The 70163-nt window shown below is 44.1% G+C and overlaps 4 protein-coding genes across 15 annotated transcripts; 3 read left to right on the top strand and 1 right to left on the bottom strand.

Annotated features, from left to right (window-relative positions):
- Positions 1–14828: 14828 nt before the first annotated feature.
- Positions 14829–20385, top strand: LOC100279785 (putative homeobox/lipid-binding domain family protein). 2 transcript variants are annotated; one of them, XM_020550129.3, is made up of 18 exons: positions 14829–15731; positions 15816–15975; positions 16141–16259; positions 16329–16419; positions 16529–16624; positions 16700–16813; positions 16918–17001; positions 17246–17401; positions 17521–17595; positions 17710–17816; positions 17921–18116; positions 18286–18474; positions 18562–18642; positions 18730–18864; positions 18960–19288; positions 19484–19592; positions 19713–19862; positions 19957–20385. In XM_020550129.3, exons 1-18 carry the CDS (start codon positions 15688–15690, stop codon positions 20101–20103), a joined length of 2382 nt encoding a protein of 793 aa, XP_020405718.1. In that variant the 5' UTR covers positions 14829–15687; the 3' UTR covers positions 20104–20385. The 2 variants fall into 2 exon arrangements, with proteins under 2 accessions (XP_020405718.1, NP_001146215.1); NM_001152743.1 differs by having other exon boundaries at positions 14893–15258; positions 19957–20362.
- A 500-nt stretch (positions 20386–20885) lies between these two features.
- LOC103640599 (release factor glutamine methyltransferase) lies at positions 20886–25395 on the top strand. 6 transcript variants are annotated; one of them, XR_004855394.1, is made up of 4 exons: positions 20886–21834; positions 22702–22947; positions 23532–23726; positions 24932–25391. XR_004855394.1 is itself a non-coding variant. In XM_020546534.3 (3 exons), the coding sequence occupies exons 1-3, from the start codon at positions 21143–21145 to the stop codon at positions 23224–23226; spliced, it is 972 nt and encodes a 323-aa protein (XP_020402123.1). In that variant the 5' UTR covers positions 21070–21142; the 3' UTR covers positions 23227–23521. The 6 variants fall into 6 exon arrangements, 1 of the variants encoding a protein (XP_020402123.1); XR_004855395.1 differs by lacking the exon at positions 24932–25391 and adding an exon at positions 24254–24644; XR_004855391.1 differs by having other exon boundaries at positions 21070–21847; positions 24932–25395.
- A 3188-nt stretch (positions 25396–28583) lies between these two features.
- LOC103640598 (Chaperone DnaJ-domain superfamily protein) lies at positions 28584–34526 on the top strand. Its single transcript, XM_008663819.3, has 9 exons — positions 28584–29716; positions 30855–30984; positions 31123–31610; positions 31708–31788; positions 32107–32205; positions 32450–32566; positions 32654–32725; positions 33297–33368; positions 33545–34526. Exons 1-9 carry the CDS (start codon positions 29396–29398, stop codon positions 33803–33805), a joined length of 1641 nt encoding a protein of 546 aa, XP_008662041.1. The 5' UTR covers positions 28584–29395; the 3' UTR covers positions 33806–34526.
- A 1981-nt stretch (positions 34527–36507) lies between these two features.
- LOC100281566 (RING finger protein 13) lies at positions 36508–41450 on the bottom strand. Of its 6 annotated transcripts, XM_008676748.4 has the most exons (7): positions 41086–41450; positions 40039–40181; positions 39671–39731; positions 39454–39596; positions 38925–39149; positions 38216–38620; positions 36642–37683 (listed from the first exon to the last, which is right to left on the bottom strand). In XM_008676748.4, the coding sequence occupies exons 4-7, from the start codon at positions 39575–39577 to the stop codon at positions 36932–36934; spliced, it is 1506 nt and encodes a 501-aa protein (XP_008674970.1). In that variant the 5' UTR covers positions 39578–39596; positions 39671–39731; positions 40039–40181; positions 41086–41450; the 3' UTR covers positions 36642–36931. The 6 variants fall into 6 exon arrangements, with proteins under 6 accessions (NP_001398752.1, NP_001147957.1, NP_001398751.1 ...); NM_001411823.1 differs by having other exon boundaries at positions 36508–37683; positions 39454–39731; positions 41086–41449; XM_008676755.4 differs by lacking the exon at positions 40039–40181.
- Between the last annotated feature and the right edge of the window lie 28713 nt (positions 41451–70163).

Below are 70163 nucleotides of genomic sequence, written 5' to 3'. Positions count from 1 at the left end.
GCTTGACAAGCTGCACAAGGTCTATCTTTTTCGAATTGCACGTTAGTCAAACCTATCACGTGTTCTCCCTTTAGAAGCTTGTGAAGGTTCTTCATCCCCACATGTGCTAAGCGGCGATGCCACAGCCAGCCCATGCTAGTCTTAGCTATTAAGCATGCATCTAGACCGGCTTCTTCTTTTGCAAAATCAACTAAATAAAGTTTGTCGTCTAATACACCCTTAAAAGCTAGTAAACCATCACTTCTTCTAAAGACAGACACATCTATATTAGTAAATAGACAGTTATATCCCATATTGCATAATTGACTAACAGATAGTAAATTATATCCCAGAGACTCAACTAAAAACACATTAGAAATTGAGTGCTCATTTGAGATTGCAATTTTACCTAACCCTTTTACCTTGCCTTGATTCCCATCACCGAATATAATTGAATCTTGGGAATCCTTATTCTTGACGTAGGAGGTGAACATCTTCTTCTCCCCCGTCATATGGTTTGTGCATCCGCTGTCGATAATCCAGCTTGAACCCCCGGATGCATAAACCTGCAAGGCAAATTTAGGCTTGGGTTTTAGGTACCCAACTCATGTTGGGTCCTACAAGGTTAGCACAAATATCCTTAGGGACCCAAATGCAAGTTTTGTCTCCCTTGCATTTTGCCCCTAACTTCCTAGCAACTATTTTCCTATCCTTTCTATAAATAGCAAAGGAAGCATTTAAAGCATAATAAATTTTAGAAGGTTCATTCACTACTTTCCTAGGAGCATGAATAACATTCTTTCTAGGCATATGATGAATAGCATTTTTCCTAGACATATTTCTACCATGCATATAAGAAGAACTAGAAGCAAACATGGCATGAGAGTCAAAATCATCATAAGCATTAAAACTCCTATAAGTGTTTCTAGTTTGTCTCCTATCATGATACATAAAAGCATGGTTCTTTTGCACACTACTAGCCATAGGGGCCTTCCCTTTCTCCTTGGCGGGAATGGGAGCCTTATGGCTTGTTAAGTTCTTGGCTTCTCTCTTGAAGCCAAGTCCATCCTTAATTGAGGGGTGTCTACCAATTGTGTAGGCATCCCTTGCAAATTTTAGTTTATCGAAATCATTCTTGCTAATCTTAAGTTGAGCATTAAGACTAGCCAATTCATCATTAAGCTTGGAAATTGAAACTAGGTGTTCACTACAAGCATCAATGTCAAAATCTTTACACCTAGTACAAATTACAACATGTTCTACGCAAGAATTGGATTTATTTGCTACTTCTAATTTAGCATTTAAATCATTGTTGACACCTTTTAAAGTAGAAATGGTTTCATGACAAGTAGATAGTTCAAAAGAAAGCATTTCATTTCTTTTAACTTCTAAAGCATAGGATTTTTGTGCTTCTACAAATTTATCGTGTTCTTCATACAATAAATCCTCTTGTTTCTCTAAGAGCCTATCCTTTTCATTCAAGGCATCAATCAATTCATTGATTTTATCAATCTTATTTCTATCCAATCCCTTGAACAAGCTAGAGTAATCTATTTCCTCATCGCTAGACTCATCATCACTAGAAGAAACATAAGTGGTGTCTCGAGTACTCACCTTCTTCTCCCTTGCCATAAGGCATGTGTGACGCTCGTTGGGGAAGAGGGTTGATTTGTTGAAGGCGGTGGCGGCAAGTCCTTCATTGTCGGAGTCGAAGGAGGAGCAATCCGAATCCCACTCCTTTCCGATATGTGCCTCGCCCTTGGCCTTCTTGTAATGCTTCTTCTTCTCCCTTTTGTTCCCTTGGTCCTGATCACTATCATTGTCGGGACAGTTAGCAATAAAATGACCAAGCTTACCGCATTTGAAGCATGAGCGCTTCCCTTTGGCTTTGGTCTTGCTTGGCTGTCCCTTGCGACCCTTAAGCGCCGTCTTGAATCTTTTAATGATGAGGGCCATCTCTTCATCATTAAGTCCGGCCGCTTCAATCTGTGCCACCTTGCTAGGTAGCCCCTCCTTGCTTCTTGTTGCTTTGAGAGCAAGAGGTTGCGGCTCGTTGATTGGTCCATTCAAGGCGTCGTCCACGTACCTCGCCTCCTTGATCATCATTCGCCCGCTGACGAATTTTCCTAGGACTTCTTCGGGCGACATTTTGGTGTACCTGGGATTCTCACGAATATTATTCACCAAATGAGGATCAAGAACGGTAAAGGACCTTAGCATTAGTCGGACGACGTCGTGGTCCGTCCATCGCGTGCTTCCGTAGCTCCTTATTTTGTTAATAAGGGTCTTGAGCCGGTTGTAGGTTTGAGTTGGCTCCTCGCCCCTTATCATCGCGAACCGTCCAAGCTCGCCCTCCACCAACTCTGTTTTGGTAATCAAGGTAACGTCATTTCCCTCATGAGAAATCTTGAGGGTGTCCCATATCTGCTTGGCATTGTCCAAGCCGCTCACTTTGTTGTACTCGTCCCTGCACAAGGAGGCTAGCAACACAGTAGTAGCTTGTGCATTTTTATGAATCTGTTCATTAATAAACATAGAGCTATCCGAGCTATCAAATTTCATTCCATTTTCTACAATCTCCCATATGCTTGGATGGAGAGAGAATAAATGACTACGCATTTTGTGACTCCAAAATCCGTAGTCCTCTCCATCGAAGTGTGGAGGTTTGCCAAGAGGAATGGAAAGCAAATGCGAATTCGAACTATGTGGAATGCGAGAATAATCAAATGAAAAGTTCGAATTGACCGTCTTCCTGTAGTCGTTGTCGTCGTCCTTTTGGGAAGAAGAGGATTCGTCGCTGTCGTAGTAGACGATCTCCTTGATGCGCCTTGTCTTCTTCTTCTTTCCATCTTTGCGCTTGTGGCTTGAGCCCAAGTCGGTGGACTTGTCATTCTTCGGCTCGTTGAAGATAGACTCCTTCTCGTTGTTGTCGACCACCATCCCCTTTCCCTTAGGATCCATCTCTTCGGGCGATTAGTCCCTTCTTGAAGAGAACGACTCTGATACCAATTGAGAGCACCTAGAGGGGGGGTGAATAGGTGATCCTGTAAAACTTAAACTTATAGCCACAAAAACTTGGTTAATCGTTAGCACAATAATTGCCAAGTGGCTAGAGAGGAGCCAAAACACAATAACCACAAGAATTCAATCACAGAGATGACACGGTGGTTATCCCGTGGTTCGGCCAAGTACAAAACTTGCCTACTCCACGTTGTGGCGTCCCAACGGACGAGAGTTGCACTCAACTCCTCTCAAGTGATCCAATGATCAACTTGAATACCACGGTGTTCTTCTTTACTTTGATCTTTTTCCCGTTTGCGAGGAATCTCCACAACTTGGAGTCTCTCGCCCTTACACTTTGAATTTCACAAAGAAGCACGGAGTAAGGGAGGGAAGCAACACACACAAATCCACAGCAAAATGCGCACACACACGACCAAGAAACGAGCTCAAAAGACTATCTCAAAGTTCTCACTAGAACGGAGCTCGAATCACTAAGAATGACAAATGAATGCGCAAAGACTGAGTGTGGATGATCAAGAATGCTCTAAGGTTGCTTGGGTGTCTCCTCCATGCGCCTAGGGGTCCCTTTTATAGCCCCAAGGCAGCTAGGAGCCGTTGAGAGCAAATCTGGAAGGTCATCCCTGCCTTCTGTCGTCGGGTGCACCGGACAGTCCGGTGCACACCGGACACTGTCCGGTGCCCGATTTCCTTCCTTAAATGGCACTGCCGACCGTTGCAGATCTGGGAGCCGTTGGCGCACCGGACATGTCCGGTGCACACCGGACAGTCCGGTGCCCCCTTCCGACCGTTGGCCAGGCCACGTGTCGCGCGCAGATTTCGCGGCCGACCGTTGGCTCGGCCGACCGTTGGCTCACCGGACAGTCCGGTGCACACCGGACAGTCCGGTGAATTATAGCCGTACGCCGTCGACGAATTCCCGAGAGCGGCCAGTTCGCCCGAGTCAGTCTGGCGCACCGGACACTGTCCGGTGCTCTAGACCGAACAACCTTTTGGCTGTACACAGCCAACTTTTCTCTGATTCGATTTCTCCTGTTTCAAGCACTTAGACACAATACATTAGTCTTCAAAACAATGTACTAAGGCTTAGAAACATACCTTTACTCTTGATTTGTACTTTGTCCATCCATGAGTATAGATTCACATTTAAGCACTTGTGTTGACACTCAATCACCAAAATACTTAGAAATGGCCCAAGGGCACATTTCCCTTTCAACAACCAATCGACGCCTCCAAGCTCGACAATGAGGAAATGGCGCTCGTCATCAAGAGCTTCCGCCAAATCCTCAAGCAAAGGAGAGAGAAAGACTACAAGTCCCGCTCCAAAAAGGTTTGCTACAAATGTGGTAAGCCTGGTCATTTTATTGCTAAATGTCCCATATCTAGTGACAGTGACCGAGGCGACGACAAGAAGGGGAGAAGAAAGGAGAAGAAGAGGTACTACAAGAAGAAGGGCGGCGATGCTCATGTTTGTCGCGAGTGGGACTCCGACGAAAGCTCTAGCGACTCCTCCGACGACGAGGACGCCGCCAACATCGCCGTCACCAAGGGCCTTCTCTTCCCCAACGTCGGCCACAAGTGTCTCATGGCCAAGGACGGCAAATGGAAGAAGGTTAAATCTAACTCCTCCACTAAATATGAGTCTTCTAGTAATGATAATGCTAGTGATGAGGAGGATAATTTACGTATTCTCTTTGCCGACCTAAACATGCAACAAAAAGAAAAATTAAATGAATTGATTAGTGCTATTCATGAAAAGGATGACCTTTTGGATTCTCAAGAGGACTTCCTTATTAAAGAAAATAAGAAGCATGTTAAGGTTAAAAATGCTTATGCTCTAGAAGTAGAAAAATGTCAAAAACTATCTAGTGAGCTAAACACTTGTCGTGAGATGATTGACAACCTTAGGAATGAAAATGCTAGTTTAAATGCTAAGGTTGATTCACATGTTTGTAATGTTTCAATTCCCAACCCTAGAGATAATAATGATGATTTGCTTGCTAGGATTGAAGAATTGAACATTTCTCTTGCTAGCCTTAGAGTAGAAAATGAAAATTTAATGGCTAAGGCTAAAGAACTTGATGTTTGCAATGTTACTATTTTCGACCTTAGAAGTAAAAATGAAATATTGCATGCTAAGGTCGTAGAACTAAAATCTTGCAAACCCTCTACATCTAGTGTTGAGCATGTTTCTATTTGTACTAGATGTAGAGATGTTAACATTGATGCTATTCATGATCACATGACTTTAATTAAACAACAAAATGATCATATAGCAAAATTAGATGCTAAAATTGCCGAGCATAACTTAGAGAATGAAAAATTTAAATTTGCTCGTAGTATGCTCTATAATGGGAGACGCCCTGACATCAAGGATGGCATTGGCTTCCAAAGGGGAGACAATGTCAAACTTAATGCCCCTCCTAAAAGATTGTCCAACTTTGTTAAGGGCAAGGCTCCCATGCCTCAGGATAACGAGGGTTACATTTTATACCCTGTCGGTTATCCCGAAGACAAAATTAGGAAAATTCATTCTAGGAAGTCTCACTCTGGTTCTAACCATGCTTTTATGTATAAGAGTGAGACATCTAGCTCTAGGCAACCAACCCATGCTAAGTTGCCTAAGAAGAAAATTCCTAATGCATCAAATGAACATAGTCTTTCATTTAAAACTTTTGATGCATCTTATGTGTTGACTAACAAATCCGGCAAGGTAGTTGCCAAATATGTTGGGGGCAAGCACAAGGGTTCCAAGACTTGTGTTTGGGTACCCAAAGTTCTTGTGTCTAATGCCAAAGGACCCAAAACCATTTGGGTACCTAAAGTCAAGAACTAAAATTGTTTTGTAGGTTTATGCATCCGGGGGCTCAAGTTGGATACTCGACAGCGGGTGCACAAACCACATGACAGGGGAGAAAAAGATGTTCTCCTCATATGAGAAAAACCAAGATCCCCAACGAGCTATCACATTCGGGGATGGAAATCAAGGTTTGGTCAAAGGATTGGGTAAAATTGCTATATCTCCTGACCATTCTATTTCCAATGTTTTTCTTGTTGATTCTTTAGATTACAATTTGCTTTTCGTATCTCAATTATGTCAAATGGGCTACAACTGTCTTTTCACTGATATAGGTGTCACTGTCTTTAGAAGAAGTGATGATTCAATAGCATTTAAGGGTGTGTTAGAGGGTCAGCTATACTTAGTAGATTTTGATAGAGCTGAACTTGACACATGCTTAATTGCTAAGACTAACATGGGTTGGCTCTGGCACCGCCGACTAGCCCATGTTGGGATGAAGAATCTTCACAAGCTTCTAAAGGGAGAACACATTTTAGGACTAACAAATGTTCATTTTGAGAAAGACAGGATTTGTAGCGCATGTCAGGCAGGAAAGCAAGTTGGAGCCCATCATCCACACAAGAACATCATGACGACCGACAGGCCACTGGAGCTCCTACACATGGACCTATTCGGCCCGATTGCTTACATAAGCATCGGCGGGAGTAAGTACTGTCTAGTTATTGTGGATGATTATTCTCGCTTCACTTGGGTATTCTTTTTGCAGGAAAAATCTCAAACCCAAGAGACCTTAAAGGGATTCTTGAGACGGGCTCAAAATGAGTTCGGCTTAAGGATCAAGAAAATTAGAAGCGATAACGGGACGGAGTTCAAGAACTCTCAAATTGAAGGCTTCCTTGAGGAGGAGGGCATCAAGCATGAGTTCTCTTCTCCCTACACTCCACAACAAAATGGTGTAGTGGAGAGGAAGAATAGAACTCTATTGGACATGGCTAGAACCATGCTTGATGAGTACAAGACTTCGGATCGGTTTTGGGCCGAGGCGGTCAACACCGCTTGCTACGCCATCAACCGGTTATATCTACACCGAATCCTCAAGAAGACATCATACGAACTCCTAACCGGTAAAAAGCCCAATATTTCATATTTTAGAGTCTTTGGTAGCAAATGCTTTATTCTTGTTAAAAGAGGAAGAAAATCTAAATTTGCTCCTAAGACTGTAGAAGGCTTTTTACTAGGATATGATTCAAACACAAGGGCATATAGAGTCTTTAACAAGTCCACTGGACAGGTTGAAGTTTCTTGTGACGTTGTGTTTGATGAGACTAACGGCTCTCAAGTAGAGCAAGTTGATCTTGATGAGATAGGTATTGAAGAGGCTCCGTGCATCGCGCTAAGGAACATGTCCATTAGGGATATGTGTCCTAAGGAATCCGAAGAGCCTCCAAATGCACAAGATCAACCATCCTCCTCCACCCAAGCATCTCCACCAACTCAAAATGAGGATGAGGCTCAAGTTGATAAAGTAGAAGATCAAGCAAATGAGCCACCTCAAGATGATGGCAATGATCAAGGGGGAGATGCAAATGAGGAAGACAAGGAGGATGAAGAGCAAAGGCCGCCACACCCAAGAGTCCACCAAGCAATCCAACGAGATCACCCCGTCGACACCATCCTCGGCGACATTCATAAGGGGGTAACCACTAGATCTCGTGTTGCACATTTTTGTGAACATTACTCGTTTGTTTCCTCTATTGAGCCACACAAGGTAGAGGAAGCACTACAAGATTCGGATTGGGTGGTGGCGATGCAAGAGGAGCTCAACAACTTCACTAGGAATGAGGTATGACATTTAGTTCCACGTCCTAACCAAAATGTTGTAGGAACCAAATGGGTCTTCCGCAACAAGCAAGATGAGCATGGTGTGGTGACAAGGAACAAAGCTCGACTTGTGGCCAAGGGATACTCCCAAGTCGAAGGTTTGGATTTCGGTGAAACCTATGCACCCGTAGCTAGGCTTGAGTCAATTCGCATATTATTAGCCTATGCTACTTACCATGGCTTTAAGCTTTATCAAATGGACGTGAAAAGTGCCTTCCTCAATGGACCAATCAAGGAAGAGGTCTATGTTGAGCAACCTCCCGGCTTTGAAGACAGTGAGTACCCTAACCATGTCTATAAGCTCTCTAAGGCGCTTTATGGGCTCAAGCAAGCCCCAAGAGCATGGTATGAATGCCTTAGGGATTTCCTTATTGCTAATGGCTTCAAAGTCGGAAAGGCCGATCCTACTCTATTCACTAAAACTCTTGAAAATGACTTGTTTGTATGCCAAATTTATGTTGATGATATTATATTTGGGTCTACTAACGAGTCTACATGTGAAGAATTTAGTAGGATCATGACACAAAAGTTCGAGATGTCTATGATGGGGGAGTTGAAGTATTTTCTAGGATTCCAAGTCAAGCAACTCCAAGAGGGCACCTTCATTAGCCAAACAAAGTACACTCAAGACATTCTTGCTAAGTTTGGGATGAAGGATGCCAAACCCATCAAGACACCCATGGGAACTAATGGGCATCTCGACCTCGACACGGGAGGTAAGTCCGTGGATCAAAAGGTATATCGGTCGATGATAGGTTCATTACTCTATTTATGTGCATCTCGACCGGACATTATGCTTTCCGTTTGCATGTGTGCAAGATTCCAATCCGACCCTAAGGAATCCCACCTTACGGCCGTAAAACGAATCTTGAGATATTTGGCTTATACTCCTAAGTTTGGGCTTTGGTACCCTCGGGGATCCACATTTGATTTGATTGGTTATTCGGATGCCGATTGGGCGGGGTGCAAAATCAATAGAAAGAGCACATCGGGGACTTGCCAGTTCTTGGGAAGATCCTTGGTGTCTTGGGCTTCAAAGAAGCAAAATTCGGTCGCTCTTTCCACCGCCGAAGCCGAGTATATTGCCGCAGGTCATTGTTGCGCGCAATTGCTATGGATGAGGCAAACCCTGCGGGACTACGGTTACAAATTAACCAAAGTCCCTTTGCTATGTGATAATGAGAGTGCAATCAAAATGACCGACAATCCTGTCGAGCACAGCCGCACTAAACACATAGCCATCCGGTATCACTTTTTACGGGATCAACAACAAAAGGGAGATATCGAGATTTCTTACATTAACACTAAAGATCAATTAGCCGATATCTTTACCAAGCCTCTTGATGAACAAACTTTTACCAAACTTAGGCATGAGCTCAATATTCTTGATTCCCGCAATTTCTTTTGCTAGATTGCACACATAGCTCATTTATATACCTTTGATCATATCTCTCTTATATGCTATGACTAATGTGTTTTCAAGTCTATTTCAAACCAAGTCATAGGTATATTGAAAGGGAATTGGAGTCTTCGGCGAAGACAAAGGCTTCCACTTCGTAACTCATCCTTCGCCGTCGCTCCAAGCCACTCTCCATCTTTGAGGGAGAGAGCAAAAAGACTTCATCTTTGGTATAATCTTAACTTGTTCATTTATGACCAAAGGGGAAGAAAGTACTTCGAAGGCTCTAATGATTCCGTTTTTGGCGATTCATGCCAAAAAGGGGGAGAGAGTATGAGCCCAAAGCAAAAGGACCGCACCACCACCAATTTCAAAAACTTCGTGTTTTCAAAGAATTTTATCATTTGGTATCCTATTGTGTTCAAAAGGGGGAGAAAGTAGTATTTCAAAAATGATATATCAAAACCCTCTTGAACACTAAGAGGAGGATCCCATTTAGGGGGAGTTTTGTTTAGTCAAAGGAGAAGCATTTGAAACAGGGGGAGAAAATTTCAAATCTTGAAAATGCTTTACAAAATCTTATTCATTTACCTTTGACTATTTGCAAAAGAACTTTTGAAAGGGATTTACAAAAGATTTGCAAAAACAAAACATGTGGTGCATGCGTGGTCCAAAATGTTAAATATGAAAGAAACAATCCATGCATATCTTGTAAGTATTTATATTGGCTCAATTCCAAGCAACCTTTACACGTACATTATGGAAACTAGTTCAATTATACACTTCTATATTTGCTTTGGTTTGTGTTGGCATCAATCACCAAAAAGGGGGAGATTGAAAGGGAATTAGGCTTACACCTAGTCCCTAATTAATTTTGGTGGTCGAATTGCCCAACACAAATAATTGGACTAACTAGTTTGCCCAAGTGTATAGATTATACAGGTGTAAAAGGTTCACACTCAGCCAATATAAAGATCAAGTTTTGGATTCAACAAAGGAGCAAAGTGGCAACCGAAGGCACCTCTGGTCTGGGGGCACCGGACTGTCCGGTGTACACCAGACAGTGTCCGGTGCACCAGAGGACTCCAACTCGAACTCGCCACCTTCGGAATTTCTCAGGCCGGCGCGCTATAATTCACCGGACTGTCCGGTGTACACCGGACAGTGTCCGGTGCTCCAAGGAAGCGCGGCCTCCGGAACTCGCCAGCCTCGGGATTTCACTTCAGCCGCTCCGCTAGAATTCACCGGACTGTCCGGTGTGCACCGGACTGTCCGGTGTACCAGCGGAGCAACGGCTATTTCGGCGCCAACGGCTACCTGCGGTGCATTTAATGCGCGCTCTGCGCGCGCAGATGGCAGGCGCGCCCATACTGGCGCACCGGACAAGGAACAGTGCATGTCCGGTGTGCACCGGACATCCAGGCGGGCCCACAAGTCAGAAGCTCCAACGGTCAGAATCCAACGGCAGTGATGACGTGGCGGGGGCACCGGACTGTCCGGTGCGCCATCGAACAGACAGCCTCCCAAACGGCCACTTTTGGTGGTTGGGGCTATAAATACCCCAACCACCCCACCATTCATTGCATCCAAGTTTTCCACTTCCCAACTACTACAAGAGCTCTAGCATTCAATTCTAGACACACTAAAGAGATCAAATCCTCTCCAAATTCCACACAACGCCCTAGTGACTAGAGAGAGAGATTTGCTTGTGTTCTTTCGAGCTCTTGCGCTTGGATTGCTTTCTTCTTTCTTGATTCTTTCATTGCAATCAAACTCACTTGTAATTGAGGAAAGAGACACCAAACTTGTGGTGGTCCTTGTGGGAACTTTGTGTTCCAAGTGATTGAGAAGAGAAAGCTCGCTCGATCCGAGGGATCGTTTGAGAGAGGGAAGGGTTGAAAGAGACCCGGCCTTTGTGGCCTCCTCAACGGGGAGTAGGTTTGCAAGAACCGAACCTCGGTAAAACAAATCCGCGTGTCACACTCTTCATTTGCTTGCGATTTGTTTTGCTCCCTCTCTCGCGGACTCATTTCTTTATTACTAACGCTAACCCGGCTTGTAGTTGTGTTTATATTTGTAAATTTCAGTTTCGCCCTATTCACCCCCCTCTAGGCGACTATCAGAAACTATGGACCTCCTCCACCACCATATTCAAATTTATCAAACATGTATCCACCAGGACCACAATATGGGTATGGACAAGTTCTCGCTGCACCGGTATGTTCTTTTGCTTTGTGGATAAATATTTATTTGTCGTTCTTGTTTTCTCGCTAATGTATCTCATATCTTTTGTATAGACCTATCACTATCATTATGACAGATTGAAACAATATCACGTTCCTTCCAACATGCCTGAGTACTATCACTATGACTCGAGCTGAACATGTGAGTATTGTAAAATAAGTCGACCTATTTGTCGTTGTCTCATTGGAGAGGTGTAAAAGTACTTGTATTTGAGTATTGCGAAGTTTGCTGGTTGTTTATTGCATGAGAACTAGAGTTTGTAGTTGCATATGTATGTTGTATGTTATTTTGGTGAACGCATGTCGTGTGGATCAATTAATATTTACTGTACAATGTACCTGTTTGTTTCAGCTTTTTAGAGCTTCTAGCCACCAAAAGCTGCTGCGAACTGCCAAACGCTCAGCTTTTCAGTCAGCTTCTATAAAATTCGTTTGGGTAAAAATCATTCAAAATCAACATAAACACATAATCGGTTGATTCGTTGCAATAGTAGGAATCCGTCACTTTCTAGATCATGAGTCCTATGGACACCTTTATCTTCCTCCACACATAATCCTAATGATACTCAGATTCTCTACACAGCCAGATTCTCTCCACAGCCAGATTCTCAGAAAAGCTGGTCAGAAAAAAGCTGAACCAAACAGGCCCAATGTGAATTGAGCAAATTACAAACAAATCCTGCCAAAAGTTTCCATTTTTTCTGCAAAAAAACAGTAAACATCAGTTTGTTTCACGATTAACCTGTGGTTTCTACCGGTTTTGCGTCGGTTTTTTGCCGATAAACCGGCTTGAATTCAGATTGATTTGGTTTGGTCAAACCGACCGGTAAACCGTTACCGGTGGAGGGTGGTTTTTACACGTGAAACAGTTTTGTAAACGATGATAGACATCCACACCCAGCTATCTATACTAGTAGAGTGTAGTGTGTAGACACCTCTCAATTCATTAGGTTTACATGCCCTTCCTTCCCCGCTCGCTAGGGGTGGATAACGAGCCAGCTCGGCTCGGCTCGTCTGAGTTCGAGCTGGCTCGTTAAACTAACGAGTCAGCTGGCTCGACTCGTTAAGGTAACGAGCCATAGAGTCGGCTCGGCTCGTTTACGAGCTCGAGCTGGCTCGTTTAGCTCGTGAGCCAGAGCATAATAATTATTTTAAAGTTAATTTCAAACTAATTTAACAATAGAAAATAGTAGTTATACTATAGTTTCACAAATCACGTCAATATAACACCAAATTAGCACAATTCATCACTCATTAATTCATATACATGTTCATCAGTTTAACCCATAATTATATTTGCATAGACCAAATTAACATATAGACGTAGTTCATTAATCGTTAGTTTAATTTATAGGCCATAGACACCTCACACATATATATATAACATGTTCATCAATTATTCTGTAAATGATATGCATATAGTTTCGTTTTGCTAGAATATGGTAGCTCGTTTAGCTCGCGAGCTGGCTCATTAACGAACCGAACTAGGATGTCAGCTCAGCTCGTGAAAAAAATTCAAACGAGCTGAGCCGAGCTGACAACGAACCAAACTAGCCAGCGAACCACGAACCATGAGCATTCGTCCGGCCCTACCGCGCGCTCCACTCTCTCCTCGTCCATCTCTCTTTTCATCTCGTCGAGATCGAGGCATCGAGCCATGCATGCAGAATATGCGGGTGCAGTCCCAACTCCCACGTCGTTCAGCATGCTGTGTCGTGTTGACCGTGCACACACAGACACACTGTATAGTGTGTATTGCTGTATCCAGTATCCAGTACGGACACCCACACAGTGCCAAAAGCATGCATGCTCTCTCTCACTAGCAAGTCAGCAGTCAAGCCTGCTACTACACTCATGATTCATGACGAGAGCAAGGCAAGGCGAGGCCATGCATGCATGGCAACGGCAAGGAACCGAGCGCGAGCGGCTCATCAGTGGATTTGTTCACTTTTTCATATATGTGCACACATCCAGCGCAGTAAAAAAGGGCTCTGCATTGCATTGCATTGCATTGCATTGCACTGGATGCAGCAGCCACGTGCGTCCAAGATCCAGCAGCTAGCGTCTCCATTCCTCTCCTCCGAGTCGTTTGCTAGTGCTGTCGCTGCCATTGACAGACAGGGGAAGGGCAGGTTGGCGTGAACCGCTGAACAAAGTTCAAGCCAACCTGCGCCTCCCTGCCTGTGCCTGTGGCGGCAAGCCACGCCTCGCATCGCAAGCATCTGCATTGCATGCAGTGCAGATGCAGCCATGCATTGCAGGTGGTGCCGTGGTGGTGCACCGGAGGAGAAAAGAGAGAGACACAGCAAGGGAAAAGGGCCGTGCGTGATCCGCCGACGGGTCCGCGGGCGGCTCCATCCCGGCCGTCCGCGTCGGAGATCCGGCGGATGCCGCCCGGTCAAACAGAGTCCGTTCCGTCCACGCAGATGGACCAGAGAGGAGGGGATCCTCTGCGGCCACCCGAGACCTGTTCGCTTTCTTTTGCTGCGCTGTCACTCTCTGACAGCGTAAAGGACTCATTCAGGAGCACTGTGTTGCGTTGCGACCTGCGTTGCTTTGCACAATTGCACTTGAACGTGAGTCAGCGAGGCATCGTTTTGAAATGGGATGGGAGGGCCCCAAACGGCTTGTGTAAAAAATAAATGGGCGTTCTCTTCTGCCTCAGGCTCTCAGCATCTACAGAGGCACGCTTGTGTTTAATTATTGAGCACCGTTCGGTTTCGGGTATGGCAGCGTGTGAGAGCTGCTGCTAGCTAGCTAGCCTGCTACCGCACCAGCACTGTTGCATCGAGAGCTGATTTGAGCTGACATCGACTGTGCCATCACCATCACCCATCAGCCGCCGCACCGTGTACACTGCTACAGTACTGCTACTACCCACTGGCTATCCTACGTGCCTACATGTACGCTCGCTCGTGTCATGCATTGCAATTGCATATTTGTATTGCATATAGGGCTGGTCATTTGGGTGTAGTTCGGTTCAGTGTATTCGGTTTTTTGAAATTTCGGGTTATTAAAAATGATAAACAAAATTTTTAAAATAATTTTAAAAACCGAATATGAATAGACTCATAATTTCGGTTCTATTTATTCGGTCCATCGAATAAACTCGAATATTAGAGAGACTATTATCTTTTGTTATATATATAATTAATAATTAATTAGAAATACTATTTTTATAATAAATGACTATAAAAAATAGCATACTGATATATATACTATCGTTAAGATGATATCATAATTTTTAGCTAATAAACTCATAAACATATAATAATATTATCATACATTAAAAGTTTTTTATATTTTGAGTTATTCGGGTTTTAAAGGTTATGAACCGAACTCAATCCTATAACCCGAAAATATAGCATATATAGGAATCGAGCCTGAATCCGAAACCCCGAATAATTTCGATTCAGGTTTCGGTTTTAAAATGTCTCAATTGCATGTGACCAAAAATCCCAAAACCCATTCGGTCCTTGGCTCCTTGCTGAGGCAGAGGAGGACTGCAGCCAGCAGTACTGTACGGCTATTAAACAAGCCCAGAGCTTTGCTGGCTGGCTGGCTGGCTTGCCGCTGCTCCTCTCCTCTCCTCTCCTCGCTAGCTCCCCCCAAGCGAGCACGCCGCCCACCACGATGCCAGCGCGCACGGGAGCCGGCTGCTCCGCCTCCGCCTCCTCTCCGCTCCCGCACCACTAGCGCGGGAGCCCGATGGCGAGCAGCAGGGGGAGGCTGAGGCTCTCCCCGCGCGCGGCGGCGCCGCAGCTGGACGCGGGCAAGTACGTGCGGTACACGGCGGAGCAGGTGGATGCGCTGGAGCTTGCCTACGGCGAGTGCCCCAAGCCCAGCTCGCTGCGCCGGCAGCAGCTCATCCGGGACTGCGCCGTCCTCACCAACGTCGAGCCCAGGCAGATCAAGGTCTGGTTCCAGAACCGCAGGTCAGTCGCCTCGCCTCGCCCCGTCCGTCCGTCCGTCCGTCTTTGTCAGTTTTTTTAAGGGAAAAACTACTTGGCTTATCTGCTCTTGCAAATGCCATGCCGTTCGTGGCGACGTTGACTTGCCTCTTCCGCGGCGGATTAAAAGCCGGACAGCAGTTTTGTTCTTGGTGGCGACTGCCGCCTCACTCCCACAGTGGACGAATCAAGAACTAGAATAACGACACCTTTTAAGCGAAAAGCTTTGGTAGATGCAGACACATCTCTTTCAGCTAGCTAGCTAGGCTAATGTAATGGTTCACATACATTTGGTTCGTGCATAGTATCCGTTTTGTCTCTTTTACTCCACCTTTTTCCCATACATCCCTACCCTGTGCTCATGCCATAAGAGGATGTCACTGAGATGCCTTCTTTCTGTTCATTCTTGGTTGTATGCCAGTCAACAACTACAACGGGATCCCGTGCATTGGAAGCCGGTATTTGCTAGTTGTTTCTCTCTCTCTCTTTTTCTTTTAGGTGCGCGCCTGCCAACTAAATTGTGTTTCTCTTGTCTTTGGTAGATGCCGGGAGAAGCAGCGGAGGGAGTCCTCTCGTCTGCAGACCGTCAACCGGAAGCTGGGTGCCATGAACAAGCTGTTGATGGAGGAGAACGACCGGCTGCAGAAGCAGGTGTCCCGTCTCGTCTTCGACAACGGGTATATGAAGAATCGGCTCCACAGTGTGAGCACCTTCTCCCTTTTCGACTGTACCGGCTGCATTAATTTTTTTTCTTGACACAGTCTGTAACAGTATTGTTCACATGTCCTACTATGGTTGTTTCTTCCCTGCTTATGCATTACTATATCTTGTTTTACTTGCTATAACATTTGCTCTGTAAATCTGCAGCCTTCTGTAGCCACCACCGACACAAGCTGCGAGTCTGTGGTGACAAGTGGTCAGCACAAGCAGCAGCAAAACCCAGCAGTTCTGCATCCTCCACAAAGGGATGCGAACAACCCAGCAGGGTAATAAGTCTGGAACACGGTTGCATTTCGTTTTCAAACTCTATGCCTGCTCTAATGCTAGTTTCCCAGTCTACTCGCTATTGCTGAGGAGACATTGGCGGAGTTCATGTCCAAGGCGACCGGAACTGCTGTCAACTGGGTGCAGATGGTTGGGATGAAGGTGATGTACTTGTTTTCTTACATCGTGTAGTACTTGTATACAATGCAATATCGTGGCGAAAACTATGCTGATATCTCTGACCTGATTCCAAACGCGGTGCTGATTACAGCCTGGTCCGGATTCCGTTGGAATCATCGCTGTTTCGCACAACTGCAGCGGCGTAGCAGCACGAGCTTGCGGCCTTGTGAGCCTCGAGCCCACAAAGGTTTGCTGATTCTTCTTGGTCTTGCTGTTTTTTTATCTTCTGCAGCTGTGCGACACCTAATTAATTTCCATTTAGGTTGCCGAGATCCTTAAGGATCGCGCATCGTGGTATCGCGATTGTCGGCGTGTTGATATCCTCCATGTTATCCCTACGGGTAACGGTGGAACGATTGAGCTGATCTATATGCAGGTATGTGTCTGCACATAAGTTCAGTCTTTTTTACGTGCTTGATTATGTACTAGTACTAGTAACTGTGCTTTTGTTGAAATAAAAATTCCTGCTTTAATCTGTAGACTTATGCACTGACAACTCTGGCGGAACCGCGCGACTTTTGGACACTACGATACACTAGTGGTCTTGACGATGGCAGTCTTGTGGTATGCCTTAATTACATGATTGACCTAATGCATATTGTTGTTTCGACTGTCATGTTCCAGCCAAGTTTAGTCTTGTTGTCGAACTTCCCTGCTGTCAATTTTTACCACTACAATGTGAACATTGTTGCCACATTGTGCCTTTTGGACTTAGTAACCCCACTGATGCTGCCATTTCTTTTGCATGATCATTATATTTGCTGCATAAAACAGTATTGGTAACCATGTGGCTCTCTGTCTTCTGTAGATCTGCGAAAGGTCATTGACCCACTCCACTGGAGGTCCTTCTGGACCTAAAACTCCAGATTTTATAAGAGCTGAGGTGCTTCCTAGTGGTTATCTGATTCGACCTTGTGATGGGGGAGGTTCCATGATTTACATTGTGGATCATGTTGATCTGAATGTGAGTAGCAGCAGATCTTTCATACTGAGTGGGCACTTGACTAATTCATTAAGATATGCATGTAGTTTTTTTTTTGACTTTTTTAGCAGATGTGCCTAAATTATCTTGTTTTTATACAGGCTTGTAGTGTCCCTGAGGTTCTTCGACCGCTCTATGAATCTCCTAAGATACTGGCACAAAAGATGACTGCTGCGGTATGTATCACTGCTCAATTTCATTGTTGCTAAGCAGCTGTTGTTGGGCTTTGGTGTACTCCTGGATCTGTAATTTTACCGATGCACCAGTGACACCTACTGGTCTCTGTATAGGCGTTGCGTCACATTAGGCAAATTGCACACGAATCAAGTGGTGAAACGCCCTATGGTGCTGGGCGACAGCCAGCTGTTCTCAGAACTTTCAGTCAAAGGCTCAGCAGGCGTGTAGAAGACTTCTGACCTTATAAGCATCCGCAAGAGTGTCTTCTAATAGCATTCCGTTCTTGGCTACCCGCTGGTCTGAAATCTGAACTCTAATCTGCAGAGGCTTCAATGATGCTGTGAGTGGCTTTCCAGACGATGGCTGGTCTTCTTTGTTGAGCAGTGATGGTGCTGAGGATATTTCAATTACAATCAACTCATCTCCAAACAAACTTATTGGGTCTGATGTCAGCCCTTCCCCATTCTTTTCTGCCATGGGGGGCGGCATCATGTGCGCAAAAGCGTCAATGCTACTGCAGGTTTGTACATGCACTCAATTTTGTTCCAAGCTACTTTACCTTGTAGTCCATTTAGCTGCTTGTGTTGTTACAGTACTAAATGAACAATCTTCATGGTAGTTTTCCTTGCATAAAATCGTTTTTATGGTATAGTTAACCTTGCCCCAATGTACTTCTTCTGATATTGTAGAATGTGCCACCTGCTCTACTTGTGCGATTTTTGAGGGAGCATCGCTCTGAATGGGCTGACCCTGGTGTTGATGCTTATTCCGCTGCCTCTCTGAGGGCCAACCCATATAATGTTCCGGGTTTAAGGGCTGGTGGGTTTATGGGCAACCAGGTTATACTACCCCTTGCACGCACCGTGGAGCATGAAGAGGTAATCTATCGATCACAGTTCCTTTCATCTGTCATCTTGTTAATGTCCAATATAAGCTCCATCTAACTTGCTATTTTCAAATTCCAGTGCTTGGAGGTTATTCGACTTCAAGGACATGGCTTTAGCCATGACGAGGTTCTTATGTCCCCGGATATGTTTCTTCTGCAGGTATGAGGCTTTCCAGTTTGTTTCTTGCTTCTGGGATCATGGTTTTCTCACCACATTGTGACTGTGCGACATTATCTGCTCTTGCAGTTGTGCAGCGGCATCGATGAGGATGCGCCGGGTGCTTGTGCACAGCTTGTCTTCGCTCCTATCGATGAATCTTTTGCTGACGATGCACCGTTGCTACCCTCTGGCTTCCGTGTGATACCGCTTGATGCTAAGACGGTGAGTATATCGGAGATCTAGACAGTCAGTCCTGGTGTCACGTATTATCCTTGACAACTGTTTAAGGTACAACACATTATGCACTCAAACTGCAGGATGTGCCATCTGCCACACGTACCCTTGACCTTGCTTCTGCGCTCGAGGTCGGATCAGGCGGAGGTCTGTGTGCTTTAAGCGATAGCGGGTCAGGCACGCGCAGCACGAGGTCGGTCCTGACCATCGCCTTCCAGTTCTCGTTCGAGAACCACCTCCGCGAGAGCGTGGCAGCGATGGCCAGGCAGTATGTCAGGGCAGTGATGGCGATCGTGCAGAGGGTGGCCATGGCGATTTCTCCCTCTCGCCTTGGCCCGCATGTCGAACTGAAGCATCCGCCAGGCTCTCCCGAGGCACTCGCACTAGCTTCGTGGATTGGCAGGAGCTACAGGTAGAACTGCTGCTCCTCATATACCTGAGCCTTCTTCATTTGGTCTACCGCTGATACTGTTAACGCTCTCTTCATCCAGCATTACCCTGGAATTGTTAATGCTCTCTTCAAATCATGAGTAGCATTACCCTTGGAGGAACTGTGTGCTATAAAGTTGTGTGGAGTTCTTGATCATCTTTTCTTTCAAAATTCCAGGGCGCACACTGGAACGGAGATCCGCTGGTCGGACACTGAAGACGCGGCGGGCTCTCCCCTGACGCTGTTCTGGAAGCACAGCGACGCCATAATCTGCTGCTCTCTAAAGGTGGGCCAGCGCTGTGCATCTCATGCAGTCGACAGTCGTCCTCATGATTCCATCGCCGCACTTCCTAGTAACTGTAGCTTACGCCATAACCTGAGACCGGGCATTGTCTACTGCTCGCAGCCGGCTTTCACACTCAAGTTCGCCAACAGCGCCGGCTTCGACATACTGGAGACGACGGTCGCGAACGTCCAGGACCTGCAGCTGGAGGCGGTCCTTGATGACGGGGGACAGAAGGCCCTGGTCGCACAGCTCCCCAAGATCATGCTGCAGGTACCGCTACTAACTCTGCCTGCTCGTACGTAGCCTTGACGGTGTGGGTGTGGCTAAGTAGGTAAAAGCCTTGCCTTTGACCCTTTGTGAGCAGGGCCTGGCGTACCTCCCCGGCGGCGTGTGCAGGTCGAGCATGGGGCGGCAGGCGTCGTACGAGCAGGCGGTGGCGTGGAAGGTGGTGGGCGACGACGGCGCGCCGCAGTGCCTGGCGCTCATGTTCGTCAACTGGACCTTCATCTGATGCTCCTCCGCTCTTGACGTTCACAGCCTCGTGCCTCGCTCGGCAGCGCTAGATCGGTTGCCGCCTTTATCCTATCCTATCCGACTACGTATTACTAGTTGCTTTCCGTTGCACCTGTGTGCTACAACTGCTCGAGACAATGCCCCTGCTGTCTGTTTATGGCCTAAGTCTACTGTGGTGGATCGGGAGTTGGAGAACAATGCCCCTGCTGTCTGTTTATGTGTGAGACTTAACCCTATTACTACTGCTGTTATCATTGAATCTTTGTGATCTTTTGTGTCATTGTGTGACCTGCAAAGGTTAATCCTAACCACGGAAAATTTAACATTTTAGCATCATTTAGGACTGATTTAGTGACCAGCGGATTTAGATGAGATCCCTAGGGTTTGAATAGGAAGAGGTTTCTCCCCAGAGATCCCACCACCAAATCCTGGTCACAATCATCCGTTAGCGTGAGTGACACCTGGACCTGCAACTCCGATCTGACGAGGTGGACGGATTTCAGGCCTGTCAAGTCAACGCTGGCGAGCTAGTAATAATTACACTGATCAATGGCGCTGGCCGGCGGCCAGCGCCGCAGAGGAACAGCGGCAACTGCAGCGACGGATGGAGATGGACTACTCGGGCTCACCGCGTACTGTGCTGTCGTCGTCTCTCCGCCGCTGCTCCGTGGCGTTTAAACTCCGCCCGTGACCGACTGACCGGTCGATGACGCTCCATTGCTGTTCTGCTCGCCGGGGATTTCCCTGATCCGTCGGGAGTCGGGACCCATTCCTGCCTGCGTCACCACGCTCAGGCTGAAAAAATTGCTATTTTGTCACTCTCAATGTGGGCTATTTGCTATTATGTCGCCTGTGGGCTGTGGGGTTTGCGCCTGCGGCCTGTCGGCCGCTCCCGTCGTGTACGCGACCTACCTGGACCGGCTCAATTGTAACGTTAATGGGCCGAAAAGCTGGCGCTTGGGCCCGACTAGCCCATCTCCGTCCGTCCCCGTCCCTCACCCGCGACTCCGCGAGCCAACCCGACCACCACTTCCGCCATGGCCATGCTCGCTCTCTCCTCCCGCCCCCTCTCCTCCTCCTCCTTCCTCCGCTCGAAGCCGCGCGCGCTCCACCTCCACCGCCACCTCCTCCCCAAACCCCTCGGCTCCGCCTCCCCGCTCACGCCGCCTACTCCCCGCGCCGACCCCGCCCCGGCGCCGGACGCGGACCCCACCCCGCTCTTCCTCCGCCCAGCGTCCCACCGGGTCCCACGCGCCGCCCTCGCCGCGTTCCGCCGCCGCGCGGCCGCGCTCGTCCCGCCCACCGCGCCGCACCTCCACCGCCACCTCCGCTGGCTCCTCGCCGACGCCACCGGGGACCCGTCCGCCGCCACCACCTCGTCCTCCGAAGGCCCAGCGCTCCTCCGCGCGCCGCTCGAGGACCTCGAGGCCCTGTGGCTGCGCCACGTCCGGGAGCGCACGCCGTTCCAGTACGTGGTCGGGAACGAGCACTGGCGGGACCTGGTGGTCGCCGTCAGGGAGGGCGTCCTCATCCCGCGCCCGGAGACGGAGGCCATCATCGACATGGTGCGCGCCGTGGAGGACTTCGCCGACGGGTGGTGGGCCGACCTCGGCACCGGCAGTGGCGCCATCGCCGTGGCGCTCGCCAGGGAGCTCGCCGGGCAAGGGAGGGTGTTCGCCACGGATGTCAGCGAGGTGGCCATCGACGTTGCGAGGCTCAACGTCCAGAGGTACGGTGTGCAGGTGAGCCCAGGTGATCGTGTTTCTTTTGAATCTTTTTTTCCAACCAATTATTGTAGCCTGGTTTTGCCAACGCATCGATCAGATTAAGCGAGTAACTGGGAGTTTATCCAGATACTCTAATTTAATGTTCTCATGCTTATCACTTATAATCATCTCATCATCGGTGAAAGCAAGTGTCCTGAGCTATGTCAACATGTCCAGATAATCCGGAGTGCTCAGTGCTGGTTTGCTGGTTATGGCTCTTAATGTGGATAGTTAGCATAGGTGGACGTTTTGCTGGAAAATGTAGAACGAACTGATTAAAAAAATTTGGATTTTGAGCTGTCACTTGTCAGTTTAGAATAAAAATTAGGGCAATTTCAAGCTGGGACAGTGTAGTATGATACAACTATTGTAGCATCGTTCGGCTTTTGGTGTGCCTTTCATTGAAGAAAGCATGCCCAAAGATGTTCCTTTAGCCTTTAAGTTGGCTGCTCAAAGATGCTCAGCTGATCAAATCGATGCTGAAAGCATGCCCAAAGATGCTCACATCCACCTAGAGGTGGACGTGAGCATTCAGTGTGAATTTTCTGATAGTATTGTGTGCTCATTTGTTGTGTTAAATAGGTATATAGAATCAAAAGTACACACTTGCGTTTCGCCCCTTGCTATATATCTTTCACTTTTTGATAGCTTGTCTTACATCAACCTTAATAGTTTGGGAGATACACACCCTAGTTAGAGTCAATAATAGTTTATGAAGTAAAAACTTGAGTACCAACGAGTTTGGATTTGTAATTTTTCTGCACAGGTCAATTTATTACGCCGTGCTGGAGTAAGTCATGATTAATACAGTTTTTCCATGTTGGAATCAGGATAAAGTTGAAATAAGGCATGGCTCATGGTTTGAACCTCTGGAAGATTTGAAAGGAAAACTTATGGGTGTGATTAGTAACCCTCCGTACATACCAACCGACGACCTACCTGGTCTGCAACCTGAGGTTGGTTGGCATGAACCAAAGTTGGCGCTTGACGGCGGCAAGGATGGCCTTGAACATCTGCTGCATCTCTGTGAAGGGTTATCCTCAGTTCTGAAACCTGGAGGCTTCTTTGTTTTTGAGGTAATTTCGCAAATCCTGTTGCATTACTGCTGACAATATGAGTGGATAAGTCCAGCATGATTTCTTATAGGAAACTCAAATTTTCTTATCAAGATGTTCTTTTGTCTAGTTGAATTTGAACTTCAATCCGTATCACCTTTCAGTTGATCATTTGGTAAAGCAACATTTGAATTTGTTTCGAAGACCTGAAACTTATATGAAAGTATATCGATATATCATCGTATGTAGGTCCTTACTTTCAAAAGGTTCTGCTTGTAGTTCATGAGGAGTGTAAACTGAGGTGCTGGGCTGCTGCTAAGGCTTTACATCATGATGGGCTTTTTTGGTCGTGTTCTCTTTCCAGTGTGTGGCACTGTTAACCTTGTACTAGGTGGCCTAGGGGACTTGGCTCTGCCTGTCCTTTCGGTTCTATTTTTCCTACTTATAAGTGTTGTTTCATACCTTAACGGTTACCCCAGCCCAGGTATCCTACATAGCCTGGGCTCATTTCCTACAGTTTGTTCTTGTCGTTTTGCAAATCTTATACTGAAATTGTCGTTCCAGAGGATGTGACATTCAAATACATCTGTGCATCTATTTGACAGACAAATGGCAACAAACAGTCCGAGCTCCTTGTTGATTTGATAAGCACAAAGTGGAGTTGTTCTTTTCACAATGTCAAAGCAGTTTTAGACTTTGCAGACATCAAGCGTTTTGTAACGGGATATCGAAGATGAACAATAAAGCACAGATGTTTGTGTAATCATTTGGAGACATGTTTTGTTTCCTTCTTACTTAAGGTAAGAACAATGCTGTTCGACTTGGTTGTTTTAACTGCTCGCCTCTGTACTCTTGTAGTCTTGTATCAATTTTCAGAACAGAAATTACTTATACTGCTTCTACTGCCAATTTTTTTGTTGAACCTGCATTAGAACTGAAAATCAGTTTCTTACACTCGCAAGAAATCAGCTTAAACATACGATTTAGCTTTATGCTCTTGGTAGCTTTGTAATGGTATGGCATGCTTTTGGTTGAGATTTTCATGAATAGCAGTTTTTCATCAGTTACATGTTTGTGGCTTGAACTGGACAGTGGACACAGTGCATTTCCTTGGTATGGTCTGGTCACTATACTTTTAAAAACAATGTGTTTGTTTATTTTGGTCTGAGGTCTCTAAAACTCTGCTGACTCAGTCCTGCGTTAACTCCTCAGTCCTCACTGTTGTTGATTTTCACTCTTGTGGTTGTGGCTAACTTCTCCAGTAGAATTTTGCTCATCGAAAAGCAGTTTACTTGATTGTGACCAAATTATAATTTTGATATGGCAGGCTTTCGTACCATTATCATTAGAGATTTTTGTGGGTCAGGAATTGACGAATTGTGGTGACAAAGTTCATAAGAAATCGTGTCTTTACTGTCCCAGCTTGAAATCGTGGCAGGCTTTCTCCGGTCCTTTGAGGATGAGCGTCACCTTTGGTGTTTTGTTGGAGCGGCGGGTCTGCGTGCTCTTGGTCAAGAGAATTCTTAGATAGATTTAGTTTAGTGTTTGTGGTCTGGTCTGGTCTTCTCTTTGTTTTTTTTGGTAGTTTCTTTAGTCTTCCTTTGGGTTTCCTCTTCGGCCTCCTTTGCCTGGGGTTGGAGGCCGCTTGTATCGGGTTCTTCTTTTTAATGCTATTATCATTATACAGTTGCCAAGCTGCGCATTAATGCTATTATCAATACACGGCTCTCCTGCGTATTCAAGAAAAAATGGTTTGCACTGATGGCAAGTTGCCCTGAAACAGTCATGCTATTATCATGGCATTATAGTTGGGCTCAGTTCAAAAAAACACTTCTAGATGCAACAGACATACTATTCATAGGATCTAAATCCTCCCCCCCCCCCCCAAAAAAAAAACACTTCCTTATGCAGAATTTGGTTGATGTCATGCTGGTTCTGCGTGTTTGGTAAACCTTCTTGCGTTTGCACTATTTAATCCTCCTCCTTTTCACCCTTGTTTTGTCAGGACCTCCCCCAATTGAAAAAAACGAGATCAGTCTGGGCTGGCTTGGGCAGAAAGCGAACAACACATGCAGTTGCCCCCTTTGCAGAGCTCATCGCTTGGAGTTAAAGCCTGCTGGTGGCAACAATATGTCTCAGAGTTAATCATAAATTCATATTCGTTAAAAAAATGTATCCTCTAGGCATGCGAGGTAGTAATATGTTTGTTTGGCAGAGCCAAGCTGCGCATCCAACTGCTCAAGAAAGCTCGACGGCAGTAGACGAGAGAGAGTGCTGTGGCAGTTGGGCTTTCAGGAGACTGTAGCTCGTATGTATCTGGCCACTAGTTTTCTGGCCGAGTTGGGTGGTGATTGTGATTTAATTAAAGTGGAAGCTTTTGTGCCTGCCTTCCAAAATTATTCCGCCGTCCACACGCCACCTTGCGTGTTTCATTATTGATGGCGTGGTCCAGTTTTCTGTTTTTATTTCTTTCTGTCTTTCTTTCTTGCTTACTTATGCTGAAGCCATCTCCAGAGCTATTACTGTTTATTTGGGGTGGAAAAATCTGGGAATCATGAGACGTGATGTGTAAGGATTGCAGCACAGGGTCTCGCTGGAAAGGAGTGTCGGGGCCACGAGAAGCCGTCTCGTCTTGTGCATCTGCGTCTTTGCCGAGTGTGTGTGGTTTGTTCTCTTCTCTTCTCTGCTTTTTTTTTTGGTGACAATAAAGGTATACTTTTTTTTTGAACGTAACAATAAAGGTATACTTCAGCCAACTCCTTGACTACCTCTAGAAATTGCAGGAAACTGGTGGCGACACTGAGACTGAGAGGCTGGCTTGTGAAGTGGTTCTCTCCTGGATCTGGCCCCACCCATCCATTCCCAGCCCGGTCGTTTGGTTTGGTTTGTTTGTCCACCAATTTGCGGCGGTGGTTGCTCCTGTCCTGTGCTTCGCAAAAACATGGTGAGTTGATCCGCCAGCGCCCAACTGGGTTTGTTCCTGGATTAGGAGGCTGATGTTCCTGGATTATCATTTTCTCGGTGAAAAGAATGGGAAAAAGTCGAGCATTGTATACGATGTGCACAAGGGTCAGAAAACATGCAGGGAATGTGACTGACCGATGGTGACGTTTGCAGTTGCAGCCTTGCAGGGTGCTGGTTGTGTGAGTAACTGCAACTGCAAGCACCAGGCCAGGTCAAGGGTAAAAAAGATCATGCTGTGAGCAGTTGTAGAAGGATAAGAAGATAAAATATCACTTTAGAATCACAAATAAGCTGAAATAAGCTATCTAATGCTAGTTTATTTTAACTTAACTGTGATCCCAAAGTGATTTTTTATCTTTCTACTATACCACCTAATCCAACTTATATATAATTTAGGAGGGAAACAAATAGAGCATGAGTCTCTCTTTTGTAGCAGATTATGGATGGGATTATAGAATGACAGTTCAAAACAGAGAGCGCTAAGTCAAGATACAAGTCTTTACATCTATACATGCGGTCAATACCATTTTTTTTTGCCCTTATATGTCCCTGCTGTCTCCTGCGCCGAGGGCAAAATTTCGTCGCCCATGAAACAATAAATTTGGTCAATTGTATAGCAGTAGCTATGGAGACCGGACGCAAAGGAAAAAAAAAAAGAACAAAGGAGGGAGAAAGAAAAAGATAAAGAAGGTAAAAACAAAACAAAAACAAATGACATGTTGCTTTTTTTTTGTTCAACGACGCCGAAACAAATCTTGGTTTAGGGTTGGGGTCATGCAGACGCTTCTTCTTTCTTGGCCAGGTAGGAGTAGGAGGATCTCACTCACATGTCGTGCCATCACGGGTCAACTTGGACGCATTGCTATTCTACTATGATATTTTATCTTTTGCCCTTCAAGGAAAAAAATATTATTTCTTTTATGTATACCGCGCAGGCCTATGATTTTGCTAGCAGAGCACCTGCTCCAATAATCATACTTTGCATGTGGATGGCATGTGATGCTGAGGGGCTTTAATCTGGCTACGATTTTACAGTATTTTATCTTTATAGATTATTGTAGCGTGAGTACTCTTGGAATGTTCTCTTGCAGGCTTCGAGCAGAAAAGATCAGTGTCAGGTCATTTGCGGATGTGACGACAAGCCTGTAGACCTTTTTGGACGGTCCATCAGTTCCGGTGGTTCATCTCCTCCATCCATACGCCACTGCCATGTTTGATCCAACAATTCTCAACCGTTTCGTGCCAAACTGCAGCGACCGAAGCCAGTAGAGGAGGAACCACCTGTTTCTATCTGCGTTTCCTTTTTTTTGTGTGTGTGTGTGATTGATGCCATTTTTGTTCTCTTGTGTTTGGTGTCGTCCATGTGTGGACACCTGTGTTTTCTGTTTTTATAGAAAAAATTAAAAGAGAAAAAGATGTTTGGAGGGAGAGAAACTAGCTGCGTAAATGCAATGGACCCACACGCAAAAGAAGAGGGATTAACCAAGATGGAGACAGAAAGAAAGGGGAAAAAACAATGTGACAATGTGATACTACGAAAATGACTCCGACTTCTCTTAGGTCATCCATAGAAGCTCGTCCGACATCCGTTGTGTGTGGTTTTAGACCCATCCTTAATGCGGCATTCAAATTAAAGTGATGCCAAATAGTTACTTAGTTCTTCAAAAAAAGGCTAAGATTCATTTAGATCTAGTTGCTAGGTGCATTAAACTTAGTGCATCTAAACATGAGCCTTTTAACTAGTTATCACTTACCAGTTAAAAGAGTTAAAAGATTAAGGTCCAGTTATTGCTACATGAGTTAAAATCGTTCTTAGTGCATCTAAACAGGAATGCTAATAGGTGACCTAATTGTTTAGCCGAGCCTTTGAGTTGACAAGCTTAGCATGACTAGTGACTAGCCTACCTCATCCAAACATACTGACTTAGGAGCTCTACATTTCTCTATAGCACCAACATTTCTTAACCGCTTTCTTCACAGCTTCCCGTGCATGTTTCCCAATCTAGACATACTAACCTTAGAGCCTGTTTGGACCTGAAGTATTTTTTATAGTTTCTAAAGAATATCATTTAGTAATATCATAGTATTTTATGTTATAAGGTGTCTGAAAACTTTGTTTTCAAAATCATGGTATTCTAGATACTATGGTATTTTTAGAGTATTCGAAACTCCACTACAATTTAAAGTTTTTATGACATTGCTAGAATTTTGCTTAATACCATGGTTTACAATGGTGTATCAAAACAATCTTTCTTAAAACCATGGTATTTTTGGAGCTCACAAAAACTACGATATTATTATGACAATTGTAAAATATAGTAATGAAAAGTCATGGTTTTAAGAAACATTGTACCCAACACAGCCCCTTGCACATTTCAGCTTCTGCCATCTGGGATGGATCATGGATGAGTATATATTAATTCACAAGTGGCTAACCACTCCACTCTTCCGTGATTAATAACTCAAGTTAAAAGGCCAAGCACATAAATGAACTCAGTTGTCTTTCTACCATGTTTTCTCATTATATATTGGCATACCAGTTTTTTTGAAGCAGTATTAATTTCCATTCTCATCATCATTAATTAAAACAAAATAGCGATTTTTTCCCGAACTGTTGGTGCCACTGTTACTCATTCAATTGAACCAAACACTTTCTTTTCCCTCTCTATAACCACCCATCCCATATCCATCAGCACTGAGTTGAGCACCCCTGCTGGCTGCTTGCCCTGCTCCTCTCTTCTGCCCATGTCTTCTCCCTCCCCCATTCCACTGACGACAGTAGCAACCAACGGTGTCTCCTCTGTCCTCTCTCCTAAGTTACTTGCAGCCCTATCCTGTCTATCCTCATCTTCCTCCTCTCCCTGCCATCTTTTGCAAGATCTCTCCTTCGTCTTCTCTTTCCCCTTTTAAATCCACCGGAATCCCTCTTTTGTCACGAGCCAAGCCGCCGAGCGCAGCATAAAGCGAGCGAAGCACCAGCAAAAGAGAGCGACGCCGCCTGCGCCAAAGCTTCGGATTCCCGTCTATTTTACCCCCCACCCTCGCCGACTCACCGGCGCGAGATCCATCCGCAGGTGTCGGCGGCCTGCAGCCCCCCTTGAAAGATGGCGCCTTTCTGAGGCTCCCCGGGGGTTTCTCGTCGTTTCTTGCTTGGCCCCTAAAGCGGGAGAGCGGCTTCCAGGGAGCTCCTCCCGTTCCCGGCCAATTCAGCTGAAGTGGCGGCAAGTGGGTTTAGGGCTCGATCCGGTTTTGTGCCCGGGCGTGTCTGACTCTGACCCGGGCTAGGGAGCGGTGGTTCTTGGCTAGTTCTTGAGCTGGTTGCGGCGCTTATCCCTCTTCTTGGAGCTCTTGGATTGGTTTGGGGGAAAGCAGGTTCTTGCAAGCAGCTGCTTCGGTTCTCGAGGATGTTAATTTTTTGAATTCAGTCGGGGGGAATGGGGCTCTCGCGGTCTCTGGATTGAGCATTTCTTTATTGGAATTCGACATTTCGTGCGGCCTCCAGTCCATGGAGGATTTGGGGCTGTGGAAGCAGGCGTGGATGTGGGTGTTGTCCCAGAAGCACATCCTAGCGTGGGCGCACACGGCTGCGTGCGGCAGCAGGGAGCGCCTCGCCTTCCTGGTCGATCGGCACTGGCCCGCCGTGTCCCGGGCCTGCGCCACCTCCTCGCGACTCGCGCTCGCCGCGCTGCGGCAATGGCGCGGGTGCACGGCGCGCGGGGTGCTGGCGGTGGCGAGCCTCGGCCCTGCCGCCGTCTTCGTCATCCTCTGGAGCTTCTTCGTGTGCATGACCTCGCCGGCGTGCGCCCTCTACGCGCTTCTTAGCCTGGTTCGTGCTCGGTAAATCCTACTTGTCGTGTCTTGTTGCTTCTGCACTTTAGCTCAGATTTACTGGATAAGGATTTGGCATGATAGATTCTAAATCTTGACATGTGTTGCTTTTGCTGTCCAACTTTGCGTTGCATGGGAGGTTACATTTGTTTAGGGATGTGGTTAAAGTGTTGCCTGATGGATGGTGAAAAAAATAGGATAGGATGTCCAAAACTGTGCCACCACTGGTTGCCTTCATGTGTTGCTGCCAATTGTTTGTGTGAAGCTTTTAGTAGTAAGCTTATTCTATGCTATACTCAAAGTAATATCTATGAACTGCACACTGCGTTTTCAACTTCTTTTATACTAATAATTAGTTCTATGTAGATTGTTTTGCTACCAAAGGTAGGGTGGTGATGAAACATGGTTCTTGCTACTTGGTAGTAGTAAAATATGTGAACTGCTCTCTGCGATCTGTGCTTCTTTTTCACTACTTAGTTCTGTCTAGTTTGTTTTGCTGCCAAAGTTACTATGGTGACGAAACACAACTTCCGGATGAGTATGACCTGACCTAATCATGTTATGTTAATATAATTATGCTAGAATAATGCTATGCTACTCCATCCTTCATATCCTGTCTTGTAATATGTACCCTGCGGGGGTCCTATCTCAGCAAAATGCTAGAAAGTTGATGTTCAGTTGTTTTATCGTGCAGTAACTACTGTTTGTCTGATTAATTGAAATGCCAATACCTATGAATATAGCATACTTTTCATTGTAGATGGATTGACTCTAATACACACTTATGCCTCTGCCATAGTTTGAGTTTCTATCTCCCCAGTTGTGAATTGTAGCAGGCTTAATTAAGATGGGGAAAATGTTAGACCTTTTCATCTAGATTGCACTAGGTAAGTCATGCATGAATTCAATCAGTAGAAAAATAAAACAAAAGAATCCTAATGCTAGGTCTCCTGATATTTTCTCACAGATAGGTTGACATTTCCATGCTGACTGCATAGCTCATTGTCATCAAATTACTTGTATAATATGTAGCTTTTACTTGCAAGTAAGGACCAAGAGGTTTCATATTTAGATTTAGAATCAGAAAGTATCTGAAGGTGTGTCGTTTTCTAATTTTTAATAGCTCAATGTTTCAGGGGGCTGCAGCAGCAGTTGTTCACTATATGGGCTATACACCTGGCCTTTTCATTGTTGGGCTGTTTGGAATATTAATTATGTGGATGTATGGCTACTTTTGGATTACAGGAATGCTTCTAGTTGCTGGAGGTTTGTTTATTTAAACTTACAAATCTGCTCCTGATAATACTTATATTTCTTACAAGTCCCTAACCTGCTTCTTTTTTTCCTAGTAGTCATATTTATTTGACTTTACACCTGATGATAGGCTTCTATGTGTTAATGCAGGTTGTATGTGCTCTTTGAAACATGCTCGATATGTGATACCTGTTTTGACTTCATATGGTGTTTATTCTGTGGCTGTTCGTGTTGGGTGGCTTGGAGTCTTCTTGACACTAAACCTTTCTTTCTTGACAAATGATCTTCTTAATAAGTTAGTGCAAGGATACGAAGGAAGCACTGAAGAAAGCCAGTTTGAAGACATGAAGGATTCTGATCCAGTTATGGATGAGTTCTATCGTAGTTGTGAATTCCCATCAGTTCCTGACAGTGAACCTGAGACCGTGTCTTGCGCGAAGCCATACTGCTCAGCACCCATCCAAGATGTATTACATGTACAAAAAGAGGAACCTCCTAGTAAAGTAGTGAAATCTGATTCTACTTCATTGGATGAGATTAAGAGGATAATGGATGGTTCAAACCATTATGAAGTTTTGGGTGTACCTCGTAATAGAAGCATTGATCAGAAGACACTGAAAAAAGAATATCACAGAATGGTACTACAGCACCCCCCCCCCCCCCAAAAAAAAATATATATATATATAAATTCATATTACTGTCCTGTTTCTACAGTCTTGTGTTTTGTTTCTCTAGGTCCTGCTTGTACATCCTGATAAAAATATGGGAAATCAATTGGCTTGTGAATCATTCAAGAAGCTTCAAACAGCTTATGAGGCAAGTGTTTGGATGTTTATGCTTTGACTCATCATTGTCTAGATTAGTGTTTAATACAGTATTGTATCTTTTATTTAACAGCTAGTTGTTATAGGCTCCTTGCGTTCTGGTGGCTTGGATTGCCTCTCTTCCTGGACCCGTGGTGTCTAGGAGAGATGGCTTTAGCGTTGCTTTTTGTGATGTTTACCATGTGTATCACAAAACTCTGTAATTTGTTGTGTTCGGATTCAACCATGGTGAAAAAAAATACTGTATATTTTCTTTATTACCTTTCTGATTCTTGATGAAGTTAACTTGTGTAGTCATACCTCCCTGCAGGTCCTCTCTGATTTCACAAAGAAAAACAGCTATGATGAGCAACTGAGGAAAGAAGAATCACAGAAAATGACCCCAAGATCATGTGTTGTCTCTCAACAGGTTGTTTCTTATCTCAGTTAACACAGTCAAATATTCAAGTGTATAGTGTAACTTACTGAGAAATTAGCATGGTGCCATTGCAAAGATGCACAAACTGGGAAATACTACTGCTTGTGAGACTGGCTGATGGGCCCTGTGTCCACATGTCAGGGACACAACAATGATATTTTCCACCTGAATGGCCTAATAGATGTTATAAAGGAATTCACTTCAAATAAACTTATCTGACAGACCTTTTTTTTAGAGTGGTGGTGTGGAGTTTCTCTCAGAAGAGTCCAGGCGAATACAGTGCACTAAGTGTGGTAATTTCCATATATGGATATGCACCAAGAGAAGCAAAACAAGGGCACGATTCTGTCAGGTTAGTCACCCGGTGTGGACTTTTCAGGGTACTTTTTGTTTGATTGGGTATCTCTGCAGCTATTTAGTAAGAATTATGTGGATGTAGGGCTGTGATCAGTTTCATCAAGCCAAGGATGGAGATGGATGGGTTGAAACCAGATTTTCGACCTCCATCAAGGTACATTGATGTGTTGCTTTTACAATTTATTATATGGAAGAACTTATGAACAGTGTTAAATTTTGTACTTTATAACCGCGGAAAATTTGTATGGAGCGGTTTCAAACAAATGGAACATGAAGTAAATCAAAGCATAATGGACAACTGTGTGAATTCTGTAATTCTTCTGGTGTGAATATTTGTGTTTACAGAGACAAGTACGATTTTTTTTTTGTCGTCCTCTGTTTTGAACCAAGCTAGTCTTATGCTTTTTCAGGCTAATATTTTGTTTAAGGTTCCGCCAGTTTAGGTGTAACAGGCCAAGTATTTAAGGCATCTGACTATATGTCAAATATTTTAAGTTGTTATATAGGTGGATTCCTAAAGTACCTTGGTCTTGCCATTCAGCTTCTATCTCTATCCAATTTATTTGTCTCACGAGTCAAATAGTTCTAATTCTGGGATGTACAAAACCTTTGGAAGCTACTCGATTCTAGAATGCCTATTTTCCCAATGAAAATGCCCTGAGATACTCATTTTTTTCATTTCATTGTATTTGTTTTTGAGCAATGTGCTGCCTTTTTCACTTCAGATGGAAATACCACGGGCTTTTGTCTGTGCTGAGAGCAAAATATTTGATGTGTCTGAGTGGGCTACTTGCCAGGTGAGCGTCTGGCTCGATCCAACTGATTACTGTTGCTATTTTGATGTGTGAATGAACTTACAGCTTTGAACATTCACATGAAATGTTTCTTCGTTCCATTTAGGGGAATACGAATTTACTTCACGACGAAGCAAAATTTACCTTTCTAACGGATTTCACTGTCGCTGATTATCCAGGGAATGGAGTGCAAGCCTAACACTCACGGTCCAACGTTTATGGTAAACATGGTTGGCGCAGATAGGATGCCTCAGAGATCCTACAGTTCCCGGTATCCCTTCAGCTTGGACGCAGAGATGATCCCGGAAGACGAGTTCGAGCTGTGGCTTCAGCAGGCGCTGGCGTCAGGCGTCTTCGCTGACAGCCCCAAGCGCAGGAAAAGTTGGAGCCCATTCAAACTGCCTCAAAAGGGAATTAAAAGTTGGCGAAGATCGTCATGAGGGTGCAGCAGGCATTACACAGCGAGGGGTGTAGGCGACTACATCATTGGAAAGAAGGCAATGGTGCAGGGCTTCATGAATGTAAATAAACTGACCAACAATTTGCCCGGATGGACAAGTGATTTTTGTTCGAAGGGAAATTTGGATCCATACCATTAAAAGATCACCACTTTGGATCCATACCATTACTATCTCACTTACATGTGGGTCCACATGAGTCAATGACATGTGGGGTCCATGGTATATATCTAAAGTTTGGATCTTTTAATGGTATAGATCCAATTGTTCCTTGTTCGAAAGGAGAAAGAGGGTGGAGAAGAAACACTCATGAATAGGTATAACACATACCACTGCTGAACTTGGTTCCCTCTGCAGCAATCCCACGAGTTTAGCCGTGAACCAGTGGTGCTATCCCCCCTACGATCAAAGTACCGGTGGATCTGTGGTGTGTTAGTTTCAGTAGTTTAGGGATCTGACATGGAAGAACGCCAAGACATCGTTCCTAAGACGGCTGAGATATGGAGCGGTGTTCATTTTAATCGTCAATAATATTTCTGAGAAGCATTGTCTTTGTGTAGAAGGGAAGGAAAGAAGGATGAAAGTGATATTGGGGACTGGCTGTAAAGTGTAAATACACTAAAAGCTCCCTCCTGTGGAATTACTGCTTGTAACATTGTATACACTGACTGATTAACCTAGTAAAAAACTTCCATGTTTCAAATTCTCTACTCTACTGTTTATTGTTCTGTTTTTTGTTGCCACTGCCAATACCTCTCTGGTGGTGATAGAACCTCCGCTACCTGCTGCCATTTTAGCCTGTTTCTAGTGCTGTTGCAGGTGTCTGCCGTATACTTTAAAGGTCTGCGTGCCCGTCAGCTGATCAACTCTCATGCATCTAGCGAGTAGTACAGTGCATTGAAATGCTCCATGGCCATCCCAGTTTTAGGACGTTGCAATTGCAACACCTTCAACATGAGGAAGAATGTACTACTAGGATATAGTCCCATGGTTTTTTCTTCAGCACCATGAATTACCCGCAAAGCTTCGTTCCTAGTTTGAGAACTTTATTTTTCAAAAGAATTTAGTTAATTTTCTCTTTAGAAAATAATCCTGTTTAGATCACTGCAATTGAATTCCATTCTAATAATAGTAATTTAAGTATATACCAATTAAGCTAATTCGGTTTTATGTAAAATATATCTGTATACTATTATTAGCAAGATATCAGAGATATTTATGTGCTACATTTTTTACTATAGATGAGTGAGTCGAAGAGTGTCCTATAAGTTACAGAGTAAAAACACATTCTACTTATACATAAAATCATTTCTCATCCTCTACCTCATTAATTTAAGATAGACTTATATCTAAACTTTGAAAATGGTGGAATGTCAAATTCCAAGCTAAATAGGTTACTTTATTAAGCAAATTATAATTCCTCTTAAATTAAGGGATCCAAACGTCCCGTTAGAAAAATAGGGTTTCCAATCTAGCCCTTAGTGACTAGGGAATTGGGGGATTGAGAGAGAAATTAGGTTCCTGCAATCCCCCTCAATTTTCGTATCACCAAACCAGTCTCTAAGGGCTTGTTCAATTACGTCTTGACCGAAGGAGATTGAAGAGGATTAAATTCCTCCCTAGTCAAAATTGAATAGAAGGGGATTTAATCCCCTTCGATCCAGACGCAACCGAATAAAGCCTGGAGGCTTGTTCGGTTATTTCCTTTTCATATGGATGAAGAGAATTGATATGGATTGAAAGAGATTTTTTTTTTAAAAAAGCGCAGGAGAGCTGCGCATCATTTAATTAGAGAAGAAAAGATTAAAAATGGACCAAGGTACAGAGCCTAAGAAGGCAAGATAAAAACACGCACGCACGCACACACACCGTTCTACAACTAAGTAGCTTGGGAGAGATTTTGATTTGCTAGAAATTGAAAACCATTCAATCCCCTTCAATTCATATGGATTGGTGTTGAAACGAACATATTATAAAGGGGCTAAAATCTTCTTACTATTTAAAATTAAATAGTGAGGGAATTTTATCGCCTTCAATCCTCTGGCTCATAAAGAAGCCCTAAAGGAAAACATGTCTCTCGCTATTCAGATTTAGCTGGACATAACTTTTTCTGCTACGCTTCCAGGTCACAGAGATTTTGATGCTTGTGCAGAAGGTGTTGGAAGGAGAAACCATCTAACACCGAGCCACTACGGGAAAATCTTGACAGATTTCATGTCCTGATGTCCATACAAACAGTTGCGCAACATCGTAACAAGAGTTAGAACAACATGCTGTGGGAGAATGGTTACACGTGCTTACAGCAAAAGAAGCTTGCTAGCTTGGAGTATTTTGTGCAGTAGACATGACTCCAGTTAAAAGGATGTGTAGCCATGGCTGTTTAATTCGTAGAGTTACCGCTTTTCAGACTTGATAGCTTCATCTGTATTATTAGTGTGCAGCTGTAGTTGAGCTCAGACTAGAAATTCAAAAGGTTGGTTCAATGATAGTAGCTTTACATAGATGTGTTGGGGTAGTATAAATGCGTATGTACGTAATGGTTGTAGGTTTAGGTTGTGTGGTTATGAACTGATGATGCTTTGGTGACAACAATTATTTCAAAGAGCATAGATTCTTGCAGTCACATGGAGTACTGTATGCTTGTAGTGGGTAGGGGAAAACTTGTAACAGTTGCATTCCACTGATTTTCCCCCAATTGAACATAGGATTTTCAATTCCAAAACCATAGTTTTTCAGACAAAGTGCTGTTTTCTGAATTTGCTCAGACGACCATCTCTTCATGCTCACTGAGCGAGCAGCACAACATTAACATCAGATGCATGCAGCTGAGCACTGCCTCGTTCAAATGTGTGCATGGTAGTAGAGTAGCAAATCTAGGGAGAAACTGGCATGGACGCATGGTGCGGACTAAAATGTTAACAGAATCAACTTCAACAGGCTCCTGTCACGTCAGATGCACACAATAAAAGGCACAAAAAAAGAACCATATACCACTCACAGACAAGAACAGGATCATAAAGTCTATGCTATACATGTTCCCCACCTATGTGACGCTGCAAGCCTCATTGTATGCACAGGTCAAGCCGCATCTTGTAGTGCACATCTGCCTCAGCACCCCGGCAACGACTGGGCTGACGCCATGTCAGACAAGCTGGCGTCTGAATCGCCACAGCGTCGCAGGTAGGACTGCCGTGAGGACTGGGCAGACGACGCGCCTGCGGCCACGTTTGCCTCTGACTGGAACTGCTGCTGCGATGACCGAGGGACCATGGTAGACAGGCTTGGCCCTGACTCTCCACACCGCCGCAGGTACGACCCGTGCTGGCTCGAGCCGCCAAGGTAGTAGTAGCTTGAAGAACCGTAGCCAGAATTTGAGATGTAGGGCGAACTGACGTGTGGACTGGGCGATTCATGCCGAGAATGGGGCAATGGATACCTTATGCTGATTGGTGGAGATAGGTGGCTGCCGACGAGGGAGTGTGTCGACGACGACAAGTGTGAGATGCGAGGGTGGGGAGACGACATGTTTGCAAGGTCTGTGGTGCTTCTGCTTGCATGGATGACCCCAGGTAAGTTTGTGTGAGATCTGAAGGGGTTGGGGGAGTGGGGGGTACTAGAGACAGAGTAAGCACGAGAAACCGAGTGCGATGAAGGATGCCGGCTTATCGGCCTGGGTGGGGAGGCTGCCACGCTCGACCTGAATGAAGATGGCTGAGAAGGTAACCGGACAGCAGAAGAAAGCAAGGGGGTAGCCTCTGTGGCGGGAAGTTCTGATACTCCACTCGTCGCGTCTCGCTTGCATACAGGGCAGAATGTTCTCCAAGAAGTTAGCCACAAGTCCACACAAGCTGCATGGAACTCTGCAAGGCAATAGACAAATATTCTCAGTTTCCTACTTACCTTATACATCCTATTCTTTGCATAAATGATTTTATACAAGGATACACTTCATTCAGTGCAATAACTTGATCCCCCCCCCAATCAATTAAATTTACAGCATTATCGGCACCTAAGGATAAAAGACTCAAAACTATTACAAGAGAACATTTGTCTTACATTCAGTAATAAATCAATAAAAATCTGTAATGTTCTCTAAACATAAGCATTAAGTGGTTACTACAAGAAAAGGCTTGCCCAGATGTTCACACACCAATTTTAGTTACTCCGTTTAAATGAATTTGCTATATATATTTTTGTTACACTTTTTTACTTACTGCTTTATTTTGTCTAGTCCTTGTTGGCTTTCATAAAAATCTTGCACAAGGTTTTCATCCCAAATCAGAAGAGTGAAAAGTACAGTATAGCAGACCAGTTGGATGTGGTAGAGTCCCAAGCCATCATACTATTACAGTAGCATAATATAAAAAAAATGTAAGGAGCTAAATGACATACTGTGACGACAAGGCAGCACTCTGAGCTTTTCTCCGACACTGTAGTCTTCCAAACAAATGGCACACATCGATGATGTGCAGTTATCTTCTTGCACTTTCGTGAAAATAAGACTTGGCATAGCCTTAACTAACTGACTGCTCATTCCATGGAACTCTCTAGCTTCTGGGATTCTAGGGTGGTCTCTCCTTATTCGATGCCTTCTCACAAAGAAACACGTAGCTAATACAGCAGACATGGCAAGCAGCGATATGAATGAGATTGCCATGATCGACCAGGCTGAGTTGTCGAATGTAGGTAGTATCCACACCTCTACATCAGTATGTCCTGAAGATTTCTTCAACACCTCTCCTGAGGCCTTCGAAACGAAAACAGCGTATATGTGTATGCCACTTGAGCTTCCAGCCACTGCAACAATTCTAATTAGAGAAGGTACAAAATCAATTGCCAATATAAATCAGTGGAATAAAATTCCATCCAGCTATGCAGTTAATTTTTGTTGTATATTTAAGCATGATCAGCACAAATAATTGTTTTGGCTTGTTTGTAGAGAGCAGAGATGAGAGCATTTGCTTGTGCACCAGTCTTGTCTCTACTTAGTGCATGGCTATCTATTCAACTTCACAATGCTATAGATAAAGTGAATCATGCATCTACACAAACTGCATTAAGAAAATGGAAAGGAACAAGTTCAAGTGACAAGGAAAATTACTTGAAACCAGGACCCCACTATTTTCATTGTCATACACAATTGCAGCTTTGAATCCAGCATCCTGTGCATTTTTCACTTTCTCATCAAACGTGCATCCGCCTCTTACAATTAATGCAAAGGGAGATGGCGGGCCCTTGACTGCCTTGATTGTTAACGGGCTGCAGGCATTCAAAGGTTCAGAAGCATAAACTATGCCATTGACTCCTGATCCTTTCACTCCTGGAGCTGTAATCCAATTGAAATGGCATGTTTGAATCGTTAAGGAAAATAAAATACTTGATGAATGTGAAAAGGAATAAGAGAGTAAGAAAAAAATGAAGTGTACACAAGCAAGTCAGAAAAGGTATAAAAAAGCCAAGGCACACCATGAATCAGCTAATCTACAGTGTAAGAAAGAAGAAGGTCAAACATAACACCTAAATTGAGCATATAAGCAAACCATGCAAACAAAAAGTTTTAGATTAAGTGGGCACCAATGCTAGCAATTGATCAGACAAAATTAAATGATTGTAAGGAGTGCAGGACTCACAAAAGCTTGCCTCAATATCAGCAAAGGACAAGGTCAGATTATTCCCCAATAGCACGACATTGGCATCTCCCATCTGAGCCATGACGCAGACAATGGCACAGAGAACAAGAAATCTACTCTTCATCTGGGCAGTCTCCAAAGCCCTAGTAGAAGAAAATGTAGCTCTTTTTTATGAAGCACAGGCACATAACTGACAGGACAGAGAGCCAACTCATACTTCAAATACTCCAAATAAGCGTCTCCAAGTGCAGCGAAATGCTTACACCCGCAAGAAGTACCTGTGGGTCACAAAGCAACAAATCAGGTTCATTCCTGAAGGAATTTTGAGTAGAAGTTGGAGATATTAATATTTTTGATTTAGTAGAAGGAACAAAACTATTCCCATAAATTATGTTTTCATTTCCACAACTGGCAAGGCAAGAGTCGATCTTCCAAAAGTGTGTAACAGTGAAACACAGTAAATACAACTCCACTCGATGGCCTTCCCTAAGAAATTGAACTATTGACGAAATAAGAAATTGACATGGTATGGTGCTGAGCTGCCTGGTGTAGTGGTAACAGTTGTCTCACTGGGTCACCACTCACCAGGTCACGGGTTCAAAACAGCCTCTCCGCATTTGTGGGGGAAAGACTTTCCCTTGGTTTATCCCTTACCCAGAATCCACTCATGTGAGATCCTCCGACACTGGGTCTGCCCTTTTATGGTGCTGAGCTAGAAAATTTCGAATCTGCAACAGTCTCCCAATGTTAGAACTCGACAATAATCATGGCTTTCAGCACACAATGCTAGATAATGACAGTCCGAACCCAGAAGATAAAGCTGGAAGGTTTCGAGTCGGTGTAAAGAAGAAGTGGACGGGGGGAAGGAGATTCAGACTCGACTAAGGAAGCGTGGCCATTGCATAAAGCTAGGCATCTAGAACCTGATGCTCCAGAGATGCAGAACCTCTCAATCACAGCTAGAACCAAAAGCTAAGCGCTTGGGTCCATAAATCTGAATCTCCCTCCCTATGTGCCACTTATTTATACTAACTCCAAACTATCCAGCTTTTATCCTCCCTATGTGTCGCACCTAGCGCAGTGCTGCTTAATAACGAGATTTTTTTTCCCAGTCCAAACATCGGGATATTCTTGGAGATTCGAGTGGCAAATAGACCACGTAAAAAAGGAACCATTACTGGTGTTTGGTTTCAGTTTTCCATGGTGACCTACCTTAACAGACCCGCACACAGCATCATCACTAAGACAATCCAATATAGCTAATGGCCTAATGTTAGACTACAAGGTATTGCAAGTTACCAGATCCTAAACGGCAATAAAAAGAAGCTAGTTCCTAATCAAGCTACGTTTTTCCCCTTCTCGTTCAGCTTTGTTGCAGTGCAATAATATGGAGGGGTGCATAATTAGCTCTGCATATTATTCAGAATATGGCACTACTCACAGAAGCTACATGGCGAAAACCGAAAAGGTACGTCCACTTTCCCCAGACCAGCAGCCGCATCAGCTGGGCATGGAGTGCCACCACTGGTGCGTTGCCGGAGACCAGAGGCCTTCGACGGTTGGACCAGTTCCACTCACACTCACACAGTCACACTCACACGGTCACACCTGAGTTGGTTGCGAGAGGAGCACCTGCTATGGTTGGCCCCTCCAATCCGCCGGATCCGCTTCGAGGAGGAAGGCCGCGACTCACATGAAGGTCGGGGTCGGAGAAGAAATCCCTGGCTGCGGGACTGATGCTTGGCGGCGTGATGGAATCCTAGGGCACTCCGTCGTCCCCGTGCTCCCGGAAGACCTCCATCGCGGCGACGCGGAAGGGGAGCGGGGACTGCAGCGCACCGGCTCACCGACGCTAGGAGAGGAGGGCGAGTGGAGTGGGAAGGCCGGAGGCCGCGGAGGGCAAGTCGCTTTTCGTTTTTGTCGCCGGCGAGTCCCACCCGCGGGATCGAGACGGAAGACACTAGACACGGATAGAGTCAGGACTCGGGAGGGCAAATTGGATAGAGTAGGGAGGGCAAATTGGTCTTTTGACCAATCATAACTAGACATGTTTCAACCCTTGAGACTGGTCGGATTCGGATCGAGTTAAGATCGGATCATGGGTCATTTATCACTGCTCATTGGATCGGATCGGTTCGTACCTTTTTGTTTGATGTGTGGGTCAGATTTTCTTTTTGTTTTAGGTTGGGTTTTTTTAAATCGGATCTTTTAGTAAAAAATCATGGTCAGTATCCGGCTCGTAAATTATTGCGGGTTAAAAATTATAACTTATATTCACCGTTGCATTAGTGGGATTGGGTTGAACCGAATTTTTTCGAATATATCGAGTCAAATTAATCGGGCCATAATCATAACTACATGCCACTCTTGCAACGCTGGCTCTCTGGTTTTACGTCCGACCAACCAACCACCACACTCCACGCACCAAATCAGATGAGGAAGAGGGATTGCTTTGCTTGGAAGAGAGCCTATGTTTGGCCGCTAAAATGACGCATAGAATACGGTGGTGGTTGTATAATTCACCTTTTTTTAAAAAAAATCATCCAACAAATTACATTCATACTTATAGCATCTACTAAATTCATCAAACAATTGAAACTAAGACCGAAGCCGTTTTTTGGCACGACTTTGCTCCAATTCAGAGCAGCTCTACTCTAAAACTCTAGGTGGAGTAGCTCTGCTCTGGAGTTTAGATTGCTTACTTATAACCAGTGATACTTCAATGACTCCAAACTCCATGTCTAATTTGTTATTTAGAGATTTTGAAGCAACAAAAGAGATTCTTCAAAAATGTGCATTGCAGCTTTAAAAACTCTATGGAGTAACTCTGGAGTTAGGGTGTGTAGTATACTCTGATAAGCTTCTCCTTGAAATTTTGCTATGAAGTCATGACAAACACGTCTTTAACGCACCATTAAAATCGACGCTAGATTCAATGGAAAATATTATTTGATATGTAACATATTAATTGGATATGATTATGGAGGCGTTAAAAGGCAGGTGATCTCAACTAGCGTCGGGAGGGCAAATTAGTCTTTTGAATAACCATAACTACCTGCCACTCTTGCAACGCTGGCTCTGGCTGTATGCCGACCAGCCACCAGCTCACCAGGCGAGGTTGCTTCGAGCCTTCGAGGAAAATTTAGCTCCTCTATATCTAATCTAATCAAATTAATTCCAAATGCTTGCAGGTACTGAAGGAAACACATACAGATTAGATATGACAATCAGTACCCTTGATCTGATACCCGGTAGAAATTTACTCTATTAGGATATGTATAAATTAAATGTTCTACCCACAGGTCTTTTATTAGACAAACCCCTTCACCCAATGGGTAAACGAGTATTAGAACGTTTCACCCTCACACATATCCGTTAACCCGTGAGTATAAAATACTCGGTATAAACTTAGTCCAAAAGCATTGTTGGGGACTTGTTCTCAAGTGCTAAGAGTTAAGAACAAGGCAACATAGAAAATGTTAATCGTTAACGCCCTTCGTCCTCCGAGGCATTATTTCCCTTAGGATATAATGACTTGTGGACGAAGGTTATGAAGGACATACCTTCATAAATTCATCAAACAATGACGAAGGATAAAATATAAAGAATGTAGAAGAACATATGAACAATCATTTATTATTATTGAACATAAACAAAAATATTATTGAACTATAAGTGTACCTTCAATCGGAAGGAAATGATAGTACAAGCGTGACGCAAAAAGCGAATGCCAAGTCAGCGTGAACAGTACGGGGATACTGTTCACCTATTTATAGACACGGGACACAGCCCTTACAAAATTACATTCATGCCCTTTACATTTGATAATAACTCTATAGTAATCTATCGAGGTCTGAATAGCCTTTTCATCTTTAAGTCGGTTCCACTCTTTGCTGTTACGCCGAAGCTTTCCTGCTCAACACCTTCGGCTCTGTATCAAGCTTCGTATTATTCCGGTCTGCTGCAATGCCAACTTTAGTCTGAGGGTACCTGTTCACACATTGTACTACAGAAATACTGTTAAATCCTGTTTTTGAGGACCTTCGGACGCCGAAGGTCCCCAACAGTTGCCCCTCGCAATATTAATTTGTTTGAAATAATAAATTTAGATTGCGATATGGACGAAGGCTATACGCCGAAGGTCCGAAAAAACACCTTCCCTTTGCTAGAATAGCAACATTCAATGACAAGTGGGGTCTTTCAACTTTCAACGTACCGAGCGTATAAATACGGCCATACCGCAAACTCATTTTGCACGCTTTCTGGCCAACCACTCCCGCTCACTCAATTTTTAGCTCTTGTGCACTGTGATTTGCTAAGCTTTTAGCTTTGAAGCTTCGGCTTTGAAAACAGTTTTTTAGTGTTTCCGAAGATGTCTGAAGCTGCTAAGAAGGCTGCTGCTGAGATGAAGCTGAGTCTTGATGAAGAGAAGAACTTAGGATTTCTTATAGCGATGTCGAAGACCAACACAGAAAAAATTACCAAGGAGATTCTAGAAGGGCTGTCTGAAGATACTGGTGACAGTGAAAGTTATGATGTGGACAGCGGTGGCGAAGACTCCGAAGATCGCCCCTGGCGACCAAGCCATTCAGTTTATGGTAAATCAACTATCAAAGAGAATCATCTTGTTAACATGAGAGGAAGGTATTTCCGGGATTTGTCCGTTGTGAGGGCCGACGAAGGGGAGAAGACTTGCCCACACCCTGAAGAGAATGAAGTCGTAGTATTCCGAAGCTTTCTGAAGGCTGGGCTGCGATTGCCCTTGAGCAGCTTCGTCGTGGAGGTGCTGAAGATTTTTGAAGTCTATCTTCACCAACTTACCCCCGAGGCAATCATAAGGCTGAACATCTTCGTGTGGGCCGTGCGAAGCCAAGGTCTGAAGCCTGATGCAAAAAGTTTTTGCAATATGCACGAATTATCATACGAGACAATACCTTGGGGTAAGGAACAGTATCACAATAACTTTGGCTGCTACAGTTTTGTTTCTCGGTCTGGGTCAAGCTGCCCCGTGCCAACTTTTCGGAAGAGGTGGCCTAGCGGCTGGATGACAGAATGGTTTTATGTAAAAAATGATCTGAAAGCACGGGAAGACATCAAAGGTATAATCATGCGTCCTATTTGGCAAAGCTTCGGCCTTCGGAGGCCGAAGGTTGAAATGAATGAAGCCGCCGAAGAGTGCCAAAGAGCGTTCGGCGTTGTCTGCTCTTTTATAGGAACAAGGGACTTAGTACAAGAGCATATCGCCTTCAGGGTGTGGCCGCTTGCGGAGAAATGGGAAATGCCACAAGAAACCATTAAAGAGGCCGACGAAGGTGGACTTATCAGGTTTAAGTACACTTTTAAATTTGGAGATAAATTTATTGAGCCAGATGATGAGTGGTTGAAAAGCATTGACAATTTAAGTGATGAGCTGCTTGGGACCTACTCGAAGGCCGAAGATAATGCAATGTCAGCAGCCTTCGGAGGCCGAAAAAAGAAGAGACTGAATCGGGTATTTGATGCCATCGGGTTTGTCTACCCTGACTATTGCTATCCCATTCGAAGGCAGAAGAGAAAAAACACAACCTCTGCAAAAGAAGAAGCTGCAGCTGCTCCTAGCGAGCCAGAACCGAAAAGGAAAAAGATAAAGGTTCTTACGCATCGGCCGCGTTATATTGAACCAGCTTCGGTGCCCGAGTTTACCGGAAAAACTTCTTCGGCCACCGAAGCTGAAAAACCAACCGAGCCAGCCTTGTTGCCAGAGATCGCAGAAACGGCCGAAGTGCCACCGAAGATAGAATCGGAACAATCAAACATTTTGTTGCCAGAAACAAAAGAGAAAGCCGAAGCGCCGTCCACAGAAAAAATTGAAGAGGTAAAAGAAGCAACTGAGGGCTCCAAAACATCCGGAGTTTTGAGTCCTGCAGCAAACATTGAGACAGTAAAGAATCAAAAAGTGCCAGCCATGACTCCGAAAAGAAAGAGGATGGCCAATGTGCTAGATGTACTGGAAACAATCAAATCTTCAAGCACACCTCCGAAGAAGGCTGCTGTTGCTTCTGAAACAACAGCTGAAATTTCTGGTTCTACAGCTCCAGAGCAAGAAATTGAAGCCGAAGCTGGGCCCTCAGAGCCCGTAAAGGCAAAAGCCTTGGAAAGTGAGGCAGAAAAAATAACAAAGCCAACCTTTGTTGAAGAAACTGGTGTTGTTACCCCCGAAGCATCCCCCAAAATTCGTGATTATATTTTTCGTCATGCTTCGGGAAAAAAATTATCAGAAAAAGAAGAACAAGAGGCCCAGCACTATGCCCAAAAGTTGAAATATCCGAAGGGGGCGTTGATATTTAATGGCAGTGGAGAAGAAGATTTCTTGTATTGTCTCCCCGACAGCAAGGAAATTTCTGTCTGTCGGGAGATGAGCAGAAGCTTCGGATTCCCAACTTTAGAAGACGGACTTTCAGTGCTGTCAAAGAACGATCTGGCCGACAGCCTAGCTTACAACAGTTTAAAGGTGCGACAAATGGAATTCTTGTATTTTTGTCGAGTTCAAATTTTTTCGTTTGTTTAAAACTATTGACACAGACATGTTCCTGTTTGCAGGGCCTGATACTCAGCAATGCCCTCAGGGCACAGAAAGATGCTGAAGACGAAGGTTGTACTATAGCCCTGAGCAACCTTCGTTCCGAAGTAATTGAACTGAGGAACGAAGGTCTCGAAAAAGACAAAATATTATACTCATTGATAGATAAAATAAAGGAGGACGAAGCTGCTTTTAAAAGTCAAGCTGAAGCTCAGAAACGCGAAATTGAAGACCTTCGGAAACAACTGGCCAGAGCCAAAGAAGAACGTATACTTGAAGAAACAAAGCGTGAACTCAGCGATCAATGGGCAGATCACCTAGAAGTGACTGTTGAAGAGCTTCGTTCATCCAAAAAGAGATGCTACAATAAATCTATGGATTGTGTTAAAAAATTAAAGGCTAGCTTCGCCAAGGTCGGCGCATTCTCAAGTGAGGAAAACTTTTCGAGAGGCAATCCCGAAGGTGTCATTGAATGGATTGACCACGAAGCTGAAGCCTTCGAAGAAATTTTAAATAGCCGAGGAGATATATGTGCCTTCTCTGGCGCCAGAGGGATTGCCACCATTTTAGAGAAGAAGGGCTGCGAACATGTAAAAATTTTAGCACAGTCTGAAGCTGCTTTGTCCTTTGAAGATACAAAAGATCCTTCGGCCGAAGCTAGCATAATTGGTGGAAAGTTTTTTACCGATATCTGGGATAATGGTGGCCGAGAAATGGCCGGAGAAATTATTCGAAGAAGTGAAAAGGGCATTCACGATGCTAGAGAAGTAGCTGAGGCTGCTGTCAAGAGCGCAGAAGCCGAAGGTCAATTAGGTACTAAATAATAGTTTTTATCGTGTTGTAATCTTTAGGCTTTTAAGATCTGTTTGCGATTTGTAATAGCAATGTAGCCGTGTCCTGCTTCAGATCCGACTAAAGCGCCTTCGGACCCTCAGCCGAAGGGGACGACGAAATTAAAAAGATGGCCGAAGATATTATGGACGAAGTCGTCAATCGGCTTCTGAATGAGGCTGCAGAAGTCGTTTTGAGAGAGGAGTAAACATTTTTGTAAAAAACTTCTGAAATGTAATATAGTGTAACATTTTGTAACCCCGAATGTAATATATCTATTTTTGTTACTCAATTCTTTACGATGCATGAAACTTTACACACGTACCGTTTTTGAGTCTTTGGCGAAAAAACACCTTCCCTTCTTTTCATGCTTCGTGAAGAAGAATTACCATTTATCACAACAATATCCGAAGTATCCTGAAAGAGTGTTGAAGCTTCGTAAAAACATGCTTCAAGGCTATACTTCAGAAATCGATATTGTTGCTCCTTGTGACTTGGCATGATTTGCCCCTTTTTCAAAGCGTTTTCCCGAAGATTGATATCATATTTCTTTCTTATGCCACATGCAGTATGATGTATGATGCTTATGTTATGCAAAGATGATGTGATGATGTTATGCTATGTAAGGTGATATTCCAAAGGTACACGCATATCTGCGCGATAAAACACATAATCTTTTTGTGAATCAGCGTTGACTTTTCGCTATAAGCCTCCCTTAGGAGCTTCTTCGCCTTTTACTTCAGCGGAATCAGCGTTGACTTTTCGCTGTAAGCTCTGCATTCCCTTAGGAACGTCTTTGGAGCTTCTTCGCCTTTTACTTAGGCGGTATCAGCGTTGACTTTTCGCTGTATGCTCTGCATTCCTTTTGGAACGACTTTGGAGCAGAAAACTTACACTGCGCTCCCTTCGGAGCGGCTTTTTGTGACTTCGTCAAACTTACTCTGCGTTCGTTAGAACGACTTTTTGTTGCTTTGAAGAATTTTGGATAGTTCGAAAGTCCTTCTTATTATCACAAGTCTTTGAATTTCGATCAATTTAAGCCTGTGGAGGAAACATCATATTTTTTGTAGGAATTAACGAAACTAATTACACGAAACCTAAACAATGTCCTTTATTACAGAAAATAAAACTGAATGAAAAAGATTGCTATTAAGGTAGGATATTTGTCAATAGATGTGCTTTGACTCTGGCACAGTGCTATTAACTGTACGAGCTTCGGACTGCTCTCTGAAGTCCCTCTGGTGTGGAGTATACTGGCTCCCTTCTGGCTGCTGGCCTTGTTGCAATGGAGGTGGAGGCGGAGGCTGTTGCCAGGAAGCTTGAGGCTGACTCGCCGAAGCAACAGAAACTGCAGGATGATTACCCACATATTCTGGGATGTAGGGCGAATGATACGAAGCTGTATGCATGACCTGCTTCGGCTGAGCCTGCTGTGCTGCTGCTTCAGCTATTTCCTTTTGCTTCTGAATAGTAACATGGCACATCCTGGTAGTATGGCCTTTGTTTTCACCGCAGAATAAGCAAAAGATTCTTCTCGGTTGATCACCAAATCTTCCTCCGAAGCCCCTGGCGCCTCTGCCTCTTGGAGCTGGAGGTCGGAAGGAACTTTGTTGTTGCCCTGAAGCCTGTGAGGAGTATTGTGGCCTTTGTTGCTGACTCCCTTTATCATCATTCTGGGTAGAACTGTGAATTGACCTGACATGCCTCGGGTAAAACCTTCCTCCGAAGCCCCTAGTCATTTCAGAAAATCTGAAAGCCTCCTCCCTTCTTTGACGAAAGTCATTGTCAGCTCGAATGTATTCGTCCATCTTCTGGAGCAGCTTTTCCAGTGTTTGTGGTGGCTTCCTGGCAAAATACTGTGCTGACGGCCCTGGCCGAAGCCCCTTGATCATAGCCTCAATGACAATCTCATTGGGCACTGTTGGCGCCTGTGCCCTCAATCGTAGAAACCTTCGGACATATGCCTGAAGATACTCTTCATGGTCCTGGGTACATTGGAAGAGAGCCTGAGCAGTGACCGGTTTCGTCTGAAATCCTTGAAAGCTAGTTAACAACAGGTCCTTCAGCTTCTGCCATGAAGTGATCGTTCCTGGACGAAGGGAGGAATACCAGGTTTGAGCAACACTTCTGACAGCCATAACGAAAGATTTGGCCATGACTGAAGCATTGCCACCGTACGAAGACACTGTTGCTTCGTAGCTCATCAAAAACTGCTTCGGGTCTGAGTGGCCATCAAATACGGGGAGCTGAGGCGGCTTGTAGGACGGAGGCCAAGGTGTAGCCTGCAGCTCAGCGGACAGGGGAGAAGCATCATCAAAAACAAAATTCCCATGATGGAAATTGTCATACCAGTCATCTTCGTTGGGAAAGCCCTCCTGATGAAGGTCTTGATGCTGAGGCCTTCGGTGTTGCTCATCCTGAGCAAGATGACGAACTTCTTCAGAGGCTTCGTCTATCTGCCTCTGCAGTTCAGCTAGCCTGGCCATCTTCTCCTTCTTGCGTTGAACCTGCTGCTGAAGGATTTCCAGATTTTGAATCTCCTGATCTAGATCATCCTCCGGAGGTGTTGGACTGGTAGCTTTCCTCTTTTGGCTTCGTGCCTCTCTAAGAGAAAGGACGTCTTGATTGGGGTCCAGCGGCTGCAGCGTGCCAGCCCCTGGTGCTGAAGCCTTCTTCGGCGGCATGACGAAGGTGATGCTTGCCGAAGGTGTTGAAAAGCTCAAGAAATGGAAGTGAGTTCACCGGAGGTGGGCGCCAATGTTGGGGACTTGTTCTCAAGTGCTAAGAGTTAAGAACAAGGCAACATAGAAAATGTTAATCGTTAACGCCCTTCGTCCTCCGAGGCATTATTTCCCTTAGGATATAATGACTTGTGGACGAAGGTTATGAAGGACATACCTTCATAAATTCATCAAACAATGACGAAGGATAAAATATAAAGAATGTAGAAGAACATATGAACAATCATTTATTATTATTGAACATAAACAAAAATATTATTGAACTATAAGTGTACCTTCAATCGGAAGGAAATGATAGTACAAGCGTGACGCAAAAAGCGAATGCCAAGTCAGCGTGAACAGTACGGGGATACTGTTCACCTATTTATAGACACGGGACACAGCCCTTACAAAATTACATTCATGCCCTTTACATTTGATAATAACTCTATAGTAATCTATCGAGGTCTGAATAGCCTTTTCATCTTTAAGTCGGTTCCACTCTTTGCTGTTACGCCGAAGCTTTCCTGCTCAACACCTTCGGCTCTGTATCAAGCTTCGTATTATTCCGGTCTGCTGCAATGCCGACTTTAGTCTGAGGGTACCTGTTCACACATTGTACTACAGAAATACTGTTAAATCCTGTTTTTGAGGACCTTCGGACGCCGAAGGTCCCCAACAAGCATGAATTTAGGTTTTAGTCATCCATCTCTTTTGACCATTTAACAATATTTTGGGCGATAATGTCATAAACGGCTTAACAACTATTTGATGACCATGTAATGGAACAACTAATGTGTTATGTGGTATTATCCTAATGTTGCTACAATATCCAATTATCTATAGTGTTTTTTTTGAATAGATGATTGAATGATGCTAGAAATTTTGTAATGATATTTAGATGGATATACTTGACAGTTGTATAATATAAATATTTAATCTTTGTGGGTACGGGTGACCCGATAGGTGACCCATACCTGACGGGGCAATTTTTTCGTCGTGGGTATGTGTATGAGATAGTAATACTCGGTGGGTATTTACCCATTGTCATCTCTAATATCGATATAGGGTCCATTGCACACAAGTAATTTCGATATATCGGCTAATTGGTTGTGAGTGTTAACATAAGTAATTTCGATATCCCCTTTTGTTAGTGATATCTCAAAAAGTGATATCGGATGTCTATGTGCTTAGTGCGACTGTGTTCAACGGGATTATCCGTCATGCAGATTGCACTCTCATTATCACATAGGAGAGGGACTTTGCTCAACTTGTAGCCATAGTCCGTAAGGGTTTGCCTCATCCAGAGTAATTGTGCACAACAATGTCCTGCAGCAATATACTCGGCTTCGACGGTGGATAGAGCTACTGAGTTTTGTTTCTTTGAAACCCAAGACACTAGAGATCTCCCTAGAAACTGACAAGTCCCTGATGTGCTCTTCCTGTCAATTTTACATCCGACATAATCGACATCGGAATACCCAATTAGATCAAAGGCAGATCCCTTAGGGTACCATAGCCCAAACTTAGGAGTGTAAACTAAATATCTAATGATTCTTTTCACGGCCCTAAGGTGAACTTCCTTAGGATTTTCCTGGAACCTTTCACACATGCATACTGAAAGCATTATATCCGATCGTGAAGCACATTAATAGAGTAAAAAACCTATCATCGACTGGTATACCTTTTGATCTACGGATTTATCTCCCGTGTCGAGGTCGAGATGTCCATTTGTTCCCATGGTGTCTTGATGGTTTTGGCATTCTTCATTCCAAACTTCTTGAGAATATCTTGAATGTATTTAGTTTGGCTGATGAAGGTGCCCTCTTGGAGTTGTTTGATTTGAAATCCAAGGAAATACTTCAACTCCCCCATCATAGACATCTCAAATTTTTGTATCATGATTCTACTAAACTCTTCACAAGATGACTTGTTAGTAGATCCAAATATAATATCATCAACATAAATTTGGCATATAAACAAGTTTTTAGCAATAGTTTTAGTGAAGAGAGTTGGATCAGCTTTTCCAACTTTGAAGCCATTAGTGATAAGAAAGTCTCGCAGGCATTCATACCATGCTCTTGGAGCTTGCTTGAGCCCATAAAGCGCCTTTGAGAGCTTATAGACATGAGAAGGATACTCACTATCTTCAAAGCCAGGAGGTTGCTCAACATATACCTCTTCCTTGATAGGGTCATTGAGGAAGGCACTCTTCACGTCCATTTGATATAACTTAAAGCCATGGTAAGTATCATAGGCAAGTAATATACGAATTAAATCAAGCCTAGCTACAGGTGCATATGTTTCATCAAAATTCAAACCTTCGACTTGTGAATAACCTTTGGCAACAAGTCGGGCTTTGTTTCTAGTCACCACACCATGCTCATCTTGTTTGTTGCGGAATACCCACTTAGTACTTAAAACATTTTGTTTAGGACGTTGAACTAAATGCCATACCTCATTCCTCGTGAAGTTGTTGAGCTCCTCTTGCATTGCCACCACCCAATCTGGGTCTCTTAGTGCATCCTCTATCATGTATGGCTCAATATAAGACATAAAAGAGTAATGTTCACAAAAATGAGCAACTCGAGATCTAGTGGTTACCCCCTTGTGGATGTCACCAAGTATGGAGTTAACGGGGTGATCTCTTTGAATTCCTTGGTGGACTCTTGGGTGCGGTGGTCTTTGGTCTTGAATTTCTTGATCATCTTCCTTATATTGATCATCTTCATCTTGAAAGGGAAATAGGGTTTAACCTTTTCCTATAAATAATTTTGGTGGTTGAATGCCCAACACAAATAATTGGACTAACTAGTTTGCTCTAGATTATATATTCTACAGGTGCATAAAGGTTCAACACAAACCAATAAAAGATCAAAGTTAGGGTTCAAGATCAAAGGAGCAAAGGAACCAAGGGTGCCCTGGTCTGGCGCACCGGACTGTCCGGTGTGCCACCGGACAGTGTCCGATGCACCAGGACCGTACAACTCCAAACCCGCCACCCTCAGGTTTCTCAGGCCGCGTTCCGCTATAATTCTCTGGACTGTCCGGTGTGTCACCGGATTGTCTGGTGCACCAGCGGAGCAACGACTCCTTCGCGTAACGGTCGACTGCAAAAGTCGCTGATTCCGTGAACAGTGAATAACAATGCGCGCAGAAGTCAGAGCAGTCGCTAGAGGCGCACCGGACAGTGAACAGCACCTGTCTGGTGCGACACTGGACTGTCCGGTGCCACTAGAAGACAAAGCCTCCGACGGTCGTCTGTGCCCGAACCCTAACGGTTGGGAGACGTGGTTGGCGCACGAACCGGACTGTCCGGTGCGTCCATCGACAGCAGCCCCTCCCCAACGGTTGTTTGGTGGTTGAGGGCTATAAATACCCCCAACCACCTCCACTCCAACAATCCAAGCATTCATCACTCTTCATTCAATACAAGAGAAAAGTGCAACACTCCAAGACACAAATCAAAGCCACCGATCCAATCAAAGTCCTCAATTCAATTCTAGTGCTTTTGGACTTGTGAGGGGATCGTTCTTGTGTTTCTTTGTTGCTTGGTTGGCTTTCTTCTTTCTCTCATTCTTACTCTCAAAGCCTTGTAAGCGAAGCAAGAGACACCAATCTTGTGGTGGTCCTTTGTGAATCATCTAGGCCCCTTAGTGATGTTTTGGTAATTAATGACAACTATTTGTGGACTAACGGTTCTTGGAGAAATAAGAATGCAGGTTGGACCACATAGAACAGAAAATCTTGGAGACTTATAAGCATTGGTTGTGGATCAAGTGAAGACAAATGTATAACATAGGTTTTTGTTTTTACCGGTCTCCAGGAGTTTAGAGAAGATATTTGACCGGATTAGTAGGCTAGATGGCCGTACTATTAAGAGGGGTCAATGACTTTGGTCTGTGTAAAACTGAGTGCCTCATAGAGCATCTAGTGGTTGCATTTGCATGAGGACTAACAACGCTTCCAGTTTCGAGAGTTAAAAATCTTTTCGAAAGCATGTTTGAAAAATTGTTAAGTCATGGGGTTGGCGGACCGTCCGAGCCAAGTGGGTGGACCGTTCGCGATCCATCCAGTGGGGTCCGAAGTATGTTCACTTCGGACTGGTCCTATACATTTGTACTGCGGACCGTCCGGGCCTTGGGGCCAGACCGTCCGCAGTCCTGACCAGAGAGGGTTGCTCTCTGCACAGTCCCTATATTATTGTGCGGACTGTCTGGCCAGGGTCGGCGGACCGTACGCAGGTGCCAAATTGGTTTGGGCAGGGACTGTGTGTTTTTGGGCACTTGTACTACGGACTGTCCGAGGCCTAAGTTCGGACAGTACTGGCTCCCAGGTCACGGATCGTCCGGCCTTGTAGGGCGGACAGTCCGCGTGTGTTAACTCTTCATGGTCAGAGCTTTGGTGCTCCAAGTTGCCAGGTCTCAGACGGTCCGGCCAAGGTTGGCAGACCGTCCGGACCTTGCTTTTCTAACAGCTCTGACATATTTCAAACGGAAAAACTAGCCGTTACTTATACGGCGGACCGTCCGGCCTAAGGGCGTGGACCGTCCGCGTGTGCGCAGAAACTGTGCTAGTTGCACATAACGTTAGAATTTTGAGGTGGGATATAAATAGAAGGGGAGCTCGTGTGTGAGGGCTCTCTTGGCCATTTCTTGCACGCATTGAGCTCATTTGTGATCCTCCCACTCATTCTCTCACACTCCTTGCTTGAGATTGCATTCTAGTGAGAGATTGAGAGTTCCTAGTGCATTTGCATCCATTGGTGATTCTTGAGGCACTAGGTGGTACACCGGGCAAGCGTCATCGGCTTGTTACTCTTGGAGGTTGCCACCTCCTAGACGGCTCGGGTGTTGTCTCCGTCAAGCTCTCCAAGAAGGTTGTGGAGGAGCCGCGGTGTCGATTGTGAAGGGTACGCGCCTACCTCGCCGGAGTGGCAAAGGCGACGCTAGTGGAAACGAGGTATTGAGTGATTTCTTGTCCACTTGGCTCAAAGATCAAGCTGCGTCTTGATAGAGGAGCAAGTGAGAGCTTGAAGTCCACCTCAACGTGGATTAGGGGTGATCGGCAAATCATCGATACCACGGGATAAAATCTGGTGTCTTTCTCTTCTTGCATTACTTATTACCGTGCAAGTAATTAGTATTTCGCATATTGTCTTTCTTATATACAATTACCATAGTTGTTTCTCATAGATTGCTTACTTGTTGTCACTAGAGAATTTATACCTCTTGTCATATTGATTAAATTTCTCTAGTGTTTTTAATTTTAGTCAAAACCGTCTATCCACCCCCTCTAGCCGGTGTCCTAGATCCTACAAGTGGTATCGGAGCCGAGGACTCCATTGTTTGTGGATCTAATCATCTCGGAGTTGGACAAAATGGCTAGTAACAACAATGTACACATTGGGAAGCCACCGCATTTTGATGGGAATAACTATGACTATTGGAAAATAAGAATGTCAATGCATCTTAGAGAAATGGGTGGAAAAATTTGGCCAATTATCAAGGATGGGTTTGTTGTGTTAAAACAAGATGAACCATCGGCTAGTGACAATGAAAACATTCTTACAAATGATCAAACCATGAATGTATTTTATGATGCTCTTGACATAAATGAGTTCAACCGTATCAAGAATCTCACAACTGCTCATGAAATTTAGATTAAGCTAATGGAAATTCATGAAGGAACTACAATTGTGAAGAGTGCAAAGCTATATGTGTGCAAAGGAAAATTTGAGCAATTCATTATGAAAGAAGATGAAAGTGTATCCGATATGTTCAACCGGTTAAATGAGATAGTGAATGAGCTCAAGGGACTTGGTTTTGATGTACCGGATGTGGATTTCACTCATAAGTTCTTTAGATCTCTTTTGGAGAAGTATGAGACTATTGTGACCATGTTAGTAAGAAGTGATCTATCTACAACTTCTCCAACCGAAGTATTGGGAGAAATTCTTACTCAAGATATATTCAAGAAATCTCAAGCCGATGCTATAAGTTTGGCAAAGAAAGTGAAGAATGAATCAATCGCTCTCAAAGCTAAAGCTTCTAAGGAAGACGATGAAGAAAATGAAAGTGAGAGTGATGGAGATATGGCTCTATTTGTAAAGAAATTCAACAAATTCATGAAGAAGAAGAGGGGTCAACCTAGAAGAGGCCAAACATCAAGAAGAAATACTGTCAATGATAGAAAGTGTTTTGAGTGTGGGGAACCCGGTCACATCGCCATGAATTGCCCTAACAAGAAGAAGGGCAAAGATGGAGATGATAAGAAGAAGAAGAAATTCTACAACAAGAAGAAATATGGCAAGGCCTACCTAGTTGAATGGGTAGCTCAGATGATGATGATGATGACACCTCATCCAAGCTTAATGCCGAAATTGCCATCAAGGAAGCCCCTTCACTTTTCTCATCCCCTCATTGCCTCATGGCAAAAGGAGATGCTAAGGTAAAAATCATCACCGATTTAAATGATGTTGATGATGTTGAGAATTATGGCTATTCATATGACGATCTTGTTAGAATGTTAGGTGAGGCCGATGACTACATGCACAAAGAAAAAGAAAAGTTTAAGACCTTGAAGGAATTGTATAAAAACCTCCAAGTGTCTTTTGAGGAGCTCAAGACCTCTCACAACGATCTAAAAGAGTATTGTGATAAGCTTGTGGAAGCTCAAAACTCATCTATTGTGCATGAAGTTGTGGTGGTCACCGAGGATGTTGGGGTCACTTGTGACTTACTTGATAGTCCTACAAGCGAACCACAACCTACTAACTCTATTTGTGATAAACGCAAAATTTCTCTTATGAATGATAATATTGCTCATGATGAATCACAAATCATTGTTGATAATGAAGTATTAGTAGATAGAGTGAATGCTCTAACCCATGATCTAGAAAAGGCATATGGTGGAAAGGCAAAATTGGATTTCATATTGGGAAGTCAACGGTGCTCACTTAATCGTGAGGGTCTTTGATATGTTCCCAAGAAAGGAAAGAATGCTTTTGTAAAGCAAAAGACATTGTTTGTGAAAAAATGTGACAAAGTGTGTCACAAGTGTCACAAGAAGGGACATATCAAGAAGAATTGTCCTAAGCTCAATAATGTATCCTCCACTTGTTTTGAGCATTGTTATGTTCTTTCTCATAATGCAAAAGGTGTTCATGCTAAATTTGTTGGTACTTCAATTGTTGGCAATAAGAAGAAAGTTATTTGGGTGCCAAAGACCTTGGTCACTAACGTCCAAGGACCCAAGCAAGTTTGGGTACCTAAAAGATATTGATTTCCTTTTGTAGGTGAACTACAAGGCGAGAGGGAATCATTGGGTGTTGGATAGTGGATGCACTCAACACATGACCGGAGATATGAAAATGTTCACCCAAATGAGTGAGGAAGATTGTTCAAGTTATGATAGTATCACATTTGGAGATAATCGCAAAGGAAAGGTTAAAGGCTTGGGTAAAATTGCTATTTCGAATGATCATTTCATATCAAATGTGCTCTTGGTTGAGTCTTTGAATTTTATTTTACTATCTGTAGCTCAATTATGTGATTTAGGATTTAGTTGCAATTTCACCGTTGATGATGTTATTATCTCTAGTGTTGATGGTAGCAATCTTAAGTTTAAAGGCTTTAGATATGAAAATCTTTATCTTGTTGATTTCTTATCCAGTGAGGCAAAGCTCACAACTTGCTTATTCTCAAAGGCTTCACTAGGTTGGTTATGACATAGAAGACTTGGTCATATTGTAATGAAGCAACTCAATCGTTTAACCAAACATGACTTAGTCCGTGGCTTGAAAGATGTGAAATTTGAGAAGAACAAATTGTGTATCTCTTGTCAAGCCAGGAAGCAAGTGGCAAATACTCATCCAAATAAGAGTCAAATGTCTACTCATCGGCCTTTGGAATTACTTCACATGGACTTATTTGGGCCAACATCTTTTGTGAGTATTGGCGGAAATTCCTATTGCCTTGTGATTGTGGATGATTATTCTAGATTCCCTTGGGTTTACTTTCTTCGAGATAAATCTAATGTGGTTGAAACATTCAAGTTATTTGCTATATTGTCTCAAAACAAATTTGATTTTGATATCAAGAAAGTTAGAAGTGATAATGGGTCGGAATTCAAAAATGCTAGAATTGATGAATATTGTGATGACAAGGGTATTAAACATGAATTTTCTTTCAAATATACTCCGAAACAAAATGGTATTGTTGAAAGTAAGAATAGGGCTCTCATTGATATGGCTAGGTCTATGTTAGCGGAATATAATGTGTCGGATTCTTATTGGGCTGAAGCTATAAACACCGAATGTCACTCATCAAATAGGCTATATTGTCACAAGCTCTTGAAGAAAACTCAATATGAATTGCTCGTTGGTAGAAAGCCAAATATCTCATATTTTAGAGTATTCGGTTGCAAATGCTATATTTTGAGAAAGGGAAGCCGTCTCTCTAAATTTGAGAAGAAATGTGATGAAGGTTTTCTACTTGGATATTCATCAAACAGCAAGGCTTATAGAGTTTTCAACAAGACCCATGGTATTATTGAAGAAGCATATGATGTTGAGTTTGATGAAACAAATGGGTCTCAAGATGAAAACGATAATCTTGACGATGTTGGTGGAGCTCATTTGAGAAATGCTATGAAAACAATGGCTATTGGTGAAATAAAGCCAAGAGAAGATGATGATGATAATAGTGTGGTTGTCATTCCATCCTCTTCAACCCTAAATGAAGAAAATCACCAAAGCCAACAAAATGATGAAAGTATGGATGCTCATGATCAAGATACTTCAAGTCATTCGGTCCCTCCTCATGCTTCAACTAGTAATTCTCAAATGGTATCAAGGATCCATCATTCTATTGTGAAGGATCACCCAGTTGATCAAATTGTGGGTGACATTAGTAAGGGTGTTCAAACTCGCTCTCATATAGCTTTATTTTGTGAACATTTCTCTTTTGTATCTTGTATGGAACCTAACCGTGTAGATGAAGCTCTACTTGATGTTGATTGGGTGAATGCAATGCATGAAGAATTAAATAACTTCACTCGAAATGAAGTTTGGGAGCTTGTTGAGAGACCAAAGAACCACAATGTTATTGGTACCAAATGGGTGTTTCGCAACAAGCACAATGAAGATGGATTAGTAGTAAGAAACAAGGCAAGATTAGTGACACAAGGGTATACTCAAATAGAGGGATTGGATTTTGGTGAGACATTTGCTCCTGTGGCAAGATTGGAAGTAATTCAGATTCTTCTTGCTTATGCTTGTGCTAATAATATCAAGCTCTACCAAATGGATGAAAAAAGTGCCTTTCTAAATGGTAAGATTAGTGAATTAGTGTATGTTGAACAACCTCCCGGTTTAGAGGACCCCAAAAGACCTAACCACGTGTACAAGCTTTCTAAAGCTCTCTATGGGCTTAAGCAAGCCCCACGTGCTTGGTATGAAAGGCTTAGGGATTTCTTGCTTTCCAAAGACTTTAAAATTGGGAAGGTTAACACTACCCTATTCACTAAAAGAATTAGCAAAGATTTGTTTGTTTGTCAAATTTATGTTGATGATATTATTTTTGGATCTACTAATGAATTGTTTTGTGAGGAGTTTGGAAAAATGATGTCAAAAGAATTTGAAATATCTATGATAGGAGAATTGAGCTTCTTTCTCGGTCTTCAAATCAAACAATTAAAAGATGGAATCTTTATAAGTCAATCAAAATATTTGAAGTATATGCTCAAGAAGTTTGGCTTAGAGAATGCAAAGCCTATCAAGACTCCTATGGCAACAAATGGTCATCTAGACTTAGATGAGGGAGGTACTATGGTTGATCAAAAACTTTTTCGCTCAATAATTGGTAGTTTGCTTTACATTACCGCATCTAGGCCTGATGTTATGTTTAGTGTTTGCATGTGTGCTCGATTTCAAGCTTCACCTAGAGAGATTCACTTGAAGGCCGCAAAAAGAATTCTAAGATATTTGAAGTATACCCCCAATATTGGTCTATGGTATCCCAAAGGTGCTCAATTTGAATTAATTGGATATTCGGATTCAGATTATGCGGGTTGCAAAGTTGATAGGAAGAGCACCTCCGGTTGTTGTCAATTTCTTGGGAGGTCTCTTGTTTCATGGTCTTCTAAAAAGCAAAATTCTGTTGCTCTCTCTACCGCCGAGGCGGAATATATATCGGCTGGTAATTGTTGTGCTCAAATATTATGGATGAAAAAACTCTATTGGATTATGGGGCCATTTTTAAGAATGTACCTCTCATGTGTGATAATGAGAGTGCAGTAAAATTGGCTACAAATCCGGTCCAACACTCAAGAACGAAGCATATTGATATACGACATCACTTCTTGAGAGATCATGTTGGAAAGGGAGATATCACTATATATTCGATTGGCACGGATGATCAATTGGCCGATATATTTACAAAGTCATTAGATGAAACAAGGTTTTGCACATTAAGAAGTGAAATAAATGTGATAGATCTCTCAAACGTGGCTTGAGGTTGAATACACATGTGTAGTATTGCATTTCAATTCTAAATATGCTCTCTAGGCTATTTATTAGGTATTTTTGATTCTTGTTTGATCTAAATAGTTTTATATGAAAATTTGTATTCCTCAAATACATCATGTGTATATGCATGCATACTAACCCTTGGATTGGTCAAAATGTCCATATATGAGCTACAAATCAAATTTGAAATTCAAAATCAGAAAGTGGACAAACTTTGGAGATTTGAGTATCAGGTCGTGGACCATCCGGGTAAGGACCGCGGACCGTCCGCCGTATCAGGATCTGGACAGTCTGAGGCAGCAGTGCAGACCGCCTGAATTGACAGGGCACAGACCGTCCGTAGTCCCTACGCGGACCATCCGTGACAGGCAAATAAGTCGGGCAGAGGCAGTCATAGTGTCACTTTCAACGGTTGCCTTCTTCTCTCTCACACTCCACACGCTAAAAGGTGACTCTTGTCGATTGTGAGCGGACGGTGAAGCGAACTTGCGCACGGACTGTCCGGGAGATTGTTGGGAGTTGATCAACCATGTCTTCATCTTGGTATTTCAAAATCTCATGGAATTTGTTTGATTTATTCAACTTTGGGAATTCTTAGGGTTTTCTCTCTGATCTGAAATTGGGCAGTGGAATTACAATTTTAATTAGTGGAATTGCTAGTCTTACTCATTGTGAATGTGGTGCAAAAATTTGAACGGAGTTGGATGGTTATTTTCTGTTGTATTGATGATTGGATGGATGGGGCGGCTAGGGTTCTAAAAATCGCCCCTGGACGGTTGCGGACCGTCCGCTAGGATGGCACGGACAGTCCGGCCCCCTAGCGCGAACAGTCTGGTCCCTAACAGAAAGTTACACTTTCTTTCTCTATATTGTGGCGTCTTCAACTATTAACCAGTGGATATTCCTCATATATATTGCAGTGGTCTGGGAGGTCTTAAGAAGAAGCTTGCAGGTCGTTTCAAGTCAAAGCGCCCTCGTGCAGATGATGCAGATTATAATCCAGCTACAGACTCTGAGGCCCAATCCTCAGCTAGGGGAAGCATCTCTATGGACACAGAGGATGTTCCACATGCTCATCCAGACTATCCAATTGACATCACAGGATGGACTTACCCAAAGAGAAGATTCTCTATGGCTGAGTACTGCTCCAAGAGGACAGTTAATCAGTATGATCTGCCCTCAGACACAAACATTCAGTTTTTTCATACTCAGCTTCAGTTTGACGTCTTCTAGGAACCCTAATGGACACTAATTTTCACAAGCATCAAGTTATTGATTGGAACTTTATGCTGGGTCAGTCAGTTATGGAGGGATTGATTCCAAAGTTCGAGGCATGTGGTCTCTATGACTTTATGGGCCAGAAGACAGACTTCAGTGAGATGGCTGTGAAACAGTTTCTGACAACTGCTGAGATTGACATTGATGAGCAGTCAATCACTTGGATGACTGGCTTCAAGAGGTATTCTGCAACCTTTGCTGAGTTTGCTACTGCAAATAGTCTGGACTATGATACAATTTCAGCTGGGATTGATTTGTATACTGAGGACAACTTTGAAGAATTTATGCAATTCTATGAGCCAACGAGGTTGGGCATTCCTAGGAGGTTTGGTGAGACTGTAGGACTGAGGCATCATCCTGCTGTGATTAACAAGATTGCCAGAGTAACAATTCTTCCTAAGAGTGGAGATAAGAGCAAGATCAGAGATAAGTTCTAGAACATTATCCACCATATCATGAATGGTGAGGTAATGAATGTGGTGCTATTTATGATGAGGCAATTGAATGACCTCAAGATGGACAAGAACCAGAACTTAGCATATGCTCCATACATTATGGCTCTCATCAAGGCTAAGACCAGATTTGAGGGGCACTGTGAGATAGCTCACACTCCATTTAGGCCTTTCAAGAATGAGATTGGCTTCCTCACCAGTCCTCTTACTTCTTTCCCAGATGATGAGGAAGAAGCTGGAGATGATGATGGAGTTGCTCCTGAACCTGATGCAGCTGAGCAGATGCCTCCTCCTCCACCTCCTCCTCAGCCTCAATAGTTCTAGCAGCCTGGTCCAGGCTATTTTGATCCTTATTTCCAGCACATGCAGCAAGGGCTCCAGACACACATGGATGGCCGCTTTCAGAGCATGATGACCCATATGGACCAGCGCATGGATGCCATGCAGACTCACTTTGATGATAACCTTGATGCGCTGAACTCTGAGCTTTCTGAATTTTGCTCTCACATCCAAGACACTATTCATGATCCACTTATGACTAGAATGAACAACATGCAGTAGAGCTTTTAGGATAATATGGGGGCCTTGTCCAGTTAGTTTGACAACCTGTCCACCAATGAAAGCATCCATGATATCCGTTAGAGGCAACAGCAGCTCCAGAATGACTTCGGGCAGTTCTCCTCTCTCTTCGACACTTTCAACACCCATTACTATAGCATGTACCCTCCACCCGGTGATCAATGAGACCCCTCCTTTGTGACAATTGATGCCAAAGGGGGAGAGAAGAGAAGTTGGGGATGTCTGTCATATTCAGGGGGAGCTCATGTGGAAATTGAGACTTTGCATATGCATGTTTACTATTTGAACTTTATGTCTTATGCATTTGGTGAACTATGTCATTTGAACTTTATGTCTTATGCATTTGGTGAATTATGTCATTTGAACCTTATGTCTTATGCATTTGGTGAACTATGGACAAATGTTTGTAATATTTTGTGGATTGAACTATGTTTGTTAAATCTTATGTTTCTATTAGTTCGAATTATTCTGTGAATGGTTGATTGAGGAGTGATTAAATTTGCTGCGCTTATTTTACATATTACTTCTTGTATGCCTCGATAACCATGACTGTAGGAAGATCTCCATCAAAACTCCGACCGATTATGTGTGCCATATCTTCAACTAAAAATATCATGCACACATATAGGGGGAGCTATTCCTACACTCTGAGTTTTATTGAGACTTATCTATCTCTCGGATGGAACTTCAAATCAAGATAAGTCTTATGAAACTCATCTCTAAAATCCTTCTTATACCTAAGGTATGAGGAAGATTTGAAAATAAAAACTTCTCTTGGATAAAATGTGTAGTGTTGTCATCAATTACCAAAAAGGGGGAGATTGTGAATCATCTAGGCCCCTTAGTGATGTTTTGGTAATTAATGACAACTATTTGTGGACTAACGGTTCTTGGAGAAATAAGAATGTAGGTTGGACCATATAGAACAGAAAATCTTGGAGACTTATAAGCATTGGTTGTGGATCAAGTGAAGACAAAGGTATAACATAGGTTTTTATTTTTGCCGGTCTCCAGGAGTTTAGAGAAGATATTTGACCGGATCAATGACTTTGGTCTGTGTAAAACTTAGTGCCTCATAGAGCATCTATTGGTTGCATTTGCATGAGGACTAACAGCGCTTCTAGTTTCGAGAGTTAAAATCTTTTCGAAAGCGTGTTTGAAAAATTGTTAAGTCATGGGGTTGGCGGACCGTCCGTGATCCATCCAGTGGGGTCCAAAGTATGTTCACTTCAGACTGGTCCTGTACATTTGTACTGCGGACCGTCCGGGCCTTGGGACCGGACCGTCCGCAGTCCTGACCAGAGAGGGTTACTCTCTGCACAGTTCTTGTATTATTGTGCGGACTGTCTAGCCAGGGTCGGCGGACCGTCCGCAGGTGCCAAATTGGTTTGGGCAGGGACTGTGTGTTTTTGGGCACTTGTACTACGGACTGTTCAGGGCCTAAGCTCGGATAGTACTCGCTCCTAGGTCATGGACCGTTCGGCCTTGTAGGGCGGACAGTCCGCGTGTGTTAACTCTTCATGGTTAGAGCTTTGGTGCTCCAAGTTGCCAGGTCTCGGAAGGTCCAGCCAAAGTTGGCGAACTGTCCTGACCTCGCTTTTCTGACAGCTCTAACAGATTTCAAACGGGAAAACTAGCCGTTACTTGTACGGCGGACCGTCCGGCCTAAGGGCGTAGACCGTCCGCGTGTGCGCAGAAACTGTGCTAGTTGCACATAATGGTTAGAATTTTAAGGTGGGCTATAAATAGAAGGGGTGCTCGTGTGTGAGGGCTCTCTTGGCCATTCCTTGCACACATTGAGCTCATTTGTGATCCTCCCACTCATTCTCTCACACTCCTTGCTTGAGATTGCATTCTAGTGAGAGATTGAGAGTTACTAGTGCATTTGCATCCATTGGTGATTCTTGAGGCACTAGGTGGTACACCAGGCAAGCATCATCGGCTTGTTACTCTTGGAGGTTGCCGCCTCCTAGACGGATCAGGTGTTGTCTCCGTCGAGCTCTCCAAGAAGATTGTGGAGGAGCCGCGGTGTCGATTGTGAGGGGTACACGCCTACCTCGCTGGAGCAGCAAAGGCGACGCTAGTGGAAACGAGGTATTGAGTGATTTCTTGTCCACTTGGCGCAAAGATCAAGCCATGTCTTGATAGAGGAGCAAGTGAGTGCTTGAAGTCCACCTCAATGTGGATTAGGGGTGATTGGCAAATCACCGATACCACGGGATAAAACCCGGTGTCTTTCTCTTCTTGCATTACTTATTACCGTGCAAGTAATTAGTATTTCGCATATTGTCTTTCTTGTATACAATTACCATAGTTGTTTCTCATAGATTGCTTACTTGTTGTCACTAGAGAATTTATATCTCTTGTCATATTGATTAAATTTCTCTAGTGTTTTTTATTTTAGTCAAAACCGTCTATTCACCCCCCTCTAGCCGGTGTCCTAGGTCCTACATGCTTGCGGGGTCTAAGTGACCTAAGAAATCAAGGAAGAAAGCTCACTCGGTCTAAGTGACCGTTTGAGAGAGGGAAAGGGTTGAAAGAGACTAGGTCTTTGTGACCACCTCAACGGGGACTAGGTTCTTTAGAACCGAACCTCAGTAAAACAAATCACCGTGTTCATCCGCTTTACTTCTTGGTTGATTTGTTTTCCCCTCTCTCCTGGACTCGATATTCGTTCTAACGCTAACCTCGGCTTGTAGTGTGTGTTAAGTTTATAATTTTCAGATTCTGGCTATCCACCCCCTCTAGGCAACTTTCAATTGGTATCAGAACTTGGTACTTCATTTAGAGTCTAACCACTCGAAGTGATGTCGAGAGGATTCACCAAGAGGGAGATGGAAACCGGCGAGAAGGCCACAAGCCACGGGAAGGCTCCATCAAGGGAGTCCGGCGCCAAAGGAAGGGAGGAATCACCTCCCCGCGTTAAGTCGCATCGAAATGGCGACAAGAAGAAGAAGATGAAGAAAGTGGTCTACTACGAGACCGATTCTTCGTCGCCCTCCACATCTGGCTCCGACGCCGCGTCCATCACTTCTAGGCACTATGAGTGCAAGAAGTTTAGTAAGACCCCCCTATGCTATCCCCGCATTTCTAAACGTGCTCCTTTACTTTTCATTCCATTAGGCAAACCACCATATTTTGATGGTGAAGATTATTGTATGTTGAGTGATAAAATGAGGCATCACCTAACCTCACTCCACGCAAGTATATGGGACATTGTTGAGTTTGGAGCGCAGGTACCTACCGTAGGGGACGAGGGCTACGACTCGGACGAGGTCGCCTAAATCCGGCACTTTAACTCCCAAGCAACTACTATACTCCTCGCCTCTCTATGTCGAGAGGAGTATAATAAGGTACAAGGGCTAAAAAGTGCCAAGGAAATTTGGGATGTCCTAAAGACCGCGCACGAAGGAGATGAGGTGACCAAGATCACCAAGCGGGAGACGATCAAGGGGGAGCTTGATCGATTCGTCCTTCACCAAGGAGAGGAGACACAAGCAATGTACAACCGGCTCAAGACCTTGGTCAATCAAGTGCGCAACCTCAGTAGCACAAAATGGGATGACCATGAGATGGTCAAGGTTATTCTTAGATCCCTCGTATTTCGTAATCCTACTCAAGTTCAATTAATACGTGGGTATCCTAGATATAAGCTAATGTCTCCTGAGGAGGTAATTGGGAAGTTTGTGAGCTTTGAGTTGATGATCAAAGGCTCCAAATAAATTGTCAACTTGGAGCAAGGCGGCACCTCCACACCCGAGGTGCAACCCATCGCATTCAAAGCGACGGAAGAGAAGAAAGAAGAGTCTACATCAAGCAGGCTCCCCATCGACGCCTCCAAGCTCGACAATGAGGAGATGGCGCTCATCATCAAGAGCTTCCATAAAATCCTCAAGCAAAGGAGGGGAAGGACTACAAGCCCCGCTCCAAGAGGGTGTGCTACAAATGTGGTAAGCCCGGTCATTTTATCGCTAAATGCCCTATGTCTAGTGATAGTGACAGGGACAACGACAAGAAGGGGAGGAAGAAGGAAAAGAAGAAGTACTACAAGAAGAAGGGCGACGATGCCCATGTGTGTCAGGAATGGGACTCCGATGAGAGCTCCACCGACTCCTCCTCCAACGAGAATGCCGCCAACATCGCCGTCAACAAGGGCCTCCTCTTCCCCAACGTCGGCCACAAGTGCTTCATGGTAAAGGACGGCAAAACGAAGAAGGTACAATCTAGAACCACCCCCAAATATACTACATCTAGTGATGAGGGTATTTCTAGTGATGATGAAGATGATTTACTTACTCTTTTTGCCAACCTTAACATGCAACAAAAGGAAAAACTAAATGAATTGATAGGTGCTATTCATGAGAAGGATGAACTCTTGGACAACCAAGAGGAATTCCTTATTAAGGAATATAAAAAACATGTTAAAGTGAAGAATGCTTATGCTCAGGAAGTAGAGAAAAATGAAAACTTGACTAAGGAGCTTAGCATTTACCATGATTCAATTGCCAATCTTAGAAATGAGAATGCTAGTTTAATTGCTAAGATTGATAAATTGAATGAATCAATTTCTAGCCTTAGAACTGAAAATGCTAGTTTAATTTCCAAAGCTAAAGATTTAAATGTTTGCAATGATTCCATTTCCTGTCTTAGAGATGAGAATGCAATATTACATGCTAAGATAGATGAATTAAATGCTTGTGAAAGGGAATTAGGCTTACACCTATTTCCTAATTGATTTTGGTGGTTGAATTGCCCAACACAAATAATTGGACTAACTAGTTTGCTCTAGTCTATAAGTTATACAGGTGCCAAAGGTTCACACTAAGCCAATATAAAGACCAAGAAATGGGTTCAACAAAGAGAGCAAGGGATAACCGAAGTGTGCCCTTGTCTGGCGCACCGGACTGTCCGGTGTGCCACCGGACAGTGTCCGGTGTGCCACCGGACAGTGTCCGGTGCACCAGGGAACTCCAAGCTGAACTCTTCACCTTCGGGAATTCTCAAAGGCGCTTCGCTATAATTCACCGGACTGTCCGGTGCACCACCGGACAGTGTCCGGTGCCCCAAGGAAGAGCGGCTCTAAACTCGCCAGCTTCGGGAATTCGCTCCGCTATAATTCACCGGACATGTCCGGTGCACACCGGACTGTCCGGTGTGCCAGCGGAGCAATGGCTACTTCGCGCGCAACGGTCGACTGCAACGCATTAAATGTGTGTCTGTGTGCGCAGAGGACAGAGCACGCGCGGGTGGCACACCGGACAGTCTACAGGACTTGTCCGGTGCGCCACCGGACAGCCAGACGGGCCCACAAGTCAGAGCTCCAACGGTCGGAACCCAACGACCTGGTGACGTGGCTGGCGCACCGGACTGTCCGGTGCGCCATGCGACAGCAACCTCCACCAAACGACTAGTTTGGTGGTTGGGGCTATAAATACCCCCAACCACCCCACATTTAAGTCATCCAAGTTTTCCACCTTCCAACTACTTACAAGAGCTAAGCATTCAATACAAGACACACCAAAGTGATCAAATCCTCTCCCAATTCCACACAAGGCTTTAGTGATTAGTGAGAGAGATTTATTGTGTTCTTTTGAGCTCTTGCGCTTGGATTGCTTCTTTCTTTCATTCTTTCTTGCGATCATCTCAATTGTAAGCAAGGCAAGAGACACCAATTGTGTGGTGGTCCTTGCGGGAAGTTTGGTTCCCAATTGATTTGAGAAGAGAAGCTCACTCGGTCCGAGGGACCGTTTGAGAGAGGGAAAGGGTTGAAAGAGACCCGGTCTTTGTGACCACCTCAACGGGGAGTAGGTTTGCGAGAACCGAACCTCGGTAAAACAAATCCGCGTGTCACACTCTTTATTCGCTTGCAATTTGTTTTGCACCCTCTCTCTCGGACTCGATTATATTTCTAACGCTAACCCGGCTTGTAGTTGTGATTAAGTTTGTAAATTTCAGATTCGCCCTATTCACCCCCTCTAGGCGACTTTCAATTGGTATCAGAGCCCAGTGCTTCATTAGAGCCTAACCGCTCGAAGTGATGTCGGGAGATCATGCCAAGAAGGAAATGGAGACCGGCGACAAGCCCACTACAAGCCACGGGAAAGCTTCATCGGAAGAGTCCCACAACAAAGGGAAGGGGAAGGAGAAGAAATCCTCTTCCCACAAGTCGCATCGGAGTGGCGACAAGAAAAAGAAGATGAGGAAGGTGGTCTACTACGAGACCGATACTTCATCACCTTCCACCTCCGGCTCCGACGCGCCTTCCATCACTTCTAAGCGCCATGAGCGCAAGAAGTTTAGTAAGATCCACCTACGCTATCCTTGCATTCCTAAACATACGCCTTTACTTTCCGTCCCATTAGGCAAACCACCAACGTTTAATGGTGAAGATTATGCTAGGTGGAGTGATTTGATGCGATTTCATCTAACCTCACTCCACAAAAGTATATGGGATGTCGTTGAGTTTGGTGTACAGGTACCATCCGTAGGGGATGAAGATTATGACGAGGACGAAGTGGCTCAAATCGAGCACTTCAACTCCCAAGCCACAACTATACTCCTCGCCTCTCTAAGTAGAGAGGAGTACAACAAGGTGCAAGGATTAAAGAGCGCCAAGGAAGTTTGGGACGTGCTCAAGACCGCGCATGAGGGAGATGAGCTAACCAAGATCACCAAGCGGGAGACGATCGAGGGGGAGCTCGGTCGCTTCCGTCTTTGCCAAGGGGAGGAGCCACAAGACATGTACAACCGGCTCAAAACCTTGGTGAATCAAGTGCGCAACCTCGGGAGCAAAAAATGGGATGACCACGAAATGGTTAAGGTTATTCTAAGATCACTTGTTTTCCTTAACCCTACTCAAGTCCAATTAATTTGCCAAGGGTAGGAAGTAATCGGGAATTTTGTGAGCTTTGAGTTCATGATCAAAGGCTCAAAGAAGATCAACGAGCTTGACGGCCCCTCCACGTCTGAAGCACAACCGGTCGCATTTAAAGCAACAGAGGAGAAGAAGGAGGAGTCTACATCGAGTAGAACACCCATCGACGCCTCCAAGCTCGACAACGAGGAAATGGCGCTCATCATCAAGAGCTTCCGCCAAATCCTCAAGCAAAGGAGGGGGAAGGATTACAAGCCCCGCTCCAAGAAAGTTTGCTACAAATGTGGTAAGCCCGGTCATTTTATTGCTAAATGTCCACTATCTAGTGACAGTGATAGGGGCGACGACAAGAAGGGGAGAAGAAAGGAGAAGAAGAGGTACTACAAGAAGAAGGGCGGTGATGCCCATGTTTGTCGCGAGTGGGACTCCGACGAAAGCTCTAGCGACTCCTCCTCCGACGAGGACGCCGCAAACATCGCCGTCACCAAGGGACTTCTCTTCCCCAACGTCGGCCACAAGTGCCTCATGGCAAAGGACGGCAAAAAGAAGAAGGTTAAATCCAAATCCTCCACTAAATATGAGTCCTCTAGTGATGATAATGCTAGTGATGAAGAGGATAATTTGCGTACCCTTTTTGCCAACCTAAACATGCAACAAAAGGAGAAGTTAAATGAATTAATTAGTGCTATCCATGAGAAGGATGATCTCTTAGACACCCAAGAGGACTTCCTTATTAAAGAAAATAAGAAGCATGTTAAGGTTAAAAATGCTTACGGTCTAGAAGTAGAGAAATGTGAAAAACTTTCTAGTGAGCTAAGCACTTGCCATGAGACTATTGACAACCTTAGAAATGAAAATGCTAGTTTAATTGCTAAGGTTGATTTAAATG

This window comes from Zea mays, chromosome 1 (assembly GCF_902167145.1).
Source record: "Zea mays cultivar B73 chromosome 1, Zm-B73-REFERENCE-NAM-5.0, whole genome shotgun sequence".
Classification (NCBI taxonomy): Eukaryota; Viridiplantae; Streptophyta; class Magnoliopsida; order Poales; family Poaceae; genus Zea; species Zea mays.
This window is presented reverse-complemented; position numbering and strand designations above follow the sequence as displayed.

Bases quoted from the DNA above. Each gene is read 5' to 3' on its own strand.
- LOC100279785 (NM_001152743.1), top strand. From the start codon at position 15,032: ATGGCGAGCAGCAGGGGGAGGCTGAGGCTCTCCCCGCGCGCGGCGGCG. The intron at 18,643-18,729 runs GTATGAGGCTTT...CTGCTCTTGCAG, and splicing joins CGGATATGTTTCTTCTGCAG to TTGTGCAGCGGCATCGATGA. The intron at 19,593-19,712 runs GTGGGCCAGCGC...TACTGCTCGCAG, and splicing joins TAATCTGCTGCTCTCTAAAG to CCGGCTTTCACACTCAAGTT.
- LOC103640599 (XM_020546534.3), top strand. From the start codon at position 21,143: ATGGCCATGCTCGCTCTCTCCTCCCGCCCCCTCTCCTCCTCCTCCTTC. The intron at 21,848-22,701 runs GTGAGCCCAGGT...TGTTGGAATCAG, and splicing joins TCCAGAGGTACGGTGTGCAG to GATAAAGTTGAAATAAGGCA. The intron at 22,948-23,205 runs GTAATTTCGCAA...TTCTGCTTGTAG, and splicing joins GAGGCTTCTTTGTTTTTGAG to TTCATGAGGAGTGTAAACTG.
- LOC103640598 (XM_008663819.3), top strand. From the start codon at position 29,396: ATGGAGGATTTGGGGCTGTGGAAGCAGGCGTGGATGTGGGTGTTGTCC. The intron at 29,717-30,854 runs GTTCGTGCTCGG...TCAATGTTTCAG, and splicing joins TCTACGCGCTTCTTAGCCTG to GGGGCTGCAGCAGCAGTTGT. The intron at 31,611-31,707 runs GTACTACAGCAC...TTGTTTCTCTAG, and splicing joins AAAAAGAATATCACAGAATG to GTCCTGCTTGTACATCCTGA.
- LOC100281566 (XM_008676748.4), bottom strand. From the start codon at position 39,577: ATGAAGAGTAGATTTCTTGTTCTCTGTGCCATTGTCTGCGTCATGGCT. The intron at 39,150-39,453 runs GTGAGTCCTGCA...ATTGGATTACAG, and splicing joins TGATATTGAGGCAAGCTTTT to CTCCAGGAGTGAAAGGATCA. The intron at 37,684-38,215 runs GTATGTCATTTA...ATTGCCTTGCAG, and splicing joins AGTGCTGCCTTGTCGTCACA to AGTTCCATGCAGCTTGTGTG.